This window comes from Copadichromis virginalis, linkage group LG19, assembly GCF_057382275.1.
Source record: "Copadichromis virginalis isolate Kocher_CV1m ecotype Utaka linkage group LG19, C_Virginalis_male_GT1.1, whole genome shotgun sequence".
NCBI classification, from domain to species: domain Eukaryota; kingdom Metazoa; phylum Chordata; class Actinopteri; order Cichliformes; family Cichlidae; genus Copadichromis; species Copadichromis virginalis.
In genome coordinates, this window is record NC_140636.1 from 12025922 (window position 1) to 12086869 (window position 60948).

Below are 60948 nucleotides of genomic sequence, written 5' to 3' on the forward strand. Positions count from 1 at the left end.
TGTATGTGTGTTTTCTATTCATTAATGTAATTGTCAGTTATTTTCTCTCTTCATTTTACTTTTTTATCTATTTGTTTGTCACTTTCTACTTTAGTTCTACTAAATCCTGATGTAAAAACAACACACCCTTTTTTCACGCACACACTCTGCAGTTTGCCTACGCACACACTTCTCTCTCAGACTTCCTTTTATGGGCATGTAACTTCCTGTCACACACACAGCACGCAGCTTATCAGAGCAGCTCAAGCTGCTTTTCTGTTTCTGCAGGCTAATCAAACTCATTTTGTATTCACAATCTACAAACCCTCTGTAATTCTGCTAACTTTTGATCTAAAATGTAGCATCATTCACACAATGATTTCATAATCCTCTCACACACACACACCTGTCAGCATTCACATCACAATCTTCAACGTGCTCACTTTCACTCAGTACCAGACGCGGAGATGGACATCTCCTTCACCTAACATAAAACTAAATTACCATATCAACATACAATTACTGAAATTCAAACTCAAATACACCGTCTGTTTTAATAAAGTCAAAGAGTAAACAGGTGTACCAAGTGTATGTACTTATGTGTTTTTAAACTGAAAGAAAAAGAAACTCAAACTCTTATAACATCACTCATGCATCTCTTAAATTAAAAACACTTTCAAACTTTAAAACATCCTACTTTACATCACCAAAGAAATACCTCTCACACCTTTATTCATCATTCAAAACCTTCTAGTCACCGCATTCACACACTTAAACTGTGACCAGAGTTGAGGAATATAACTCAAAACACACTTTCCTAAGAGTATTTTAGACATGCTTGTCATAATCAGAAAGAGCAAGTCAAAAACAAACAAACGAAAAATTGAAACCTCCATTAATTCTCACCGCACACACAAGAAATTGAAAAAATAAAACACACCAGCAACTATTGCTTGAGAGAAGGTACTGAAAGTAACATGTTAATCTTAAATATACACAGTGCACTCTATATTTATCTATCTACATTCAAACTCAGTCAATTACTATACATCCACTACGGCAACTCAAAACTTTATTTATAGTCCTCTAATGAAACCAACTGTGGTTTAAACAGTTCACTACTTACTCATTTGCATTTTCACACTCACACACACACATCTAAAAATAGCAGCAGGCAGTCAGTGCATTACTGACTCGACACACAGAGATCTCTCACACCAAATTTTCTTATTCTATATTACAACGACGTCTTATATTTACAACCACTGTCAGATCTGTCAGCTTTAGCGCCTACCCAATTTCGACAAATTTAAAATAACCGCCCAGCGGATGAACTCCCTGAGTTTTTTGCGACCAATTAACCAGTATCTGTCCAACAGTTTCTGGCCTCATCTCTAAAGTCCCTAACTCAATTTAAAAGCGTCAACCAACCCAAACTTTGCCTGAAGCTCTATTTTTGGCATTACACAGCCAAGGCTTACCCCGAAGTTTTAAGTTAAAGTTACACGCCCAAAGTCCAACTTCTGCTGACCAAAAAAGCGCAGACTACCGTTCCAAACGGTAGAGTGGTCCAACCACTAGCTTATTCCAGGATGCCCTGTACCCCACAGTTAAGCCACACTGAACTAACCCTCTTCGCCGAGAGGTCAATGTCGCGCGTCCACGACAAGGAGGGAGCGTAACCTCCGGGCTCTGCGCTTCCTAGAACCCCCACGGTTCCGTTCTAAGATAATTTATAATACTTTGGAACAACAGTAAAACACCCAACAAAGTGTAAGACTGAAGCAGGTCCAACCTTATAACCAAAAAATAACCAAATTCCCTAACATACTAAAATCATTGAGCAGTCCAACTGCTTACCACGGTCCAACCGTATTAAATCCTTTTAGCGGTCCAACCGCATTCAATCATTACCAGCAGTCCAACTGCTTTTAAATCCTCAGTACTGTCATGAGATTCTCATCAAAATCAAAGCAGACATTTACCGGCAACTTTTACTGAATAGACATTTAATTTTATCATCCAATTCAGCACACTTCGGATAAAATCAACAGGCCTGTGCCTACCTCTTTTTAAAGGCGCCTGTCCCCTCAGTTTGGTTGCCGGGTCACGCCTGCCTGTCTGACCACAACGGACCATACATCACGCTCCACAAGGTGGAAGAAGAAGTAGTTCCTACCAATCATTTAGACAATCCAAGTAATATATTCACTTTCCAATGTGTCTTCCTGTTAGTCATAAAGAACAAATTTTAAAATATTGATATGTTAATATGAGAATTAATTCTAGAACATATCTGGCATTGAAAGAATCGATATTTCAGCATTGCACCACACATCATAGCTACAACTTGCAGAGGTATGTTTGGAGCAGTATTGGCATTCAATGATAAGAAAACTGGGGAGGGGTCGAATCGTGCTTCGAGGTTGTCCCAGTGGTACATCTGAAAGAATGGACGTAAAACTGCCACAGAAATCTAAAAGCTGAGTGTAGAATCGATAAACCAGGCTGTTTGATTAACTATGGTTTCTGTTCCAATTCCGACCTTAAATGTGTCTAAAATGTGTAAAAAGTAAGGTATGTGCCGGTGAAACAACCATTTTTAACTGTATTTTGCAGTTCTACTTGTAAGAACGGGCAAATATTCAACCAGAATTGTATCAAAAGTTTGTTAAAGTTTTAGCAAAATATTAGGTGTGCAGTTTCTTTTGTATATTTGAATTCCAATCATGTTTCAGAGAACCCCAAATATCTGAAATATGCTAATATGTGCAGAATTTTTTTAACTTTTAAAGATGTATGTTATACAACCATTCTACCCCAGAAAAACAACAAATCACAGAGATGACTGAAAGCCCAGTAACGCCTTGACATTTATGTCCAGGATGATGTATATAACCTTTTGATCGCAGCTATAAAACTCTAATCATTCCTTTAGGCATGAAACATAAAGATTGCTATTATTAATGAAATGTTAGGTATGACTCATATGAATTTACCACATCCATGCAGAGAAGGTAAACAAACAGAAAGGGTAAAGATATGCCCGATATTGCATATAAATAAGGAGACGAATACATTATGAAAACAAGCAAGCAGGGCCAGTGATAACAGCTCACTGCATCCATACGTAGACTGCCTTTTACCACCAGATCTGCCCAATTTGTCTAACAGTGGCAGAAGAAAAACTGTCACTGCTCACAGTGAGAGATCAGAAAATACCTGAGACATACAACATATACAATAAATACCAGCGGCTGCCTGGGAGCCACGGTAAAAGGATGGATCAGAATCAAAAGCCTTCTGCACAAGAACTTAATGTGCCCATGTTTCATGTTTTCAGACAGGAGGACATTTCATTTCAGATGGATTCACTGTGATAAGCTGTAGGTTACAGGAAAAGCCTGGTGTGTAATGAGCGTCCAGGCCTAATACACAGTTTGGTTGCGATGGGCTCTGATGCATTCATTCTCAAGGGCCGTCGTGCAAATAACTGGCTATTGATTATCAATAAGTTCTGGAGCAAAAATAAATCACTAGCAAGGTTGATAATTTGTTAATGATTTGAAGCCATTTATCAAATCAAAATCACAAAACTAGCTGCTTACAGCATTTGAAACATGGAGATTTGCTGCTGTTCCACTGTAATTCAAATAGCATTAATAGTTTAGTCTAGAACTGACAGTCTGATGATATAACTTTGGGAGCAGAGCAAAAGGTAACTGAGCAAGGATCCAGCAGTAATAGAACCTTCAGTTATACTGGAGACTGGATTTTCCTCCATCCATCCCATCCATCCATCTTCCAGGACCGGGTCGCAGGAACAGCAGCCTAAGCAGAGAAGCCCAGACCTCCCTCTCCCCAGCCACCTCCTCCAGCTTATCCAGGGGGAACACCAAGGTGTTCCCAGGCCAGCCAAGAGATATAATCTCTCCAGCATGTCCTGGGTCTACCCCGGGGCCTCCTCCCAGTGGGACATACCGGGAACACCTCACCCAGGAGGCATCCTTGTCAGATCCCTGAGCAACCTCAGCTGGCTCCTTTCAATGTGGAGGAGCAGCGGCTCTGCTCTGAGCCCCTCAGGCTTTCTCTTTTTTAACCTGATTGGATTACCTGTTAAGAAAATTAAAGGGTGGATTCCTTGATAGAAAGTTCACAGTACAAAAAAACACTGGTGAGCCAAGGAGAACTGTATAACTGCTTTTTGACATCATTGTGTATTTATCATATTGAATGTCTTAAGTAAAGCACATTTAGAGTTGCACCTACTTGAACACAAAAAAAAACATGATTTAGGCTAACATTTATCTCTGTGTCCATGAAAAGAAACAAAACAGAAACAGCATACGAGCAAAGCTTCACCTTCAAATGAAATCTGCAGCTGGTGTCAGTCACGTGGTTTGAATTTTAAGTTTTTCCTAGGAGGGAAACATCTACAACCAACATCAGGCATTCATTTGGAAACAGGTGCGAACAGGCTCTCAGATGTTTATGCCAGAGTGATGCCAGAGACAGACGCACCATTTCCCATCTTTATGCTTTTCAAAAATAGTTGTGTCGCGCGTGGGGAACAGCGGTGATGATGCCCACTTTAGATGCTACACAGATGCTGTCAGTGAGCGCTGATAGAGATGGCACAGTGTTCTCCAAAAATGGGCTGTTTCTTTTCACAGAAAACTCTGGCTTAAATCTTCGCATTTTAGAAAATGGTCAGAAGTGTTTATGAAATAAACGTGTTTCCTTTGGATAGTTCTACATGAGAAGGTGACGACACCATATAAGGAGCGGGGATCTTTAATGCAAATGGCATTTCATGTCACACTTTAAGGGCATTTTTGCAGAAATGAATTCAGGCCCGCATTCGCCCATGCAGTGTTATTGACAGCTACCATGGGAACAGACCGGGGATTTAATGTAGTGTCGGATGGCGTGTAATCTAATATTTCTCTCTGCTGTCTAAAAATCCATCTGGATTCACACTGGGAAAGCAGTGTTTATTAATGTTAGACCTACAGGCCTTACACAGACACACCCACAGGCATAGGTTTAAAATACATCCTCTAAGAGCTTGAAGTGTAATCTAAATCTAAAAATACAAAAAAATCATTTTACAGCTTTAGCCCCCCTCCCAAAATCATCCACATTCTTTAACAAAAGCCTGCCAGTGATGAAAATCCAGCTCCTTCCCCCCACTGTCACACAATGAGCAGATTTAGGTACGCTGTCACATCGCAGCTTGCCATTGGGCGTCACCTTGCTCCAGGAATTAAAAAGGAACAACAGACAAATCTGAGCGAGAGCTGGGAGGCCCTCCTGTGACGACGAGCTGTCTGATAGGAGCAGAAAATATCGTGACAGAAGCGTCGCCTTCTGCCCCTGTTACATTTTGTCTCAGGTAAATAGCAGAGAGGTTTGATCTCAGCGGGTGGGTTAACTCCACAGGCCTTAAAGCTTTATTCTGAATCACTTCTGCTTCAGGACCTGATTTGTAAGATTTCTATTTATCCCTTTTCTGGGATGTAACCCGTTGCTAAAACATTACTTGACACTAAAAAAAAGAAAAACAAACTTACAAAAAATAAAGGATGTGTTTTTATAGTCTCTTTTTTTTTTTATATCATTTTTTATTGTTTTCAAATAAACTTCACCCACAGTTCATATTCATTTGCGACTGAACAGAAATATTTCCTTTAATGCCATTGAAGTTGGCATTTTGGGGCACAAAAGACTTTTTGAAAAGTGTGCTTGATTATGACATTAATGTGATGCCTTGCCAGAGCTTAAACCAGAACATATTTTGCTACAGTGTCTTAAAACTATTTCTTTGTATTTTGCAGCAACATTGTATTTAAATATACAATATATAAGGTAAAAGTAGAGTTCTAAGTAAAATTCTGATAAGCTTGAAAGTCAATATTCGGTATGATTACTTTTATTCTTTAACACAGCCAGAACTCTTTGGGCAAGCTCTCTTGCAACTCCTTCCAGTAGTGTTTAGGAATAGCCTTGTTGAAGGACATTCAAAGCTTCTTTGCATGTTGGCTGTCTTTTGTTCTGTTCTCTGTTAAGACGATCAGGTATTTTTATTGCATTGGCAGTGTTTATGGGTTATTTATACTGCTAAAAAAAAATAAAGCCAATCAGATGCTTTCTAGATGGTATTGCACGGTGGATTAATTCAAATCTGACAGCACTTTTCTGGGTTCATCTCTCACTGACATGTAACCCCAAACCATGATGGAGCCTCCACCGTGTTTTACAGATGACTGTAGACACTCATTGTTAGACCTTTCTTCTGTCCTCCTCCATTCATATCGATGGCAATTTTAACCAAAGATTATTCATTTTGGTTCATTACTCCATGAGACTTGTCACTGATTTCAGTCCAGTTCTTGTATAATTTCACCTCGGCCCTTTCTCAGTTTCCCTACCTTAAGAATGGCCTCTTGATAGCCAACCATCCATCAAGACCATTTCTGATGGGCTTGATGAAATATCCACAGCCCCAAACAGTCATGATTTCACAAATGTGTGCACAAAAAAAAGGTTGGCTAATGATGTGTCATTAGAATATTTATTGAGAGATGTCAGTTTGCTGCCTATTAACAGAACACCTGTCAATACTTTTCTAAAATAAATGGGGGAAAAACCCAAACATTTCAGATGAGCCTCAACTACTCATCCACAACTGTAAAACATTTCCCTTTATTATTCTGACTTTTGTTGAACCCATTTAAAGCAATTTAAATAAAGTTAAGGTGGAAATATTGTTTTTTGGCAATAAACAAAGGAAGGTTGGCAATCAGACTGCTGACCTTGAGTCTAGGACACCCATGTCAACAGTCTTGGTGTAATCATTGATGAGACTTTAAATTTTTAGTGGCCACATCAAAGCTGTAGGAACAATCGTTCTGGCATCTCAAGATTATTATTATTAATACTGTGTCCAAGTACATCTTCGTAAGAGTGAGTCCTGCAACATTTGCAGCTCTTTTCAAATCTTGCTACTCAAAAAGAAACCTAACAGAGACCACTCACTGCTCAGTTTTTGGTTGATAGTTTCTGATTTTCTAGTATATGAATTTAAATAGTAAAGGACTTAATTATCAAGCTCAGTGAGTCATAGTATTTTGGAATAATGTGAAAGTAACAGTTCCTACTGGAATATTCAATCATAGCAATAGTTTTACGTGATGTCACTTACATATAAATCTTGACTAGAAGCAGTAGTGCTTAATACTTCATACTTAGTATGAATGAATATGAATGAATGAATGAATGAATGAATAATGAATGAATATTCTTTATTGTCATTGTCACAGGTACAATGAAATTGAAAGATGTCTCTGGTCAGTGCAACATCACAAAAGATAAATACTTAAAAACTATAATTAAATACTTAAAAACTATAATGATAGGATATAAAAGATAGAAATACATATAAAATACAGTATTCTCATACCGTAGATACACCCAAGCAATCCAGGCCTAAGGCCCCATACAGACACTCAACATACGACCTAGTTGATATATCACTCAAACAATCAATCACTCAATCAATTTGTTAGCGCATCCAACAAAACATGTCTGAAAGCATTCCAACATCAAGGGCACAAATGACAACAGGGGCAATGAAAGTCATCTACTTTTAGTAGCATTGAGACATGATATTGCAATTGGGTAGAAACTGTGTTTGAGTCTGTTAGTCCTTGTGTATGTTGTTCTATACCGTTTACCCGAAGGCAGCAGTTCGAACATGGAGTGTCCAGGGTGTGAGGTGTCCTTTATGATGTTATGGGCTCTTTTGAGGCAGCGGGAACTGTGTAGGTCTTTCAGTTTGAGGAGAGGGCAGCCGATTGTCCTTTGGGCAGCGTTGATTACTCCCTGGAGTGCTTTCCTCTGAGCCACTGTGCAGCTAGCGTACCATATGCCTATGCAGTACGTTAGTATGCTTTCGATGGAGGCTCTGTAGAAAGACACCAGCAGTCTCTGTGTGATGTTGTTCTTCCTAAGCACTCTCAGAAAGTACAGTCTCTGTTGTGTCTTTTTCAGTAGCTCAGAGGTATTCACACTCCAGGATAGGTTTCCCTCTATGCTGACTCCCAAGAAGCGGAAGTCTGCCACCCTCTCCACACAGTCGTCGCTGATGATTAGTGGTTGGATTTCTGTCTTGTGTCTTCTGTAGTCAATTATGAGTTCTTTGGTCTTTTTCGTGTTTAGGAGAAGGTTGTTATCCTTGCACCATGAAGACAGCCGCTCCACCTCATCTCTGTAGGCAGACTCATCTCCCCCAGATATGAGCCCCACCACAGTAGTGTCATCTGCGAACTTTACAATGGCGTTGCTCTGGTAGGCGGGGGTGCAGTCGTGTGTATAAAGCGAGTAGAGCAGTGGACTAAGCACGCAGCCCTGTGGCGACCCAGTGCTTAGATTTAGGGCTGGAGATGTGTAACATCCCACTCTCACTCTCTGTCTGCGGTCGGTGAGGAAGCTATTGATCCACTTACAGGTGCTGTGAGGAAGCCCTAGGTCTTTTAGCTTGGCGTCCAGTTTGTATGGAAGAATGGTGTTAAATGCCGAGCTATAATCCACAAAGAGCATACGCACATAGCTTCCTTGCCTCTCCAGATGTGTTAATGCTACATTGAGTGCTGTTGCTATGGCGTCCTCTGTCGATCGGTTTGCTCTGTAGGCAAACTGGTGTGGGTCAAGGCTGCTGGGTAGGGCTGCTGTAATGTGGTAACGCACAAGTTTCTCAAAGCACTTCATCACCACCGGGGTTAGTGCCACTGGTCTATAGTCGTACTTAGTAGTACTTAGCTCAGGTCATCCCTTTTTAACTGGGAGGAAATTGAAAGATGGTGCAAAGAAAAATGTTGAACCAAGCATTTGGTCTGTAAGGTGTAATAAATGTTTACAGGAGCAAGTATGATAATAATTGTACAGATTATTGTTGTTGTGGGAGGCGTCTGTGGCTCAGGAGATAGAGTGGTAATCTAACAATTGGAAGGTGGGCATTGGCTCCGCCAGTCTGCATGTCAATGTTTCTTTGGGCAACATACTAAACCCAAAGCTGCCCCAGATGCATCAGTCAGAGTGTGAGTGTATCTGAGAAAGTTAGAAAAGGGCCTCAGGTATACAAACGATGTGTGAATGTGTGTGTAATTGGGTAAATGATGGTTGTAGTATAAAGTCCTCAGTTAGAGTAGAAAATCACTATATAAAAAGGTAAGTAATATGCTGCTTGAATGTCTAGAACGATGATGTAAAAAAAAAAAAAAGGTTTGCAGACCAGTTAAGGCCTGCCAAAATGTGTGATCTGGTCCACTAGATGGATGTGCAAAGAATGAATTGTGTCACAATAGTGGTTCAGTCATCATCAGCTCTGCACTTTCTGATAAAGAGATTTCCAATGGCCTACCATAGCACACAGCCATGGAGCTGCATTTCTAAGTAATGGCCATTAATACATATTTGACTGCTTGTCATCTATTTTGTATAGAGTTGATTCATTAATGTGAATGTTGAATGAGTGTTTTCAGAATGTGCTTCTTTGCACTAAAATAAATATGGGGAAAGAAATGTCCTTCATTCTACAGCGGAAACAATTCATTCACAAGTGGAAAACATTCAAGTCAACTGCCAATCTTCCCAGAAGTGTATGTCTTAGCAAAGACCTTACCACACAGTGCACAGTGATCACACAGCAAAGAGCTACATCTCAGAGGCCTCAAGCTTCTAAAAGGAACATTGAAGCAAAGCTTAGGTTTGCAGAGTAGCCTATGAATAAACTGCAGGACTTCTGGACTTGTGTCCTTTGTAGAGATGTTTGCCAATTAGCAAAAAACTACACGCAGCATATTAGCACAAATGGGGGAAAGAGGGATGATGATTTTGACTTGTTTTGCAGTCATGGGGCCTGGCCACCTATATGGAGTCAGATGTGAGGCCAAAGTCCAGACCTTAACTGGATTGAAACGCTGCGTTGAGGCTTTAAGAAAGCTGTCAAAGCGAATAGCCACAAACCGCAATTAACTGAAGCAGCATTGTGAAGACGAGTGGGCTAAAATTCCTCCACAATGATGTGAGAGTCATACAACATAGGACTACTTAAAGATACCGTTGCTAATAGTGGTTCCACAAGTCACTGAATTATGATGTACATTGAGCACAGGACGACACAGAAAGACTGTGAAAACTTTCCTTTTTCCCCATGACTGTATAATTACCCCTCCACAACTGCCGTGTCGCCTTTACAGATGCTGAAGTCACACATGTGTTGTCATTTTCTCAGACTGTTGGACCAAAGACTTCAACTTTACAGCTACAAAAAGCCTCCATCAACATGCATTATTCTCTTAACCTTCAGCTCCACAAACACAGAAGATCACATAGAGACGGAGACGCTCCATACACGCTGCATAAATATTTTTAGAATCTGCACTGTGGATCATACTGTATAAAAATCTTCAATATGTACTAACAGTACCCAAACTGCTATTATGCTCTTCAGGTGTGATGAAATCTGGCACATCAGAATACATTAGCGATAATGAATTTCCCTGGTCTGTTTTTTCACGGCGAACAGAGCTGGCCGAGGGAAGAAAAGGCAGTGGAGTGATGAGGCTTACAGTTCGATGCGTTTCCCTTTTTCCTTTTCATGTGGGAAGTGACACTGTCACGCTCGTGCCTCACTGACAAATGAAAAATATCAGGTTGATGACTGCTTTTTTTTTTTTTTTTCATTTGTTTCTCCACGCTTCCTGTCAAGATTTTGGAGATGTCTTTTCTGAGCCCTTGTGTTCGGTACCTGCTCGTTATTACTGCTTCCCCACATTTCCGGAAGATTACAGGTTTCTCATGCAAACAAGACAACAACACAATGCAGACAGACGTGCTAAAAGAAAGAGTGAAGTTAATGGGTGCTCAGCCACACTCAGACAGAAACACAAGCGCCTTAAGTCTGCCATCTATTTTGTCCCTTTTCTCCCTCACACACGCACACACACACACACACACACGCACACACACACACACACACACACACACACACACACACACACACACACACGTACTGACAGTCAGCCACAGCAGGAAAGCCAGACACGCTGGCCCCCAGCTTTTTTCCTGCTTCAGCCCTGAAAATGCTGAATCAAACATAACACCATCTCCTTCACAGCGGCCTTGCCCACCACCAAAAACACCTAAAAGCTGCAGACACATTTTGGGGTTTTTTTCCTAAAGTGTTTTTTTACCAAGGGGGTTAGCTCATGCATGAGTATTTGTTTTCCTTTCCACCGTTTGGTGTGAGTGTGCTGTGGATTTGTATGTTTTTGCACGTGCATGCATATTTTTGTGACAAGGCTATTCATCTCAAACAGTCCCATCTGCGAGCAACAGCCTTGTTTACTTATCCCTCGACCAGAGAGCAGCAGCACTCCTGTCCACAGGTAAGCGTGCAGCCAGAGCCCAGGACAAGCGGGAGGGGTGTGATTCTGTCTTCATCCGGGGATAAATCATCCTTTACACAAGCGCCAAACTTCCAAACCTTTGTCTCTGCCCATGCTGTCTGCTCGTCGCTGCAGAGTCATCCTTTTCTGCTCTCCATTTTGCTGCATCGTTTGCCACTTTCTCACACCAGTTTAATTTACTCATCTTTCCAGAGCAATCTCTTTCACTTCCTCTCAGTCCTCCTCTCGTTGTCCTCTCTGAGCTCCACCCACACCCCCTCCTTTTTATACCCTTTGCCATTTTTTACCCCTTCTCTCTTCTCCCACACCTTTTCCTTTGTTGAGTGGCTGTCTAGTTATCTTTCTAAAGCCATCCTTTCCCACACCTAAGCCTTTCTCTCTTTCCTCCTCTCCCTTCACTTACCGTTCACCCATCCAACTTGTCTTTCTCATCTGGTGGTCAAAGGCATCTTTCAAAACATAGTCATTTCTTCCCTCAGTCTGCTTCTCATCTGTCTCGGCTCTGATTCTCATCAACATATTCTTAGCCCCATTCTTTCTTTCAGTCCCTGACAGAGGACAGGGAACAGCCGGCACGGGCTGATGGGGTGAAATAGCACCCAGTGATGAATATTCATCTCGTCCCACCAGTCGCTGTTCCCGGCCGCCGTGTCACAGAGGCCTGCAGAACACAGATGCCACTATGTATTTGTCTCAGCCAAGATGGGACCCACAGGAAGCTTTCTTCTCTTTAAGCCCGATGAGGGAAGAAAGATCAGTGATTCCCACCCATACTAACATCCAACTGATACTTTCCATGTTAAAGAGAAATGAAGAACGGGGACACATCCCAGAACTCAGAATCACAGATTTAGACAGATTTAGGCAGACAGCTGGAAAAACACTGGAAAAAATGTTTCCTTATTTTGTTACAATTTTGACTTTTTATTTCTTTTTTTGGTTACACTTTAATCACAGTCTATATGATTGTAAATGTAATTCCTACTATTTTGGGTTCAAATCACCCAGCTGGCTTTCTGTGCATATTCTTCCTGTTCCTCATGTTCAGTGTACATCACCCATAACTTCTTCTGATTTAGACTTCCACAGAAATCTATGTCACAAACTACGATGTAATTAGAAACCACTTTTAACCCTACGACATAACCTGAAAAATAACTACACATCAAATATATAACTGGTCAGTTCAGCACCATTTCCAGCTACTTTTTTGTTTTTTAACTTACCAGTGGCAGAATAGCAATCATCGCCTCAGCACATAGAACAATATATATATATATATAAGGAATCGAATGTCAGCAGATTCCTGGAGGGAGATTGCTGAAACGACCAAAATGGACTTGAGTGAATACGAAGAAGTGGAAAAACCTGAGAGACTTTTTTATCAGCTGGCACCACATATGTAATACCACACGATAATTAACACGTAATTACACACAAGCATGAATGTGGGCAATGACGTCAGCCAGTTATGTAGCTCACTAAAGTCTGTATCTGTGACAGAACTTGAAAAGGCGCTGTGGGCATATATAATAATTTAGACTTATTAATGTTAATCAGATTTTACAACTTCTTTCTTTCTTCCTCTTTTTGCAGTAAGGGATTGTAATCAACAATCAGTCTTTCTCAACAATCAACAACCTTTATTTCCTGCTCACGTTCATTATTTTTCCTCCAGGCATCTCATTTAGATGACTGATTTTTGACTTTTGTGGCTTCTTAGACTTTGAAATGAAGCAAGGTGCTTTTTTTTTTTTTTTTTTTTAAATGAGCATGAAAACAACTGTGTAAACATATGAAGAAAAAAAGCATTGTATCCCTGTATCAGTGCATCAAAATGTAATACAGTGACATTACAACAGGCTTGGCAAATACGTCACGATGCGCATGAAGCAACTGAAGCTTCTGCGCTGCTGTGGCGACTAAAAGTAGCAGCAGACAAAAGCGTCAGATCCATGTGGAGAGATTAAGAGACTATAACAGTATGTCCTCACCAAAAATACTGCATTTTTCCATTACCTTTTTTTTCACCTTTTATGGTTTGACTACGGTTTAAAGCTTTTTCGTTTGCATCTGGAAAACAGAACGTGGCAGGAAAATTAGAGACATCAGCTCAAATGTGTATTTTCTGTATTTTCTGTCAGTATTGAGATATAAACCTAACATTAACTACTCACCCCTTGTGAATGCTTACACTTTTACAAATTTTCACATTACAAAGTTCCCAATACTGTGCAGTATGTCATCACAAAAAAATACTATGAACGACACAAGGTAACTTTGATGATTGACTGTTTGAAGTCTAACTGTAAGCAAAAGCGATGCCATCTTGGTCCTTGTGGCATCACAAACCCCTTTGAATGTACTCACTGGTTTGATGATATAGTGACGCTTGAAGGGTGCTTAAAATCATTCTTTGTCTTTGATCGCATTCCCTGCCTTAGTGGACCAAAGCGGTATTATTTTCCTTTAATAGTGCTGCAAATTTTATACACTCGCTTCGAGACCCTGCTTCAGACTCACAGATGATTTTCTCTGAAGGCTCCCTGTAAAATATAGAAGGAAAATAAGGCTAATGGATTAAAAGAGAGCAGGGTCAGATGGGGCGAATGTGCCGACATGATTGGGGTTCCTGCCCAATTAACTGGAGATCACTTAAATGGTTGGCGAGCTGAAGAGGTCATTATCCTGAAGAGCTCTAAAGAAACCCATTAGGGCTTTTCAAAGCTGGACCCATGACTCTCCCACTTTAGTTTTACATTTCTCCATTAAAGAAAACACATGGCTGATTCTGCTTTATGGAGGCTGTTGGCCTTTTTGTTAAATTCTTTACCTTGATTGAATCTGGGGAACAGGTGCAGTCATGCATGTCATGTGTCCGTAAATTCAATCCTCAACACACTCTATCAGACATCCACTGCTATAAGCTGTGACGCATTGTATAAGCTATAGAGCAACTTTATCCTTTTTACACCAAGCTAAGCCAAAAGGAAAAAAGACCAAAGAACAAATCAATGTTTTCCACAAACTGAGCACTGCACACAAAACAAATCCAAGAAATATTGACTTTCACGTTAGCCCTGAAAAAGAGATGGTAAACTAAACAAAGTACAAATGTTTCCCTGAACAGCCACAGAAACATGAATTGCAACATCAATATATACAACTGCAAAGGGACCGGGTGTATAAAAGTCTTTTTCAACTGGATTCCACATGCACGTTGTGTTGGAATCATTCATTCATGCGCAGCAGCTCTACATAATCACACTCTAACTGTGAACATCACAGCAGCATCTCCTGTATTAGTCATGCAGTCCCACCAGCACGTTAAACATGAAGCAGTCTGTTTCAGCCTCTTCCGAATCCCCATCATCCCTTAACTGACTTCTGGATTAAAACTACATTTATTTAAAAGGGCTTTTTTCAAATGATGTCTGTAGAAAGTGGTTAAAAGTAGAGCATAAAATTCTGATGAGATTGGAAGACCAGGGTATGACTGAATTGTAAGAGTGTTACTAGTTTCTCACTTTGCTTATATAGAGTGACTCTAATTTACTAAGACTGTTACACACAATGAAAGTAAATTCAGCATCAGTGATAAACAGCTAAATTAATCTCAGTTACTTTTCATTTCTGAGTGGATTATGTTTTGCCTATTTTTGGTCATCCTATGTACAAATAATCCAGATGAGCTGAGGGCACATCAGGCTCAAAATGTTCTGTTTCAAACTGATTTTTTAATATGTTCATCACACACTGTGATATTATTACTTTTATTTAAGTGCATAATTACTTCTTATTAACATTTAAACCTGTTTTTTATTGTTTAACTGTTAAAGAGTACAAATTAAGTCTGCAATGTGAAAATGCAGAGAAAAACAATTTCAGCTTGATGCCAAATTAGTCAAGAAAAAACACAAGGAGCACAATTAACTCGAAACAGATCCACCAGATACAGTCATGTGAAAAAAACGAGAGTTTCACAGGACTCAGTGCAGCATTGCAAATAACTAACTCGACTCAGTAGCATGTAGAACCACCTTTATTAGCAATTACATGAAGCACTTATTTTCTGCAAGAGCTGATCATTCTCTCATGTTATTGTGAAAATTTTGGCCCACTCGTCATGTTGTTTCATTTCGTTGCAAGTTTTGGGCATTTGTTCATGCACGGCTCTCTTAGGATCCAACTTCTCCGATTGCTGCTGTTGCATGACTCGGTTTCAGCCACTCTTCAGCTCTTGGACAGATCTAGAACAAGTTGGTACACAGAGTTCATGGTTGACTCGATGACTGGAAGGTGTCCAGGTCCTGTGGCTGCAGAACAAAGCCAAATCAGGATATCTCCCCGTTTTTCTTGACAGTTGGCATGAGGTGTTTGCGATGCTATGCAGGGATTGGAATTGAGATCCAGTCCTTGGTAAGAACTTGTTCCTTTTAGTTCAGTTCCTTGGAATTCTTAGTCTGCCGCTTATCAATCGTACAATCACCTGATTTCAGTTCTTGTACCAGAAGAGGACATTAGCAGTACAGTCTAGAGCACTGATGTGGATAATTTATTTGTGTTTTATTGCAAAAAAGGACAAGAGCACAATGGTGAAGTGGTAAACTGCATCCAGAACAGCAACAGCTGCATTATGCTGCTAACACAACTTCAAGCCTGCAAGCATCTGCACAGCAGCATTCTAATACTAAGCTAGCCAAGAAAGCCAAAGTGATGTTAAAGCTGAGTGAATGCTGACTCCAGGCCAGCAGCCTGAAACTGAACTTCAACGGGTATCAAAAGCACTGACGAGCATTGAGGCTGCAACCTCTGTTTCTACCTGTTTCTAAAGTGGAATCACCATGGCGATCGCTTTAAAGTCTCGGCGCTGGTTTCCATCTTTATTTTCTGTTGTCAGCTTTGTGTTCATACCTAAATACTAAGAGAAAGATCATAGTGTGTCCTCATTAGCATAGGTGTTTGTGTTGGTGTGTGGAACCACACAGCATGCAATTACTTTGCACATATACCTTTGATCTGCTGCTTAGCGATAGTGGTGAATCTCAAAGGGGAGCCAGTGAGAATCGGATAAGAAAATCGATAATGGAACCGGAATCGCTAAATTCTTATCAATTTCCATCCCTACTGATATGCTAGCATGTGGTGTTGTTCAATATGAGCAAACATCTCCATTTTGGTCGTATCTACCCAAGGGGTGTTATTCCAGAGGTCTTGTGGTTTGTTGAAATACAATTTTTCTAAGCTGTCCTGTCATGTTCTTTTCACAGGGAAGAGACTGTCTCCTGACAAACACTTCAAACAAGCCTTACTTTTTCCATTTTTTCTAATTTCAATAAGTCCTCTGAAACTGCTCTTTTTCACACGACTGGATAGAAATTTTGCATATTCTCTATCAGGTCCTTACTATCATTTTAGGCGCAAAAATCTACTTTACGCCCTTGCATCTCTTGCCAGGTGTGTAGCGTGGCTTCTTGTAGAATTCACTCTGCTGATGATGAAAAAGAGCATAACTTATTGCTACTAATGAACTGCTCATTTGTAATGGTGGTACATAATGGTGATGAGCAACAGGAGTTCATAGTTTTTCCCACCTTTTTATTCCTAACCGCATCTCTTGCAGCACAGCCCCAGTAGAGACATTGCCATATGACCTAATTATCTCTCATTAGTGGCCTCAGTAATTACAGGCCCTTTTACAGCTCCATCTCTTCTGTCTCACATAGGAGGGGATTTCAATTAGGCTTGCCTTTCAGCTCTGCCTGCCTTACTTTCACAGCTAAGCCACACTGTCACCTGTGTAGCCAAGCATAGCCAAGCGGCATGAAGCCCAGTGCTCACAGAAAGCTCCCAGCAAGTGTTTCTGCATCTGAGTTTTATTCATTCCATATCATACCCCCATCAATGAGACATGACAACGAGACAGCTTGAGGAGGTATCTTCTTTCACTGAAGAGAAAAATAACCTTTTATGCCATCTTCTTCATGAAAAATACATAAGAAACAAACTATGTATTGCAGCAGATCTGCCTGTCACAGGTAAATAGCATGTGATATGCAAAATCTCAGACATCTGAGTGACAGAAAATGCCTCCATCAAGCCACATTCGTCAAACATAACTAGAAGGGGAGAAAAGAAGATTGAATCAGAGGCCCCTACGTTATTCAGCTAAAAGCACAGTCAGATTCATAAGTACGGGAAAGTGGGGCGGGGAGGGGGGGTATGAACAGGAGGAGGCCTGAAATTGTTGAGTGGAGGCGACGAATTGCTGCACACACCTCTTCCCTCTATTCATGCTTATCATTTAACTCTCACTCCAACCTCAGCACCAAATCATTCACCCTAATTAAAAGGCCAACGAGGAACACCAATCAATACTGCAGAGGGATAATTAACCCCTTGTGTTCTCAATTGTCTCTACAAAGGTGAAATTGAAATTGATTGAGATTCCCTTTTGTTGGCTAATTGTTGCCCTCAGCTGGGTGAAAGAGTGTCTGCTAATAGTGCGTGCGCTGCTATCAAGAGCAAGTGGCATTTATGCAGGTTGCAGCAAAGGAGCTTCATGACTACAGTAGAAGGGTTGCTTTTATTTTGAAAATACATTGGGGAGTAGCCACTTTGAAAAAGAAACACAGTACAGGAAAAGGATGAGTTTTATTACTTAATGAAGCAAACAGTATTACCTTTAAGCCTGCTTACCTTTTACATATGTGCATCACTGCTGTGCAATATGGAAAATTTGGGTGTTGATCAGATACCAAGGAAATGCGAGGACAATACTGCCGATACTGATACCAGCACCGATACTATAAAGCCAGTTTATGTAGGAGAGAGTGTGTCGTGATTTATGAGATGAATCATTATTAGTTTGCAAATTCTGAACACATTTTAATGACCGCTAAATCACTTTGATTTTTACTTTCCACAATAATTAGTAAATGCAACAAATCACTCGTTTTGTTTTTTTTGTAAATGTGCCTGTTTTTAAAGCACTTTGGGGAAACTTCTGTTGTTTAAATTAGAGATGGACCGATCCGATATTACGTATCGGTATCGGTCCGATACTGACCTAAATTACTGGATCGGATATCGGAGAAAAATAAAAAATGTAATCCGATCCATTAAATATCACGAAAGCACCTCACAAAACTTGCAACACGCCGTAACTCACCTCAGAACGTTAGCACGTCGGAGCAGTATGCATCACGTGATAGAGCGGCTGTGGCATGCGGGACCTGTCAGTGGTCTGGATAGCATTTGGAGCTTCACTAGCAACCCGGCATTTCATCTCCGACAAAGTTATCCCCGAGAGAAGTAAAGCAAGTGTGTAAGTCCATCTCTGAATGTTTGTTAAGCTTAACAAGCGACTGCCTCTCCGGCTGCTACTTCAATCATGAAACTGCTTAACGATCAGCTGATCGGCTTTTCTGTCGCGAGTCCGTGTCTCTAGTTTGCTTTTGGCCCACTTTGCACCAGAAAGAGGAAACCAGCGGCTGAACAACAGCAGCACGTTTAAGCTTGATCAGCTGTTGTTAGAATGTATTTAATATTACTTTCTACTCGAGGATCTTTTTCTACGTAGCTGACGCTGGTAACTGTGCAGGGGCGGATCTAGCAAAGTTTAGCCAGGGGGGCCGATAGGGCATTAACAGGGAAAAGGGGGCACAAAGACATACTTTTCTTTCTTATTCTCATTTAAAATGTCGAGCTTTTAATAAATAATTATCTGACACCCAAAGTTTTAATTTGATGTAAAATGAATAGAAGTCAATTACTGTATATAGTAACTATTAAGTCTAATATATATACCCTAGTAAGCTATAGTACTTTTTCCTTTGGGAAGGTACCATCTGTGCAGTCTGCAATTTTGTTGAAGAAAGATGTTGAATCTATTTAATATTTCTTGAAAAATAATTGATTTCTGTGCATTTTTTTTCACACTGCATCAAATTAAGGTTGATTACGTCGAGTAAGCATCATGAGGTGGAGCGTGAGGGGTGGTTCCCTATTTTTTATTTTTTTATTTTTGTTGTTGCTGGGAGTTGGAACCCTATTAGTTAGGTTGCTTAATATTTATGCTAAGTACTCTTTAAAATACCAGAATAGGGAGGATGGTGTAGGTTTAAGTTTATTAGATTGATCAGTATTGCTGAACTATGAAATTTTTTTTTTTGCATACAGGTATAACAGAATAGCTTTAGTGTAGTTGTTGTTTTAAACTTGAGTATGAACTTATACAAAATGCAGCAAGATATTTAAAAAACAGTTTTGTTGATTAAAAAACACTATATCGGATTCATATCGGTATCGGCAGATATCCAAATTTATGATATCGGTATCGGTATCGGACATAAAAAAGTGGTATCGTGCCATCTCTAGTTTAAATATGCTAAAATAGAGACAGTCAACACGAAAAGGTTCAGACATTTTTCATAGCGCATGTTTCAGTTATATTTTTTTCATTTCCAAGAAAAAAATGCAACACAGTTCAGTGGGCTGCATAATGAACTTAGAGGATAAAAACAGAGGATCGATCACGGCAGTATTGATCCCATACAAATACCAGCGTCGACATTTGGATCAATCCGCCCACCTCTAATGTGCATACAGGTCAGCGCACTGCAAGCACATGTGTTAAATATACAAAACACAATATGCAAACATGTTTCAGCAGCCTTTTATTCACGATTCGTGTGTATGTGTCGCAGAGCAAACTGAGGAAATACAGCATTCTCATATTTTCATCATTTTAACAAGTCCTCTCTATTGGCACCCTCAGTGACCAGTGGATACTACTAGAGCCACAGAAACCCATTTCTCTTTTCACCACAACTTGAACAATGTCTGTCAAGCCCACACTCGGCTCAGCTTCATTTCATTTTCTTTTACCCGGCGTCGAGTTGCCTCAGGTGTCACAACCCCTAGAGAACACTTCGCCCAGCAGTCCTACTTCCTTTCTGCGCTCTTTTTCTCATCTGTTCTAAACCAACCACCTTCTTGCACCTATGTCCATCTATCCTCGGCGACTAAAGGCTATCCCTGCACATTACTAACTTCATTTGTTCTGGCCTCATTTTGCCACCAAAGTTTGGGTTGTTTTTACCAACCTAGTCCACCATGACTTACACTGAAGTTGAATGACAGACGTTTCTTTCTTCTTCATTATGGGACTTCCTACTTTAGGGGCAGTAAACTGTACATACATGATCTCAGTAATAAAATTAGAAAATAGGGCAAGTCTGTAATTTCATTAGGGAGGTTAGGATGAAAGGTGTTGCTGTGCCCCAGCTTGCTGAATGAGGCTGAGCTGCAAGAACACAGAATTATTCCCATAATTCATTTTCTGGGACAGCTGAAGCTTGTGTCAGCACGCACTAAAACACAGAAACTCTACTTTTACCATGATCTGGATTGGTGTGGACGTTTGGTCGTCAGTTTACTCAAACAAGGATTCTTTGAAATAAAAATGTTTAATGCATTCACCTTTATAGATGCCCGAGGGCAAAGTGAACCAAAAGCTGAACGAAAATCAGCATAAACGACATGTAGCTTTAGTTTCTGTAATTAAAGAAATTAACATTAGTCATCAATACAACAGAAAATGTTTGAATTGGAGCTGCAGGGTCTCTCGAGGTTTTTAATGTGGCGATCACCTGACTACCTTTTCTCTTTGAGAAGGAGGCAACAATGAAAAAAGGTCCAGTCTGAAAAGACATCAGACTTCAGGCAGGTATAGCTTTGAAACCTGCTGTAATGAGCTGTGACAGTTGGAAAGCCGTGGACAGAAATTTCCCTCATTAGCACTGAGAGTAAAGACCAGCTAGTTATTAAATATTGCTTTCTATCCTGGGCAGGACAAGGTAATTTGGGGTTGATGCATGCCACCCTCATTGTAGGTACATATAAATCCATCCTCGCTGCAGGGGAAACAATTTTAAGAAAGAAAAAAAAACTGTGAAAACATAGCTTACCAGGTCATCATTCCTCCACTGTCACCTTGGCTATAACAGCCGCGCTAGATCAGAAATATCAGTTTTGTTCCAACAAAACAAAAAGTCTCATTGGTGTTCCAAAACCCCTCTGGGAGGGGAAACTATTATTTCACAAAGATCGGGACGAGGAAAAGAAAATCCTTGAAGATATACGCTGCAATCGTATTAGCATTAGGTAATGATGCATAATCAATAAGCCTCTCTTCACAGTTTGAAGCCAGAGCTTTCCAGGTAAGAGAGGAGGACTCTGGGGAGTGGGCAGCTCTCTAACTGTTGAAACCGATAAAGGATCAAGGCGGGATAAGGCTAGGGATAAAAGTAGCTAAACAGAGATGGGAGAGAAAAAATTAATTGTGACTCTCTAGAGACATGGAGTGGAGGACGGACAACCTCTGGAAACCTTAAAACAGGACAGGTAGTCACAAAGGACTGTGAGAAAACTTCTGGAGTTCAGATGGAATGGGAAGAACAACTGTTTTTTACACTTCCTAACCTTTACCCATAGCAGGGCCCCTGTAGTGACAGAAACATGAATAAAATAGATCAGAGCAAGATTGTATCCGAAGTCATTCACTGCAAAGATATGGTAAAAAATGTCACCTTTTAGAAAGGATGGGTAAAAGGCCAGCTCCACCAGGAGGACCACCGGGGACTGCTAAGAGCCTTTGAGCTGCCCCTGACATTGTGTACAGCTTCATCTTCTGCTCCCAACGGGAACAAAACACCGCAACTGTAACATCGTAAACTATACAACATACCCACTAATAACACCACTAATCACACCTCGGGGTACCATTTAGCTTTTAATTTATAAATATTTTAGTCTTTTATTTGACACTATTTAACTGAAATACCCCAAATATGCTGCTGCTTTTGTGTTGCCTGAGACTCAAATTGGAAAACACATGGGTAAAATTTGGCAAGGATTGCGAAAAATGCTAATCTTCTTGCATACTTTGGCACGTACGTGCAAAGTTATTAGAAGGATAAAAAAAAACTGCCTAATTTCCATGTTCGAGAAAATCCACAGCAAATAATTGTTCAGTAAATAACACAGAGGCCTTTGTATGTGTCATTCACGTAAGTGTGCCAACGAATGTGGACGTGTCTCCGGAGATTATCGCTGGTAGAAATTATGGGTCTCCTCCAACCCTTGCATGCATACACCTTGTTGGTTTGCAGTAAATTATACATATACATGGCTGGACTCCAGCCAGAGCTGACAAAAGGCATCAGTCAAAAGTGTAACGTGTGATGTGTTCAAATGAGGTCACAGCGATTTTCAAAGATCTTTTCAAAGTGCTTTAAATATCAAATAGGTGACAACAACACAGCTACCCACACACACAGGTAATTATTAGGCTGCCATTACAGAATAGGGATTCTACCATTTATCCTTCAGTATCCTAACATCGCCTTCAAGGCATATATGATGGTCTAAAATAGCTTTACTACCTACACACGGTGTTTCAAAAAATGTTACATTGACAACATTCCTATATCCAGTTAATCTAATCTCCTTATATGAGCCCAGTCCTTATGACAGCTGTATTGCAACATATTAGAGGCTCTTTCTGTGAGGGATAATGGCCAGTAAGGAGAAAATTGGACAGGCTTGCTTTTAGAGTGGATCCAACCTGCCCAAACTGACATCACTGACACTGGGGGCCGCTCCTGAGTGACTGCAGCTTAGTGAGAGATGACATGACAAGCACATAGTGCTTTCTGCTGCACATCCCTGGTGTCACAAGTGACCCACTTTCCCCCCTCTCTCTAATTGCAATTCCCTCTTTAAAACTGTATTACTATGCACACCCGAAGATGCATTGTGCAACTGCCTTCTGCAGTGACACGCATAAAATGCAAAGGGAATTAGTGTTTATTCTCACAGTAGTTCTGTGTGTTTAGTTTGCAAGTACAAGCACATACGTTATTATACACTTTGCAACCCTTGAACTCATGCGGTGTATTTGTATTATGCGATTTTATCCAGTGAATTAAAGGGGGCTCTCCTAAAACGAGTCCAGAAATGTGAAAATTAATGTCTCATCAGGCAACTTTATACAGAGACAAGTTTGTTTCACACATCTGCCATAATCCTTATCAAACCATCCACACGGAAACATTAAAACCACAGGTTTACAACATATGTTGTGACAGTTTACCTGCGCTGTGAAAAGTGTTAATGAAAACGTAAAATGAATTTACTGTGATCAACAAATTGTTCAGAGTGCTAACAAGATACATTTCCATTGTTTCCAACTGGGACTGGGTTTTCATTTGTCTAGTTTAGGTGATATATTTACCAGAGTCATATCAAATGACAGCAGAAGAGGCAAAAAAAGCCTCAAAACATCTATTGCAGCTCACCAGACTGCAAAAAAAGTGATAAAGTGCAAGAATGCCCACAGACAAACATTTCAGTGTTACGTCTTCATCAGTGTCTCATCGTGCATCACAAGTCCTTGTACATACAATGTGGTTTTGTTATAAATCTCAACTACTGCGAGTTGATTAGGCTCTCCAGAATGCTTCATTAAACAACTTATCAGTGGACAATGGAGTGTAGCATGCCGGGGAGTCTAAAAGACCCGCCAGTATGTCCTCTAAATCAGCAGAAGAAGGGTGCATTGCTTTGAAATGAGACACTGAGCTGATACAGAATCCAGATGCTGAATTAGGCTACAGTTTGAGTTTGTATTAAATGCCATTGTAATTGAATGGAAAGTAAAAAACACTAGAGTCTGGCAAAGGAGAGATGCTATTATCAAGACCGAAGAAAAGCCAGCTCGTTTGATGAGGCCTCCTGGACATCCTGTAATTTATGTGAGCGAATGCTGCACGGCTTCTCCTGGGTTCCGAATGCAGAACTGGGTGTATCAACCAATTGGTTAATGGCTGGCAGAGAGAAAACCTCCCACACTTCCTGTTTTCCTGTTGGGTCTCACTCACAGGGGATTTTCCAAAATGAATAATACATCTTCTCCATTTAACTTGGAAAGCAGTCATAATGAGGCATTTCCCATCTCCAGGCTCTCACGTGCCACGAGCACTGTGCGGTTGAATTCAAAGCTGCGGTGAACCAACGTAAGGATGAGGCTCTTAAGACATGCGCAGAGTCATATTTTAAATGGGTGCAATATTGCTCGAGTTATTTACTGGTGCATTTTATCTCAGAAGATCAGAAAAATGATTTTGGGAAAGGCCCAGTTAAATATTTTAGCACAACTCAAGTGAAGAACCTGGTACCTAGTCTAATCAAACCCTGTCCTTATTGATATAATGAGATGTCAAAACCTGTCTCTAAGGGTGCTGGGAGATGGTGATATCTAGTCTTTATGGGAGAAAGAGTTAAAGTTTCCAAGTTATCATTTTAAATATCAATTAATCATTTTTTAAATTAAATATATGTTAAATTAGTTCATTTAACAGTAAATGATGCATATTTTGAATAGTATTACTGTCAGTAAATCTGTATTAAATTAAATATATAATGCTTGCCTATAGGGCCACATGGCATTAAGTCAATTAAACATAAGCTGGCAAAAGCAGAATAACAAGCTGTGGTTAAAAATCAACAATCTGAGCTGCTTTATAGATAAGATTAAGAATTAAATCCTCAGCTAGTTTTTTTTTTAATAATTTTGACATTTGTGATAAGTAGTAACATGACAACGACCCCAAACTGGGAACAACTGGGTGAATATGCAGTTCTTTGCTAACATGTGGCCAGTAAGAACTTTAGAGCCTTCTCAGAGCTTTTTTCTAAGGTCTTCTGCCCCCTAGTGGCCAAAAGTGGCACAAAAGAATTTGGAGATGCTGTGGATGGACGATAAAATCCTCACGCCCATTATCAGAAATTGTGCTTGTGTCATGGGCCCTGAGTTCCTGCTGCTTCAAGAGAACATCCAGTGTCTAACAAGAGTGTATAGGAAGTTCCCGGGTGATGACAGATGTTAATACCATTAACTATTGACAGCCCTTCACATTCTCCAGGCCTAAATCGAACTGAGAACCTTTGGGATGTGTCAGTGAATCTGAAGCCATCAAATAGCACTTGTCCAGGAGCTTACTGATGTCTTGACCCAGGTCTGGAAGGAAATTCCTTGACCCGATCTACCATCTTATCAGGAGTGACACTGTCAGGAGTGAACATGGCCTGTGATTTCAAATTTCAAACCCTCAAGCCGTTTGTGATTTTTGTTTCCATTGACCATATTGCTCTCAACAAATTACAAAATGTATACCATTAAAGGATTTCAACTTGGATATTTCATTCATTAAAAGCCAATTTGTGATTGAAGCACTCCCTTATTTCACTGAGTGAATTTGCTTCATAGATGTCCTGATATATTCACACTGTAAAAAAAATAACCCTATTCAAATTAAAAAAAATGATGTCCAGTTGTCACATCCAAAATATTTGGCTTTATAGAATCCAAATTGAGTCACTTGATATGACCTGATACTTTTATGTTGATATAAACAATATTACTAGACTTGACTGAAACTTTAAATTTTGCATTGATCCAAATTGATATTTTTACATAGAACCATATTTTAATTATTGAACCAAGCTAATATATTGAAATTTAACCAACCTAATGTATTCACATCGAACCAAATTAACATGAACTAATATGTTTGTGTTGAAGCCAGGTAATTGATTTACATATATTCAAACTATATTTTTTACATTTCATTTCAGTTCAAAAATGCTCTGCATTTCCTATAAAAAACAAGACAGTTGGCCAACCAATTATTTCAAAATTATTTATTGTTCCAAACCATTTTAACTATAATCAATAGAGAGGATTAGTAATATACAGATTTAGTGCTACGGCAGAAATGATTAGAGAAATGTTTGTTTTATAAAACCTGCAATCTTTTGAAAACCAGTATAAAACCTGCAACCTGTCTAAAACTGGCATAAAACCATTATAAAAACTCTTTTTAAACCAATTTGCAAGTACTCAAAAATGTTTATATGTGCACTGTGCCTGTACAATGTAAAAAAAAAAAAATCTACACATGTATCAATGAAATCAACTTAAATCTCCCTTTCAAATGGGTGTTCTTATAAATTTTGAATGTAGAATACCACTGCAGGCCAACCAAGCAAAATAACCAAGCACACATGCACATGCATGTGCACATACACATGCACACATGCATGCAAACACACTACTGTGCAGTGTTAAGTTCACAATTAAGTTTGCGAATCTTAGAGGTCATCTTGTTAAAGTCAAGCTCCATCATAATCTTTTGAAGAGCCTCAAAGGTGAACCTGAATCCTCGTGGATATTCCATATTAAGAGCATAACAGAGTCCAAAGACCATTGCCACTCCAGCTGCCACAGAAGGCAACTCATTCAGGACTTCCACACCATCAATGATTATCCCGATGTCTCGAGGCTGATGTAGGAGGCTTGAGTTGTCCCTGAAGACGAAGAGTGCCATGGTGGTACTCTGCAGCTCTTCCTCAGCTTCATCTTTCTGGGATATCTTGAGGTAAAATATGGAACAAAATGTACAAGTGAAGAACTGAAGTCTGGCACACCTGATAAATCTTTGACCATAATAAACTACTATTTTGATAGTTGTTTGGTCACAGACTATTAGAACAATTATTTGACTAATCAGATTGTGAATTGCATAATCATTAAATTAAATCAATGGTGGAACATTTTCATAAATGTTCCACAAAGCCCAAGAAAAAAAAAAGAAAACAATACAGAACCCTAAGATATTAACTTGATGAGTTGATTAATCGTTGCTGTCCTACATTAATCATTGCATTTAATAGCAGAGTTGTCAAATTTACATCAAGAGACTGCATCTCATGTAGAGACAGAACAGATATGGACATACCATGTATTCTTTTATCAAGTCCTCAACACATCAGCAAGGTGAATGAGAGGATAATGAGGGAGAGTCTAGATTATTATGAAATGTTTAAAAAGGATGTGCAGTGTAAATGCAAAATGATACCTGTTCAGATTAAATGAAAATGTATGCTTCAGCCATGGAATGGATGGAGCGATCTGTGGTTCTGAAAGCATACAGAAAAAAAAGAATAATGTTACTTCTCTATAAAACACATTACATAGAAAAACCAAGAAATACGTAACATGACATACCAAACAGTCTACAGACCAGCCATTAGCGACTAAGTTTGGCATAGGGTCAATTTTTTGCTGTTAAAATTAAAATTTCTTCAGAAAATGCACATTTTTCCGAGCCGCGCCTGAAAGTCAATTGAAGGAATTAGTCTTATGTCATTGATCTTATATGCTGGCTTGTTATTTCTGTCTCTAAATCATGCACATTAATAATTATCTTTTGCGCTCGGTGTACACACACATAACACACAGATGTTTATATGAAGAGAGACAGAGACAAACGTGCGCGCACAAACACAAGCTTGTGTCTAGAAACCGCGAGCTCACCAGAAAAATTCAAACGAAGCGGAGCACGGAGTTATACTATGAATGTTATGAACTATGAACTTATGCTAGCTAGCTTTATCCACCACCGATGCATCGTGGTAACGCTAGCTAGTTAGGCAAAAAGCTGTTTTTTACCAGTATACTAACTTGTATTCCCGACTGTGATGGTCGGTTTCTGGTAACCAGTTCTAACGTTGCGCAGGATAGCTAGCTAGCAGCTACAATCATGCAAAAATTAGGGGTGGCTGTCGACCCAGCTTAAATGGGGTTATTTTCTGCAATTTTGGCAATACAAATTATAAAAGCTTTTGTAACACACTTGGCTTTACTTACGTTTATTTTCAGATGAAATTAATCAAAGATGTGACATGATGTTTCCAGCAGCCATGCAGAATAAAAATGGGTCCCGGTCTATTTCTGGTGGGCGTGTTCAAGTGCAAATCACTTTGACTCAAATTAAAGATATTATCTGTTCAACATGAAAAGAAATATATGTTTTGAGAGAAATCAAAAACTTTGCGTTGTGTCCTTTGTACAGATATTTAGTTTCATCCAAATCAAAAGTGGTATTTTAAAATGCAAAAAGAAAGGGTTTCACAATCAAATCAATGATTTTATTCTGTTTTGAATGGCACTTATTAGATTGAATGAATTACTGCATGTTAGACTTTTTTCAGTGCAGTTAAAATCAAAGAGGAAAGGTGAATTGTATGTGGCTGTATTTCTAAAACATAAACATAATACAGACAGCTTTTTTCTGATCTGAATGAAGAAAAGTGCAGTGAGGAGCAGGGAGGAGACATAGGGGAGTATTAATGTGATAAAGGGGCATGACCCATTAAAAAAACTCCAGGCCCGACTATGACACAGTGACACGCACTCTCACTGTAATTTTACCATAAAGGAGTCAACCATTCCCCGGATGTAAATTTATTGGGGAGGCTGTAACATTTTATAGCCGGTACTCTGTAGTGGATGTGACCACATTTGTTCAGAGCTGTTGAAATTATGATCCCAGACATACTGCTGAGGAGCTTCCAGCCTCGCTGAAATTATTTTCATTACTGCTGAAAATTGCAATTAATGGCTAATTGCAAGCTGTAAAGCAGCAGAAGGTTTTCTGCGTGATAAAGAAACGAGTGTGTTTTTGCTACAATTCTTGGAACTTATTAGGAGTTTATACGGAGCCGTGCGTGCACAGCCTGTCGCTGTGATTTTAAGAGAAAAGCGAAAAGTAAGTGAAAGTATCTCTATCTGTGATTTAAACAGTGGTGACAAATATTAAGAGCGTCTCCCGTGCAGAAACAGATGGCATCCAGTTTGCTATATAATCCCCTCTGAGTCACTATCAGAGCATCCGGAGCATGTGGCCTTTATCAGTCTAGACTACTTTATCGCTTAGCTTATTTACAGATCAATAAATCAATTTGGTGTGAAAAACAAAAAAGAACACAAACAGAAAGCAGAAAAATTAACGCCATAAAAGTCCCCGTTTTCATTTCTTGGTGTGAAGTTATTTACTCGACTTGTTTCCCCGCAGACCCACGCGCTGCCTTTTCATTGGTAATGAGCAAAAACAGAAATCCTACAGAGGCATCCCGCAGCAGAGGGAGCTTAATTAAGAAATAATTGACTTATATTTTCAATTAATGGGGTTGTTTGAAGTCTGCCTCTGACAAACCGTACCTTTAGAAAGCAGGCACATTGCGCGCATGTTGGTTGAAATGCGGAAAAGATGTTTTTTCAGAGACTGGGGAGAAAAAAGCTATGAAATAAAGGGCTTGAAATTGGAAATCTAACGCGATTTGAGATGCTAAGAGAGAACGTCTCACTTGTGATGCCCGATAGACTGGATGAGAGAGAATGCGATACTCCCTCTGCATATGTGTGTGTGTTTTTAAAGATGATTCCAGGTATAAGTTACAGAATTATGGGGAAAAAAATCATCATGACAAATTTATGTTTATTACATTCCAGCCATTAATTCAAGCTTGGCATGTGCGCACCCACGCACTCCACAAACATGTAATCTCCCTCCTACGGATTCTGCGGAGAAAGCAGAAATTTACAGATCACGCAGATCTGTTGTGACATCTAATATGAGTGGCGTTTAGCTGTTAGCACTGAGCATTCCTCCACCTCCACTCCAATAGAAACTCCACTTAGCTGTGGCCCAGGAGCAGAGGAACGTTTGAAATTCTAGCGATGTACGCGTGAAAGGGAATAGAAATGATGCCTAATGTATATGAATGGAAGCCATGGCGTTCAGGTATTTCACACTGCATGCCCTGACAGAGGCTAAAGTGAATAAGTCGTCAACTCGCATTGAAATTCATATTGTATCTCTGGCTGGGGATGAGCCCATTTTCTCCACTGCGCTCTCGCCATGAGCCATACAATAGTCAGGGAGACATCTAATGAGGCAGGAGAAAAAATATTAAGAGCAAAATCCTTAAACTCAGGAGTTGGCATACTCAATGACCACACTCTAAATGCAATGAGAAAATCTTTTTTTGTTTTTTTTTTTTGTTAGGAGCTTGAGGCCGGTGGGAGGGAGAGAACAAAAAGCGGGGAGAAGAAAAGATTGAGTGAGTGACTGAGATGGGCTGTGACAATGTCAGCTTTGGTCTGGTCAGCCCGCACAGATGATGAGTGAATATGAGGGAAGCTGGAAGAAGAAAGGCAGGAGGGGAGAGCCGGAGCACAAAACCAGAGCAGGAGGGAGCTGCCAAGTGGATAAGAATATTGTAAAAAGAGTGAAAATCTGTGTAGGACAGCCACTCTGCTCGCTACTACAGAGTATCAGGTGCTCTGGGAAACACCTTCTTTCTTGACTTGGTGGGTCAGCAGTGCAGTCCAGCTCGTGTACAAAGCAGATACCCAGATTTTGCCTTTGATCCACTGGCTCTGCTGCTTCATGCAGCTTGACCTTTGGGTCTTCTTTAACCTTGCCCCACTCACCATCTGCTTGCCATTCTCAGAACCGGGTTTTGTTAGCGATGAGAATTTTCTGTACTTCAGTTAATGGCCTTCAATTTATTCCCTCTGTAAGTGCTATTGAAGCCAGAGAGTGTTGACGTTTTCATTTCAGCAACACATTAAAGCAGCCGGCTCGCGCCTTGTGCTAATCAGGGAGCTATCACCTGCAGTGTTTAGCCGGAGTTCTTGGGCTTTTGGTAGCACTCAGTAGAAAAACCTCTTCATGACCTTCCTCCATTTAAACTTTGACCTGAGAGCGCCCTCCTTTCAAAGTCAAGACAACCTGCGCATGCTCATTTTGTGGCATCATTGCATTTTCTGTCCCTGGGATTTTTTTTGTGCAATTATGCTGAGCGTCTCCTTCGCCCTTCTGACTTCCACGTGTTTATTTGTACACTCTGCTGCGTAACATGTCCTTTTTAATAGTCCCTGTTTTCAAACCGAGCTGTGCTGTAATTAAATGTAGCTAGGCCATTACAATCACAGGCTTTGAAAGCACAACATACATGCTAAAATATCTGCAGCAGATACTGTAAATTTAATCTCCACTTGACACCAAGTCATGCATTTTATCAAACAGCTGCTTGTTGGCAAAGATCAACTTCTGATTTTCCGAGCTTCCCTAATTAGACGTAATCACAAACAGGATCCACACACATGAAAACAGTTTGAGCGCCTGCTTGTTTTGATGTCTATCATATTGTTTTAAATGGTTTCAAATAAGTAGAATTTGTGATTTTATGGCCGGTTCTGCTATTACTGTTTGTCTTCCATTAGAAGAAACACAGGGAGCAGCTGCTTGGATCGTCTTTGGCTACATACTGCCCCCTAGTGGTGAGGCGCTGCATTGTCAGTCCTTATGCTGCACCTGGTTGTTTAACACAACTTTTTAAAGATGCCAAGTAACTGGATGGAGGCCAGCCTCCACATTTGAATCAACTAAATGTTTTGTTGGGAGATTATAAAATGAAGTAAACTAAATTTGCTAAACAATTTAAAGAACTCAGAAACTACCTGAAGTTAAGTTTGAATACAATTACAGACAGTTAAGAACACTTTGAATGAGTTTTATGATTTTAACACACAAAGTCTGAATTCTTCTTCCTCAAAAGAACCAGACTCAACAAACATGCTAATGTTTTTCATTTAAGATGTAAATGCTATTAAAAAAAACAACAACTAACAATTGTTGAAAAGTTTTCCATTTCAAAAATAAAAATATGCCACTGGAAACCCACTAGCTGCTCCACAGATAAAACCAAATGCGTCATGCATCTGCGCCTCCTTGTGAGTGCATGGCATGGCAGTAGCGCCCAATCATACTGATTGTTAATAAAACATGAGTGAATGTACAAGTTTTGCTTTTAGTATGCATGCCCTGAAAAACACATTTGTAGCAATATTAATTTGCACAACACTGACGTTCAGTTGTGCCACCCATGCAAGAGCTGCATTCAAGGATTTGTGATAACTGCTAATGAGCCTTTTATATCACTGTGGAGAAATTGTGGCCCACTCTTCTCTGCAGAATTGTTTTAATTCAGTCACACTAAAATGTTTCAAGCATGAACAGCCTGTTTATGGTCTTGCCGGAGCATCTCAACCGGAATTAAGTCCAGACTTTGACTCGGTCACTCAAAGACGTCAAGTTTGACTTTTTGAGACTTTCAGAGGAGGACTTGCTGTTGTGTTTTGGATCATTGTCCTACTGCATAACCCAAGTGCCCTTAAGCTTCAGGGCTTGAGTTGATATCCAGATATTCTTTTTCATGATTTTCTGGTAGCGAGCACAATTCATGGTTTCATCAATTACAGCAACTCGTCCAGGGCCTGAAGCAGCAAAGCAGACCGAGACCACCATGCTTGACTGGTGGTATGAAGTTCAACTGACTTTCATCAGTCCACAGAATATTTTCCCAAAGATTTCAGTGATCATCGAGATGTTTTTCTTTTCTTTTTGTGGGGCCAGTAGTGGATTTGGGCTTGGACCTCTTCCCATGGACACAATTTCTTATTGTTGAATCATGAGCTCTGACCTTAACTCTGGCAAGTGGAGGTCTTTAGATGTTGTTCTAAGTTCTTCTTTCTGGGTGAGTCATTCATCACTCTTAGAGTAATTTCAGTAAGATGGCCACTCCTTTCAAAGGTTCTCAATTGGGCTTCACTGGAGTCCCAAAGCCTTAGAAATGGTTTTAGAATCCTTTCCAGCCGGTAACATGTCAATGACTTTGTTTTGTCAGTTGTTTCTTTAGATCATGGCATGGTGTGTTGCTTTATGAGCCTGCTTCACTTTGTGACAAGGTTCTATTAAAGTCATTTCTTGATTCAGCAGGTCTGACAGTGGTCAGGCCTGGGTGTGACTAGTGAAACTGAACTGAGCTTTCCAAAAATTCTGGTTATTTATCTTTCCTAATATGTTTTTTAAATTATCTGAAATATGTTAGTGTGATAAGTGTTATACATTTTCACTCAAACTCAAATTTTGGGTCATAGTTTTTGTTGATACTGCAATATTCCTGAAACAATCATTTTATCCACAGATTTGATCATTTGATCATGAACACAACAAAAACAAAAATAAACTTTATTATTCTGATGCATTTCCTGTTGTTGTTGACTTGTGAACAATCAGCAGAAATTACAATTTTCACCAGACTAGCACCAGACTAACAAGAAAAATTTCTGTTTTTAAAGGTAGAAATGCATGAAATTAAAGCTAGAATTATTGTAATTAGTCGAACAAGAAGATGCCAGAACTTAGTGCTCAGCCCGTGAATATTAGTAAAGTCAATAAAAACGCTCAAAAGTAGAGAAAAAATCAAAAAATGTATTGAATTGAAATCAGTTGATATTTTAAGTTTAATGGCCTTTTTCTTTCTTACAGTGTGCATGTCAAAAGATGTCTCCTACTTAAAATCTCCTGCTTCGGATTTGTATAAATAATGTTATTGAACAATAACAAGACTTCCAGTCTTTTAAAGCTAATTGCTCCAAAGAAAAAGTGTTGCTCTCATTAGATTAGATCTACAAAAGGCATAGAAGTTAAAGATTCAATATTATTCACATGCAGATAACACTCTAAGCAAGAGGTTGTGGCTTGTTCACATTCATTCATAATAAAGGTCAGGTAGAGCACATTTTAAAGCTTTATAAACACTCCTTAAACCTTGCTCAAGTAATCAGTAGAGAACACAGCTGCACTGCACTTGGAAAATTAGAGTAATTGATGCCCCCAAAGCAGGAGAAGGCTGCAAGAAGACAGTAGGAAGATGGATGTTTCCTCAGTTAGAAGTGCAATTAAGAAATGTTAGTTAACAGGAACGGTGGAGGCCAGGCTGCGGTCAGGAAGACCTGGAAAACTTTGAGAAAATTGCTCATAGAATCGCTAGAGAGGCAAATCAAAAGCACAGTCTGAGTGCAAAAGACCTTCATGAAGATTTAGAGTGGTGCCACTGCATTCTGCTGTGTTCAAACAACAACTGTAAATCCCCCCAAACAAGAACTGAAAGACTCATAGCACCACAGAAAGCACCTTCATGCTGTGATCCTTGCCAAAGGGCATGCTGCTAAGCGCTGACCTATCTTTGCTGTGGGCCATTTTTTCTTTTTTATGTTGAAATTGTGGAATATGCAAATTAAAGAAAAGCAATTTGCGTGAAATATTAAATCAAATGTATCCTCTTTAACTCGGTGCCTTTTAGAAATCAGGACATCTTTATTGGCCATTCAGAGTCATTTTGACGAGCACTACTGCCCAAACGTCTGCACGGCACTGCACGCAGAGAGAAAAGCAGGCCATGCGAGTGCAGCAGAGGACCTGCGCTGCCTGTCTGAACCAGCTCTGAGTTATTCATAAGGTCGCTCACTGATGTTGGATGATGAGTTCTGGCTCGCAGTCAATGTTCTAGCTCATCTCAAAGGTTTTGGATGGGGTTGAAGTCAGGTCTCTGTGCGGGCCAGTTCTACACAACTTCTTTATATTTCTTTATATGGCTGTTTTTGTTGGTTGGAAAAAAGGGAAATGTAACAATTTCTTGACTGAAAGAACTCTTGAGTTCCGTTTGACGTCTTCCATTTAGTGGATCTGTCCTTAGAAAATGTTCCCCTGGAGTCAGATACTTTTTCTGTGTTTTACACGCTATTAGTAGAGACGCTGTTATTGGAAAGTTGATGGACCAACACTTACTTAGCTGATGTCTCCACTGGCATTATTTATAATAGCTTCAGGATGGAAAGATGAGCATTCTAGAAAACAGATAAAATACAGTACCGCCCCTCATTTCTTTATATTTTGCTATATATGTGTGTATGTATATATATATATATATATACATATATAAGGCAAAAACAATTTGTACAAGCTGGAAAGTTAATATTCAGTATGACCACCTTACCAACTTTCTAAGGCAAGCTTTCTTGTCATCTCCGTGAGGACTCTTCAGTAATACTTCTTCTTGTCTTGTACTTGTCCTTTTTATTTTGCAATTATGTGGAAGTCTCCCTCAGTCCAGCATCCATCTTTTAACAAGTTCTTTCTCTATGAAGAGAGCTCCAAGTAAGATTTCCCCTCCAACGTCCTTCATGGCACACTGAAAGTCACAGTAACAGCTCCCTCTCCTGGTCATACCATGACATTACTTGTCACGATCAGTGTAAAGGTGTTTATGGTGGTTCTTTTTTTTCAGTAATTTTTGCTCAGCATATCAAATTCTCCTCTTGTGTGCTACATCTCATTTAAGGTGCAATCCCCAGCTCCTCGCTGATATCTTCTTTTTTTTTTTCTTTTTTTGGGTGGGGGAGATGTGCCGCATCCTTGATTGCAGACTACACAAGTATCAAAGCATACGCCTTGGGTAATACAAGAAATTAGTTTTATTTTTAATACAGGGGGGGAAAAAGAAGAAGATCAAAGCAATCAATGTTGGCATCCACACAATCTCCTCTCCACACACACAGACACACACCTAAAAACACAGCTCTGGTTTTGGTTGCCAGCACAAAAAGTGGGGTTTAAGAAGCTCTTAAGAGGCCAGAAGGAGGAGCAGGAGAGTCTGGCTCGATGTGAGGAGAGGCAGTCGGGGGGGAACAACAGATGTTCAACAAGACACAGGAATACATTTTTTATTTGTTGAGTCAGGATGTTTGTGTTTGTAGGTCTACTTGTCATCATTTCCTCATGTTTTGTTCCATGTTCTGCATGCCAACATTTCTGCTTTCATTCATAATAGTTTATCCAAACGTCTCCTCACTTCCTGCCCCGTCCGTTGTCCTTAGCATCACTGGCATTGCGGCATTTCTGCTATAAATTGTCATAAAACAACTCAGATCTAGATCTTTTGTTCTTCCCTTTCTATTGTGCATTTCTTTAAGAGGATTTATACTGTGTTCTTGTTCTCCCAAAACATTCTTTTAAAACCCATTCGCTATCCCAATGAGTAGTAGGAAACGTAAGGTCTTATGAGGAGTTACTATAAGGCAATAACACTCCGAGATTTCATTTATACTCACTGAAATCTGAAAAAGCACAAAAAAGGGTCAAGTCTGGCTCCTCAAGGTCACACTGTGACATTTCGAGTATGGTGAATCAGATAAACAGCAGGCTTTAATGCTGACAAGTACGTCTTAACTGGCCTCTGCGACTGCACTCTTTAATCTGCCACATTTTTCTTTCCACTCTTCAATTTGACAAACAGGATTTGAAGTGAAGCCACCCACACAGTAAACAGCCAAGAGTGAGCTGCAAGTGGATGAGGCAGGTATTTACCACTCTGTGTGTTTACACATCATGCAATCTCTAACAACAGCAGCAGCAGCAGCAGCAGCTGGTAGTCCGCTCTTCGTCTTCCAGCGTGGAAATGTCACCGGAGGTGAATGACAGAGGGCTTGTTTGCTTGGAAGCCAGCAGATATAGCTAGAAGTAGCTGTAAATGATAGCCCGCCCTCCCTGAAAATGGCAACCGTGGCTGCTCAGCTTTATTTGGCCATATAAGCCGCTACTTCCTTTTCCAAACTCTGGGCAAAGCGGTGGTTGAGGAAGAGCAGCTGGCCGTGAGGAAGCAGGCGACTGAGCAGGACGTCGATCCGGTTGCTCTTCAGCAGGACCTGGAGAGAAAAATGCCACAAGTGATGACCCCGAGCAGGCTTCTCGATTAATCAAGAGATGCTTAAAAGCTGGTAATAAGAATGCGCGCTGCTGCAATCTAGTTTCATTACTGCTGAATTTTGCTTTATTGATATTTTTCATAGCACGTAATGAGAGGCTGCTCTTGCGAGTCTCGATACCAGTGTTCGACAATCATCTTTCTTTGGGGAGGTAAACTGTTTAAGTTAATGGATTGCAGTCTGATGATGCCTTAGGACGCATATAGACACAAACACTCGCTACAGTTTCTGAATACAAATGCACTTTACAGCAGCCGGAAGATGCATGAGTCACAGTGATCTACTGTATGTTTGTGGTAAAGAAAAGATGTTTATGCAATTATTCCTGTCAGAAAAAAAGAAAAATTGGAGAAATGAAATAAAACAATACATTTTATCAACAGCTGGTCAGTGACTCATGGCTTCACTAGGTTTGTACAAGTCAAAAGGCTCAAGAGGTCTTTAAAGTTTCACTGTTGAGAATAACTTCAAAGCTAATGACATGTCTCAGTGTTCTTCACACACTTCTCACTGAAGCAGCCATCAGAGATAACACTTCTTTAATCTATGAAAGCCTTAAACAGTATATAAAAGAAGGCATTAACAAATGTGATGTTGCACTTCAGCTTGTGACATCCCCATGTTTAGCATTTTAGCTGACACCAAGATTAGCCAGAAGCATCTATATTTCGATGAGAGCGCTAAGCTATCAGCAGGTTTATCGCACAGGCGCTAAAAGTAAGTGCTGTGAAACACACAAACACATAAAACACCATAACTTCATTCATCAAAACTGAGAGAAAGACTTCTTGCATGGTCTGTCAGCACAATCAGTGACACATGGCCCCATATTACTTGTCAGATAATTGAACTGATGACACTCAAAAAGGCATCAATACCAGAGTTCTCATTCAGTGACGTGAATTAACTGAGATGAAGCTCATGAAACTGCTGCTGGCTACAACCCCGCAGGCAGGCGTCCACTTCTCAATCAAAGGGACAATACTCCTGATAATACAAAGTTTAAACCCAATTTAAATGGGTTTAACATATGAAAATTCATACCGCACCAGACCATAGCCATTTACAAATTACAGTAACTGGAATTGGCAAGTTTGAACTATAGTAATATGGGCACTTATTATAACTCTGTCATATTTATGAAATCTAAACTGTATTTGTGAAAATAGATCCTGAATACTCCAGACCAGGGGCCCGTTCTTCGTACCTCGCTAAGTAAGTTAGCTGGATTTGATTGTTGACGATTTCGCGTGATCTTGGATCGTTCGGTTCCCCGAAGCTCATTCGGGACTTGCTGTCGTAGCAACAGAGCCGTAAGCGTAAACCTGCTCGGGAGCAGGTTTACTTTATGTAAACAGGATTAGATCGCGGCCACGCAGGTATGTCCGCTTCATTTATACGAAAGCAACAGCGATATTCCACCACTGTTTCACCATAAATAAATAACATCAATGTAACTAAAGATAATGCAGCACTTGATTCTTTTATTGATTTCACACAGATACATACAGGTCATATCCTAAAAAAGGGAAATGTACTATTAACATTCTATTACATGTATGTGATTATTACAGATGTAATTCATATTTTAGAGTAGCAATTGTAAATTACTTCGTGTAATCAAGATGAGAGACCACGGCTATAAAAGCGAAGGTGGATAAGGAGAGTTTTCAGAATTCAGCGTATATTGCGGGACAGACAGGATCCTTTAGCTCAGCGCGACAGTGTGCTCATTGAGAGATATCGATTTTCCCGTGAGGATATTATTTACTTAACCAACTTGTTGACGAGGGGGTGCAGGACCACCACTTGTCTTTTTTTGCTCTGCCCTTTTCTTGGTTGCTGTTATGAACAAACAAACAGATTATTTCAGGGTCTCTTTTCAAGAGACTAAAAGCAATATAAGTGATAAATATTACCATTCTGTGGAATATTCTTATATTTCACTTTTACTTGTTCCCATGTTCTAGTGGGTCCTGTTGGGGCTCTAATGTGAAAGGGGATATAATATAACATAATATAATATAATATAATGTAATATAATATTGGATAATATAGTGTGATATAGGGCTGCTCAATTAATCGAATTTTAATCACGATTACGATCTGGGCTTTCAACGATCATTAAAAATGACTGAGCCAATTATTAGCCCCTCCCTCATTTATCCGCGACACCTTAAAGGCCGGTCCGTGAAAATATTGTCGGGCATAAACCGGTCCGTGGCGCAAAAAAGGGTGGAGACCGCTGATTAAGAGGACCCGAGGGAAGCTCGGAAAGCTAAGCAGAAGTTATTTGGAGAGGAGAGTGACTGCTGTTGGTTGAAAAGAGAGGTAAAAAAAACTTCAGTGGTGTTGCACACTATTTTATATTATTTTTTAAAGTCATTGTTAACCCTTTAAAGCCGGTCAGAGCAGCACGCTCCGTTTTGCGTAACTATTTTTAAACCCCTGTAGAATCTGAACCGTGTAAGCTAGCGCAATAATTTGTTTTGCATATGAAACCGGAGGAGTTGTACTTACATCTGATGCCATCAGCTTGTCCTCGGTCACGGTTTCCTTCCACATATAGCTTTGCAAAAACTGCATAAAAAGCGCTTGCAGCAACAAAAACATAATATTCCAGAAACACGCTTTGCCGTTCCTATCAGCTGTTCGTAACACTTCCCACAGTGAAATGATGCACATGCTGTTTTCTTTGCAAATTTGCATCATAGGATTGTTTTTTGTTTTTCCTGCAGTATATAAAAATTGCTGTATCTCCAAAATAAAACTATGAAGACACTCAAAATAAATTTCCTGTTGTTGTAAACTATTTTTTGCAACTTTATTGTATTTAAAGTTTTGAGGGATAAACCTCTTAAACTTCTCCAAGTAGAAATATATGTAAACAAAACAAAAGCGATTTTCAATTTTTTTTGTAGTTTATTGCACTTTTTTGCAATTTATGTAATTACTATGCACTTAATGCATACATATTATTAAAATATGGGCTATAACAGTTGTATTGATGTATAGCAACTTGAAATGCTCCCACAAATGGCACTACAGCATGTAAAAAAAATAAATAAAAGTAATATAAGCTCTGGTGGACTTGGTTCTATAGTAGGTCTTAAAGGGTTAAATAAATATCGTCAAATAATCGTGATCTCAATTTCAGTGAAAATAATCGTGATTATCATTTTTGCCATAATCGAGCAGCCCTAGTCTGATATGAAATTACTTACGAGTTTAATTTGTCAGCAACTTCCTGCCAGCCCTCTCTCCTTGCTTTTGCAGCCTTTGCAGTGTTCCCTTGAGTTCTGATTAAACTCCTGAAATCCCTCACTCAAGAGTTCTTGCTCTGCTGCCGAAAAATACTGAGCGCGCTCCTTCGACATTTTCGCCGACCAATCAGAGGGTTGCCGATCAATGTTTCTACTATGGATGCGTAGCCCCTTTTACGACACCCAGTGATCTCACATTACTTCATCCAGCTGTACTAATCGTCAACAGCAGGTGTGTTCGGAGAACCGGATTAGCGAGCTCACGGTTAGCGCGATGATTTGGTCTTGGATGTGTCATTTGATCTTGGATGTAGTAAGCGACGTACGAAGAACGGGCCCCAGGTCCAAATTAAACACACATCGAGTGCAACAGAGTGAGTATGCTCACTCTAGAAGAAGTCCAGCTCTCCTAGAGTAGCTACCTGCCTGCTGGAATCTCCTGTGTGGTCTTGAGACTGTGCTGTGAGACACAGCAAACCTTCATATTGAAACATATTGATGTGTCATCCTGAAGGAGTTGGAGTACCTGTGCAACCTCTGTAGGGTCCTGGTACCAGAAAACAATCAGAAAAGATGAGGCAGGAAAAAAATGTCAGGGGCCTCGACCTGTAAAACCTGTTTTGGGGGTTGTCTCATTTTTGCCCCTCTAGTGCACCTACTCTTAATTTCAAAGCAACTGAAACTTATTTACAACCTACTGCTACTTAGCTGACCAGCTCAGTATCCCAGAAACTTAACTGACTTGATGGTGTACGCTGATTAAAAAGTGTTCCTTTCATTTTTTTGAGCAGTAGAATGTGTGTCCACGGCTCACCTCGCTCCCTTGCCCCAGCATGTGCAGGTGCTCCAGGCAGTGGCGGGTCAGGTTGCGCAGTGTTCCCTCAGCCAGCAGCAGGTTCTCATGAGGCTCACAGACGAGCGTGAAGCCCAGACTCTGAACCCCCAGCCACAGAGCGCTCGTCTCCTCGGAGAACGGGTCTCCGGCTCTGAGCCGCACCACGCCGCAGTCGGCGTCCTGCAGAGCCAGATTCTCTTCGCCCGGCAACGTCTCCACTATCAGCCGACCCGAGGCTTCCCGGGACAGAGAGATAGCACTCCGGACTTGTCTGAGACACAAAAAGTGTTTTGCCATTAGTTAGGATGCTTTCATAGTCACAATAACTGTGGGACTCATTTTATTTTGAGCTATTTAACCAGTTTTACTGATAACATTAGAACAACCGTTGTCTTTGACAGTAGTAATCACTAGTTACAGGCTGGAACAGGAGAAAAACAAAACACACACACACACAATTAGGGATGGGTATCGAAAACCGGTTCTTGTTGAGAACCGGTTCCCACTGTTTCAATTCCTTGGAATTGTTTGCCATTTTTGCAAACGATTCCCTTATCGATTCCAGTCGCCCCGAATGACGTCACCACGTTGCGGAGCGTCATTTACCTGGCAGGAAACACGGCGCCTAAGCGGCTCAACCGCTCAAAAGTTTGATTATACTTCATGAGAACCGATGACAACAGGGCAACTTGCAAAGTAGATATTTCATTTAAGGGAGGAAACACTACGAATATGCAAAAGCATTTGCTCACAAAACACGCGATGACCTTAAATGAATGTCGTGTTTTTAATTCCACTCCGGACTCGTGACTCTCCCAGCAGCAGCGGTAACGTTTGCACGCCCTCTTCCGTTAATGCGGCAGGTAAATAATCAACTAACAGTGCATATTATGTTAGCGCGATCTGCCTTATTACAAGACCTGCCATTACTGTACATGTAGGTGACCATGATGAGAGAGACAGAGTCTGGCTGGCTCAGATGCTGGCAGTTCTCGGTGCAGTCTGCCGGCAGCGTCTCCTTTCAGGCAGGATAGACGAACGTCACAGAGCAGTGACTCAGTTTGTGGTCAAAGGCTTGCACCCGTTTGCCACAGCAGATGATTTTTGGTAAGTGAATGTGTTTAATTGTAGGCAGGGACATTACTGGATATTCTTGTGTAATTGCCACAGAACAATTTATGTTATACTTTGTTATTGCTACAGAAGAATATTTATTTTATTATTTTACATTTACAATTTTTTTTTTCCTGGGGACCCTGTGACACCCCATTGAAGAGCCGTAGGCTGGATCTCTGAAGCTCTCACTGTTGTAAGGCCATGTTACTCCTAAGTTTCTATCTTGTTCAAAGAGAAGATATAAAACAAAGTTCTAAGCTAATTGACCTTAGTGTTCTCCTTTTTAAAAAAAAAAAAAGAATCGATAAGAGAATCGATAAAGAATCGAATCGTTAAACAGAATCGAAAATGGAATCGGAATCGTTAAAATCTTATCAATACCCATCCCTACACACAATGATTCATGAGTCACTGAAAAAAAATATTATTGTCAGGCATTTTACATTGTGTGTTCCCATCAAAATAGCAGGATGCTTTATATGAGAAAACAGAGAGATGATTGATGGTGAAAGAACTGCTATTATGAGTTATCAACAAGAATAAATCCTAAAAATCACTAGAAATAAAGCCAGGGTGCTATTTTCAGTATTTTTTTAAATTACCTTCATACAATTAGCAGTAAAAAAAAAAAATTGCTCAAAAGCCAAAAATGGCTCTAGGTACTCTGGCAGGTAAATTCATTTTTTTAAAGCATTGAGACTGAGGCCATCTCGGTGTCTGGCAGACCATCTGTATAACAAGTAGTCCTGTGTTCTTGAGTCTAAACATAGCTCCTGTGCTCATCGCTGGATAGATCTTCATGACACTGCATGACGGATATGAATAGAGCATTCAAAGAGCCTTTTGAACAATACTGTATATGACAAACATCAACAGGCAATGCAGGGACACGAACAGACGCCACTCAACAGAATACACTGGCTGCATGTCTTTATCTGGACAGGTGTTAGTTCCAAAACATGAAAAGAAAACACACATCAGCTATCAGAGCTGACTGAGACATTTATTCAGGAGGAAACAAAAACATCTTTGCCCCCTGCAGTCTCTGCATGAACTGCTGAATCCTGTTGTAAACACGAGGGAATAGTGTAAATCAGATGCATCCACAAAGCGGAATCAGAAGACTACCACAACAGGTCCACTCTGTCTACCTGGTGGAAAATGAATGAAGCTCAAGTAATGGGACAGAGCCTTGGGCTGTCAAGTCGTTTCCACTATGTTAATGTAATGCAAAAACACAGAAAGGTGATTAACTGAATTTAATTATGTCTGCTGTCCTTATCTCTTCACTCCTACAGGCAAAATTACACAAAAAGGGCTTAATTAAAGTGTCCACTTCTGTCCCAATCTGTGGATGTCCAGAAAAAAAATGACTTCGAATAATGATTTATTTTTAACTGTTAACCACAAACACCCACCTGGCTACTGCGGTCACCCTCTCCTTCTGCAGAAGCCTTCTTTCCTCCGGGCTGAAGTCTCGGTGCCGCTCGGACAGGACTCCGTCATCTGGACCGAAAACCCGGGAGTACAGAACACGGCTCTCCCCGGCAGACAGAGCACTCACCGGGCACACGGTGTGGATGAGGAAACACCGAACCATGCTGTCGTACTAGGGGAGAAAAAGTTATCCAAACAGAGCTTTTTACTTTATTTCTTCTGAATCGTTGTTTACACTGCTGATTTTAAGCACTTCCGCATTGGTCAGCTGACCAGTCTCGTGCACTGTTGCTTTTCATAAATATAACCACCAGAGGTCGCTCGCAGTCAGCGACTCCCACATATGCTCCCAGCAGTGTTATTCAGAGCCATACAGTATCTTTGAAGACTGTTTGTTTGTTTGTTTACACTTACAAATGATTGTTTTTAAACGGCAGCATGGAGCTGTGTGGTGGCTGTGTGTAAAATCAGAATGGTTTAGCCAGAATAGCATTGCTTTAGCTGACAGTCTATAGTACACTGATCATAGACAATACGATCAATAATTCTGACCGTAACATTCTATTGAACAGGTCACATGTGAAATTAAACACTCCTGCTTTCAGCTCAACATACCTCACTAACTCAATAGTCTCTTTCTTCCTAGTACAGCTCTCAGGACTGAGGGATAGGAGAGGCTGCAGAGAGGCTGAGTGAGAACAGAGGGTTTCGGGGTCTCAGCAGATAAACAGAGGCAGCTGGTAATCCAACAGCTGCTGCTGGTCATGCTTCTTTACACTGAGAGGCCCTCCTCTGTGTGTGTGCATGCGTCTGTCTGTGTGTGTGTGAAGAAGAAAGAGAGCATTCACTCTGCTTTGTTAGCATTCACTCCACCATCCTGTTAACCTCTTCACCCTCAGCCCTGAACTTACTTGGTGTAACTGAAACACAGTGTAACAAGACCTGGGGATAGGTCTAGCTCTTCATAGGATTTTATTTTATTTTATTTTATTAAAAGAACTGCTGATTTTATGACATTCAGAACTCCGTATGTCATTATTACAACTCTAACAGCTGGAAGAGAGTAGCATCATGAGGCTGTTAGCAGTCTGGCTTTATTATTAGGTAATAGGGACTCATGTTAGTTCACCACGTTGGTCCAGAATGAAACATCTCAGTAGGTATTTTAGGGATTTCTAGGCTAGACTAAACTAGACTCCTTAGCATCAGGCAGGAAATCCTGGAAATCCTTATTTTGATCCAAAAGGCCACAGCAAACAAGTAACATAGGCAAGAAAGAAGGACTGTATTTCTCCCATATTAGCTTCTCTTCATTGGTTCCAGGTAAAATCTAGAATGTCATTTTAAAACCCTTTAAAAAGTCTCTTCTCACATGCAATTTGACATGACGATGAGACCCTGTCATATGTTACAGATCGTTTAGTGTCATATTATCCCAATAAAGCACCCTGCTCTCAGAGTGAAGGCTTACTTGCTGTTCCTAGAGTTTTCAAAAGTAGAATGGAGGGACAGCCTTCAGTTTTCAGGCCCCTCTTCTGTGGAAACAGCTTCCAGTTTGGATTTGGAAGACAGACACAATCTCTACTTTTAAGATTAGGTTTAAAACTTTCCTTTTTGCTAAAGCATATAGTTAGGGCTGGATCAGGTGACCCTGAATCCTCCCTTAGTTAAGCTACGATAAGTGTAGGCTGCTGGGGGATTCCCATGATGCATTGAGCCCTTCTTCTTGAGTCAGCTTTTCCACTCAAAGTGTGTTTATACACCTCTCTGCATTTAATCATTAGTTATTGTTCATCTCTGATTCTCTTCCACAGCATGTCTTCTATCCTGTCTTGCTCCCCTCTCTCCAGCCGGTTGTGGCAGATGGCCCCGCCCCTCCCTGAGTCTGGTTCTGTTGGAGGTTTCTTCCTGTGGAAGTTTCTCCTTCCAACTTTCGCCAAAGTGCTTGCGCATAGGGGTCATACGATTGTTGGGGTTGGTTGTATTATTTTAGGGTCTACCTTACAATATAAAGCGCCTTGAGCGACTGTTGCTCTGATTTGGCGTTGCATAAATAAAATTGAATTGAATTGAATACAACAACTTCTCGCTGCTTTCGATAGGTTCCACATTTTGGTGATTCATCTTCCTGAATTCAGTGGTACCCTGACTCTTCTTTTAGATATACAGTTTGGTTTAGTTACCTCAGTCAGGTTTAACCTGAAATTAAGCTGTCTTGTTTCATTATTTAGCTAGGACACTCATGTCACCTTTGTTTCTATTGCACATTTAAAACAACAGGAGTTCTATCCAGTTAAAGCAGATGTATTTATACTCCAGGTCTACAAAAACTCAAGTACCATAATTCACATAAAAACCACCAGTCAAATAGAAATGACTATATAAACAATGTCTAAGAATACAAACAGCAGCTGACATAAATGAGCAGGAATAAAACATTCACAATGGACATGACAAAAACCACGAGGCCCCTCAAACTTAACTCAAAGGGAATACAAATAAAAGTAAGTCTTCAGATTTGATTTAAAAACAATCACCTGTTTGACAGGTTTTTATATGGGATGGCAAATTATTCCAGAGCCTGAGGGCTATAAAAACAAAGATGCGGTTGCTTTTAGGCTTTAGGCGAAAAGGGGACGCTGAGAGACGTTGCTGGAGGATGACCTCAGTGACCTCGAACCTGGAGGCAAAATTTGGGCTTAAAACATCCGTGAACTATTGTGGAGCTGATCCTCAGAGGGCTTTTAAAGTAAATAATAATATTTTAAAAACAACTCTATTTCACAGGTAGACAGTGCAACTGAGCTAAAAAAGGAGGGATGTGTTGTCAGGCAGTTAGAAGTCAAGCAGCAGAGTTGTAAACCAACTACAACTGAGAAAGACACTAATACAGGGAGTTACTGTAACCCCACACAAAAATTACTATCTTTTATTTTGTTTGAGATGTCTCCATATAAGCATACAATATTGTAGCTTAAAATGACAGTGTGTAAAAACTTACTACTAGATGTCTGTAGATTGCAGACTCCAGTCAACACACATGGGATGCTTACCATTTGTTCCAGAAGACAGACCATTAATCTGTAGTGAGTGTACTCAGGCATTATAGTGACTCTGGACCAAATCTGCCCTGGAGTCTTTTTGCTATCTGGGCAGGCCACTGTTTGCCTCAACTGTCAATATGCAGATGAGAGGCGTCCACGTCTATTTACTTTTAGGAGGCTGTAAAACTTGAATACGAGTTGATGTGTCAGCGATGTTCACTTCTGTTCAATGGCACAGACACTATGATCTTTTTTTGAAGATATCCTGTTAGCTGTTAGCCACCAATAAACTCGGTTAGCCGCTGTTAACTGGTGTTAGAGAAAATTGGAACTTTGAAGTTAATATAACATTATTGGACTTTGGCACTTTGTAAATAAACTCATATGACGTGAGAATGTAATCAAACTGTTTATCAGAGGGAAAGTGTGATTTTTAGGAAACTCCATTAGCTTTCACAATGTTAGCTTATAAACAGCTGTTTGTAAGCTAGCCAGCCTTGAGCTGTCCAGATTCTCTTCTTCTCCACCTTTTGCAAGTCTCCAGACGCATACATAAGATGCGATTACGGTAGGTGGAACATGATGACCATCTTGGCCATTGTAGTCAAGATGGCGGAGCAACATAGTAGCTGCCACAAACCGGTGTTAACTCCTGTGTATTTTTAATGGATGAATTCAAAGTTATGACAATGCATACATTTGTTGGAACAATTACTGTACATTTATGAGAATAACATTCTTTGACTCTATTAAATAATTTTTTTTTTAAAAAACAACTGTCTGTACTTTTAAGATGCGCATAAAAATTCCATGTTTAAAAGAACAGACATAAAAATGGGAAAATATGAAGATAGTTGTAGCACTTCTCAAATCACTGGTTAACATATGAATGTTGTGCAGGTGAAATTATGTTCCACTTACAGAAAAGACAGAAAAGAATTGAATGAATGTAACTTAATAACTAACTATTCTTTAGACCAGTGTGTCAAACGTAAGAACAAGCCTAACAAAGAGCTTAATCTGTACGACTGCGTGGCTGGTGCATTTCTCTATGATGACAGTGAAATGACTGAACATGGAAAAAATTAGTCAGAGCGTTGAAGACGCATTTATTTTCTCAAGACTTCATTAGCTTTTCGTCATCAATTTTTCTGAATGGGTGGTTCATCAAATGTGAACGTTTCCACAATATAAATCTTGAGACTAAAAGAAAAATGATCCAATACTTTTGCGTCCCACTTTTGAGATCAAGTGGCCCGTGAACTAAAATGATTCTGCTGCTTTAAACACTGACTACTTTGGATTCAGTTCAAGTCTGGTTTTGATTCATGCTCGGAAACCAAGAGAGAATTTTCAGCCTACTTTTATGGAGCTTGTCATCAAAATAGACATAGGAGAGCAATATTTCTGCAACACACACATAAGGTAATGATCTACACATGCACACATTGCTCCTCAGCAATAAAGTAAAGGGTGGAGATCACTGCAGGTAATAATTAGACAAAATCATTGAGAGCAGTCAGTGTGAAAGTGAAGGCAGATTATGTTGTCATTGTGAAATTTCAGCTTCAAACACCAGCTGTTTGACGAGGATCGCGTTTTCAGCGTGGAGGAAAACAAAAAAGCAAAAGCAGCGAGCGTGACTGAAGTGCAGAAACTTGTGTCGAGATCACCACAAAAAAAAGTCAGAACACGTTTCGGTGTTTTTGACCTATGAGTCACATTTCCTTGTGATGAAATAAAAACCAGCTGAATATGAAGAACAACAGGATGTGGGGGATGGCAAGGGCAATCAGCCAGTCATACGGACCAATAATGATGAAACCCGCCAATTTGAATTAAAGGAAGCTGAAGACAACATGCAGCGAGTGACATAAAGAACATTTTGTCTGCTGCGCAGGGTGAAATCTTCTTAAATTGTGTGTATGTGTGCGTGTGTGTGTGCAGAAAGCAGAACTGTGAGTGAGACATTAAGAAGTTTCTAATCCTCAAAAACTTTGACTTCACCTTAGAAAACCACAATCTCCACCCTTTCCTTGAAACCACACTGTTACGCTTCAGAATTTCACCACCCTTGTTGGCCCGTGCGACCCTTTGATTTGCAGGCTGGTTTGTCAGTTTACTGACAATGTCGGCAGTCGCACAGCAAACAGAGGTTTATGGGTGACACCCAGGCTGGAGGTTTGTTTGAGGGCACCTTTGATCGGCTTTGCAGAAAAGGAAAGACAGTCACAGGAAGGGTGGCGAGGTTTTAAGGGCAATTCTACAGAGCGCTGGCATGCTTTTTCATCTCATGTCAAGTCTTTACATATCTTCATCAGTCTTTGGCCATATTTGAATTAATTAAACTGATTTAACAGGAACATTGCTTCACACCATCAAGGGTCCACATTTAGTCATTTGACTAAATCCAAACCAAAGTAATGAAAGGTCATCAAACAGCATCCACCATCAGAGAGTCACACACTGTATACGTAAAGTATAGGTAGTGAGTCTGTGAAGTGAGTGCCTTAAACATGCATTCAGAATTTCCCTTTGTTGCAAAAAGAAGTCCAACAATCTAGCAAGCTGTGGGAAAGCAGCCCTGGGCTCGCTTGAGCCATGTCCCCAGGAGACACTTTCCTCAAAGTTTACAGACTCGATTGCTGTTTTCAAGTCTTCCTGAATGGAAAATGTTGTTTATTTTATTCTCTGTTGTGCCCAGAAGGTACCCTTTAGGGTATGTCTTTATAATATACACTGTTTTCACTATGGAAATATGGGATTCCTCCACTATACAGGGAGTGAGACCTCTATTGTGGGAGGGAAAAAAAGGAAAACATACACATAAGATATTGTTTCTGTTTATGTTGTATACAGTTTAGAGTTTACATTCATTCAACTCTTTTGAAAGCCGTCAGATAAACAAAGCACACCTTTGAGAACAAGCCACTCGGTAATGCAGCATTCATTCGTGGAAATCAGTTTAAGTGTCCCACTGTTGCTTTGCTGAATTCTTGAATCTCCTAATTGGATGAGTCTAATTGTAAAACCTGGCTCAGTTTACTTTTTGAGGACCTGCCAAGGACTCATCTACATTTTAAAAACGACTATTGAGGTGGAGAAGGGAAGCTTGTATTGAAAGGATCTCGCAAGTGTTGCATTATGTATGCCTCGTGTAAAGGTGTGAGGCCTCTCAAATCTAAGCAGCTGGCCTGGTAATTGCAAAAAAAAAAGGTGAAAGATACCATAGACTCACGGACCAGTATGTGTAAAGACTGTGGAAGCTAAATAGTCGTTTATTAAGCTGTGTAGTGTTTGCTCTTTAGTGCTGCTGTCAGTAATTTTTTAGAGGATTTAGGAGAGACTTGAAGCAGCTTCAGTTGCACAATTCAACCAACAGACATTAGTTTCGGCAATTTGCCACTGGCTGTAAATAAGTTAGACTTCACTCACTGGAATGCAAACAAAGCCTTGCCCTTTCGTTCCCACAGCCACATGGACATTGGGAAACTGTCTGATTTCAAACTTTGGTGAGGTGCCAGCAGGCTTGTGCTTTTACAACCTCTCCTCCCTTCATGTCACGTGTTTTCAGCACGTGGTGACTGTGATATTTTCCCTCCACTCCTTGTCCTGTAACAGGACAGTTAACCTCATGTCAGGACACGTCAAGCTGCCAGGTACTGCCTTCACAGAGAGGAATGTGTTTGTATGCGTGGACACGTGCTGGAAAGGAGAGGCCACTCCCACGGCCAACTCGAGAGGGAAAATTTGAAAAAACAGGAAGCAGCCTGTGGAAAGAAATCCTTCACCGTGCACAGCAGGCATGCTAAACAAAACGGCAGACGGGCTATTCTTAGAGATCAAATGTGGAAAACTGGCTTTGGGTGAACTCAGGCTGAAAGCTGAAGGAAGTTTAGGTCCAGGATGTGTACAAATAATGTGTATATCCCGGAATATGAATAAAGTTTCTCTAAACTGGTCTATCAGTTCTTTCAGTTAGTTTTTGCCAGAAAGCAGTGAAAAAAAAATTACAAAAACAAATGTTGTTTAGAGGCTCTAATGTGATTCGTGCAGCCATCAGAGAGCATTTCCTACATTATAAATCACTTTATTAATCAGAAACAAATCACTGTTCCGCTTGGAATGAAATTTCAATATCACAACTTGGTCAATATTAATATACAAAATCAGCATCTTTCTTTAATGTAGTTTTGTGTATTTAAGACTAAAGTTAATCCTGAGACGAGAAGAGGAAATAAGAATAGTGGCCCTGTTGACACATAGCATGTATATCAATGAATAAGATGTGAGATACACACATGCTAAACTGACTTCACTTTGAACTGGTCATTGATTTTCAACACTAATCAGAAAAATAGTCGGGGGGGGGGAGAGACTCCCTCTGGGCAACCAATTAATTATTAATCATTGACAGGAAACCTGCTGCCTTTTCAAAGAAAGCATTCAATTAGCAGGGTAATAAACTGACTACACTCACGTATAAAGTATATTCAAATGCATCAAAGGCTAAAAATTGCATAAAAGTATTGATCTATTGAGCCTTTTGTACATTTTTAAATCTAGGCCTTATTAAAGACCGAGATCGATATATCTATGAACTGATAGTCCTAATTTTAAGTATGAATTTTAGTATTCGTACCTCACCAAAGCAGCTCAACTCCTTAGTAGGACATACATACTGAACATTGAGACTTTCTTATAGAACAACTGGTTTCAGCTAATAGACGTGGCAATCATGAAGCCAGTGGGCACTTTTAGTCCCTTAAACTCTGCACGAGTGGTTGTGGCCATTAGAGCTCAACACTTTCGATCTTTGATGGTCTTGCCAAAACCATAAAGGTTTAAAGTTTGTCAAGCTCAACTAAAGCCTGATTTTATTAAATAATTCTGACAAACCATTTTTAAAGAATTTTAAGTTTATTTTAAAAAGTATTATTCATTCACAAACTACTTGCAAAGAAATATAATTTTAAAATCCTGCGTGATAAAACTCAGAAAGAAGAGGCTGCTATTCATCTCATTTCAACACACATCAGATCTTTATTTCAGCAGCTCCCCCGCAAGCCTGGACCAAAATACCAAAAGCACCCTGCTCATTATAAACCAACATTATTAGCTCGGCAGAGGGTTAGACAGTTCTCTCTGGATTTTAAAAGGTGTCAAAGCGAAACAAAAGACTTCTTATAAGACAGAAAAAGAAAAAAAAAAAAAAATCTGTCCACACTTGCTGACCTGCAGCATCAGAGAAATCTCACTGCAAAGTAAACAGGTAGCTTTGTTTGCTTTGGTATCTTCTGACTGAGGAAAATAATTATTGCAACAGATGTGGGTGGAGGTGATGGGGCAAAGCTCTGCATTGATCTTGTGCTTTCACATGTTATCATTAAGTATCCAATTTGCATTTTGGAATGCCTGGAGAAATGCACACTCCAAAGAATACTCAAATCATTCTTTAAAAACAAAGTGTGTGTGTGTGTGTATGTATATATAAAAATCTTGGGGACAGGGACACCTCTCCAATTCAACTTTTTTTTTTCTTTAATTAAGTGCTGATATAATGTAGTACATGACATTAAAAGAAAAAATCCAGTGGGGGGACTGAAAGACAAAGTCCTGGCAGTGTGGTCTGTTTGTATATTGCAATATGGCATTGATTCATATCACTAATGCCAGCTTATATTTAAAAAAAAAAAAAAAAGGAAAAGGAAAGGTAAAAAAAACAGGCAGTAGGTCCTAGTGGTTTGTTTTGTTAAAACATACAAATTGTTTCAAATCACCTTTATAAAATCTGTTCACTGCACTGCTGATTTCTTCAAGGATCCATCATTCCACATCCTTCTCTCTTTAACTCGCATAAATAACTAAATTGGCTATAAATGAAACTTTGTAGGAAATTTAAAAATCCCTTTTTCTGCTGGCGCAATCACAGAAGGCATTTCTCCTTGGTTAGAGTGAGGCGTTAGACACATGAGGAGGTTGCACTGAGTCCGTTTCATGGAGAGGCAGTGTGTTTTAGCGGGAGGTTGGGAAGATGAGGACGTGCTCACAGCTTCTTCAGTCGTCCGTACATCTCCCTCTTACTGCGCTCTCCGGCCCAGGTGCGACTCTTGAGGCGGCACTTCCTCAGGTCCTCCTTGAAATCCTCATGGTGCATGGGTCGGTAAGACTGAGGTTCACATTGTGCCTGCACAAGAGAACGAGATGAGGATTCAGAGGACTGAACAGCTGAGATTCATGTGGGTCTGTGATAACTGATATGCTAAAACATGAGCACGCAGTTCTTTGGACTAAAACCGAAGCATTATGCTCCAGATACACAAGGCCTCACCAGCACTTATATTTCACACCTTGAGAATCAAATCAAACCCAACCTGAAAATGAGGGAAGAAGTCCTTGTAGCCGCCCTTGAGGATGTAGAGCTCGGGGTAGTGAAGTTTGGGATACTCGTTCATGGCGCGGTCTTGCTCTCTGACGAAACGGCACATTCGGGGGCCGCGCTCCGAGGAGAACTCGCAGTGGAAGATGATGACGATTCGTTTGTCTGGGCTGGATGGGACAATCGGGTTCTTGAGGAGGAAGTCCTTCACCTGGTCCTCCTGGTGTAGGTTTAGCGCTCCCTGGAACAAAAACAAATACCTTTAGAGCTCAGGGATGGATCACCTACAGAGAAGTCTTTAATTAAGCAGTTTTTACATCATTACCCCCCCCACAGTTGTTACTGAAAACATCTATCACCGATTTTCACATCGTTCTGTGTGATTTTCCAACACAAATTAGGAAACACTCGAGTTTTATGTATACTGCAATGTCTGTCACTGACTCACCTTGATATGTCCTCCTTCAAACTCATAAGGATAGCGGCAGTCAATGACGATGACTTGTTCAACTACATGATCAAACTGGCCAGTGAGAGCTGCCACCATCTAAAGACCACACAGAACATACTTTTAATGTTTTCAAAAGGAGCAGTGATTACTGTGAAGGGACTGAGCGCTTTGACACAGTGCGTCTACTCACCATGTCTGAGGTAATGTATTTGAGGTCTTGGTGTTTTCCATGCACTGTGGGTAGAACGAAAGGCTAAAAGACGAAAGAGGATTCGTTATTCCACTTTTTCAAGCAACTAACTAACAAGCACACAGAAGAGTTTTCATTCTCCCTTACCTTGGTGAAATCGCCTATTAGCTCATTAGAACCAGCCTCACTGTCCAACAGCTTTTCAATCTCTGCCTGGCAGAACGACTTGGACCTCTGGAGCAGTGAGCAGCCCTGGAAAGAGAGGAGAGGGACACTTACCGAGGTAGCCAAGGAGAAAATGAAGCGATTTAAGATAAGCTTCAAAGCCTGGAACAATAGCCAGTAAGCCTCAGTGGATGTTTCAGAAGCTGGGTGACAGATGGTCAGTGGAGATTTTTTAAATCACGCCTACAGATCATTGCTGTCTGTTCAGAACAGCAGCTCCATGTTATCACTGGTTTTAAATGTTTCAATCAGAAAAGGACTTGAGCTCGACAGCACGTTTTTGTAACACAAGACAGTTTTTATTAATCTTGCACCGTGTGGCTTAGACCTGAGCAATGCTGTAAGACCAATCTCAGCATGCATGCACTTCATTCCGTTTTCATTTAAAAGACAATGCTGCTACTTCCTCCCATTCACCTCAGCTCCTCATGTTATTGGCCAACATGTTAAAATGATCAAGTCATCCAACTAACTTGCATCAACTATCAAAACAACAAAAGTGATGCATGTTGTCCAAGGCAGTATGGCCTTACCATTCTTGGGGATTCTGGGTTTTGTTCCAGGGTGGTTACTTGCGTTCCTGCAAGGCTACGCCGCCTCTTCACCCTGATGGGTGTATTTTCATCTCCGGGGCGGTCAGCGCGCTTCACAGAGAGACGGGAAACAGGACTGGGCATCGAAGGAGAGCGAAACAGGCTTCGTGGTCTGCACCGAATCACAGGCTAAAGAAATGCGAGAATAAGTACATTTTTAAATTCAACCCACATTTTGCGTGAGGTGCTACAACTTGTGACAGCAAAGCATCAAAATTTATTCTGGGTGATTGCATCAAAATATATCAGGACTATTCTTTATACTATGCTGTGACATATTGTGTTTGTTGTAAAATGGTTGTCAAGATGGATAAGTCATCTGTGGCTACTGAGAAAAGCAGGCACACACTTTACATACTGCACCTAAAGTACGCACACTTACAGAGTCTTCTCCTATACTGTCAGCCACCAGTGGGGCAGTGAGTAAGCTGGCCATGCCCATCGGTACCCCAGAGTCATTCTGCAAACAACAAATGGGTGCCGTTAAAAATCAAGTCTGACAAAAAGGAATTGCAGAAAAAAAATGAATCCATAAAAACATGAATGGCAGGGACTCACCTCCATGTTGTCATCAAGTACATCCAAAAAGCCATCGTCTTCATCATCATTTGAGGAGGTGAGGGAGGAACTTCTCAGAAACATGGGGCTGGAGTCATGAAAGTCAAGCTGCTGCACCGGAGGAGGTGAAGAAAGCTTTACATAAAAATGAAAAAAAAAAACGTCAGTCAGCATCTTTCGAGAAGCAGATCACCCCTTTTTAACTTGCAGACAGATTCTTCACATACCATGAGGGCTGGTGCGGAGCTGGGACGGCAGGCAAAGGCATCCTTAGACTGCCCGTTGTTAAAGGATCGCCCACGACACCGCGAAGCAGGTTTGGTGGGTTTCTTGAATTCAAAGCTTTCCTGAAAGAAAAAAAACAACAACAAGGCATTTTAAACAAGGAATGCCAACACAGACGTGACAGATTAATAAAAGCACCTGCTAATGACACTAATAATTTTCACTTACATAAAATGCAAATATCCCATTTTTAACCCAAATGATGAAATGCCGTCTCCACAGTAATAAAAGCTCATTTAGCATCGCCTTAGTTCTAAGGCAGTGAGACTTAAGTAAATGATTTTGGTCCAACTGACCTCTGGCATGTTCTCCTTATTCTCATGCTGAGAGGTGGATACTTGGGAAGGTTGCTGACCAAATACTCCATAGCGGTTTGGATCATTTTGCTGCCCCTTCAGAGCTGGACTGAAGGCCATGAGCTGGAGCTGAGTGGGGGAATAAAAGGGAATCAGTTAGCAACGCGTTTAGGCTTAACCTCCACTGTATGGTTTGTTTGAGTTGTGTTTATGTGTACTGTCAACTCCTCTTTAAAAATTAAGATTAAATCCTATTCAAGCGCCAAAATCACAACTACAACAGGACATTATCTGTTATCTCTGGGGATAACAGATAATATGTGTACGCATAACACACAAGCTGTAAAATACTTACGGGCAATGAGTTGATTCTTCGAATTGGCATTCTCCTATAATCAACAGATGGCAGAGAAAAGAATTGCAGTCAATAAAATAAGGAGATAAGATTTTTTTGGCTTGAAAATTAAACTGCTCTGCAATGTTGTTTTTAAGGGGGGGGAGAGAGATAATACCAGGTACAAAACTTACTCATTGACAACTCTGCTTGACTCTCGAATGGCTTTTTCAAATCTGTAACAGAAAGAAGAGCAAGGAATGCTTCAGAAATTACAAAACTAATATATTCTTGCAAGAAGATCTGCTAAGAAAAGAGACTAGGAAGGCCTCAACTGTCAGTCGAAACATTGCATACTCATAAACTACAAAGAGTCTGGGACTCTATTGAGACACCGAGAGGAACGGTTGGACATGAGGAAGTTGGGTGAATGCATGGAGGCAAGACGTACTCTTTGCATTGGGAGTACGGCCCACCTGTATGCTAAATAAGTGGGCCTGAGAGCTCAGGGGGTGGGAGGGAGGTCAGGTGAAGGGATGCGGAAATCAGCTAATCTACCATATGCCTGCTGGAGCCGAAGCTGCAAAGCCCCCTTTCTGCAAGAGCTCTTTTGTTTGTCGAGGGGGGAGCGTGTCCCATTCAGTGCAGACCACAAGAAGGGAGGGCAGCTGTTCTCTGGGGGTGCCCTGATTTCAATAGCTGATGCAGAGAAACTCCAGCCCTCAATTCCCTATTGAAACAAGGCTGCAGTAGAAGAGTGTGCCAAAGCTCAGAGGGGGTGGGTTATCAAACCAGAGCACGCACGCCACATCCTCCCCCCCATCATGGAAAACTCCTAGCAACCTAACAGCTGTAAAAGGAGGTGAATGAAGTCTTGAGCACCAACTGCTGCAAAAGAACTCACATCAGACCTCGGCAGATGTCTGCAGGGCAGACTCACCCAACTGAGAATAAGGAAAAGGGCCACCCAAGATTAGGCAGCTGAGGGTATGCTAACAAACTGATCAAGATAATAACGCTGAGCACAAGTGCAACAGTATTTTCAGTGAGCAGCACTAGGGTTTCCAACTGATTTTACAGAGCATATTGTCCCAGTTGTATTACTTCCCACCTACAAAATTGCAATATTTAACTATTAAGTTAAGTCCATAATATGTCACACTACATTGATTTAGAAAGTAAAGCTCACATGGTGTATCAGCTAATCTGCTTTGTCTAAGAAAAAGGAGCGAGGTCATCGTCTTAAAGTCAACGGCAGAAATATTAATCCCTCAGATGGGAAATGGTGCTTAGCGCTGCTGAACCCTAGCACTGGGGTGGGGGTGGAGGGTCGGGTGAAGGGGCAAAAGGGTAAGGAGACGCACTGCTCAAAGGCTGATAACAATAGTCAGAAGGAGGATAGTTTAACTTACGTGTCTTCCACTTCGATGGCATCTAGTGGGCTGGGGAGATCCATGCCCAGGCCTGAAGGAAGAGATATGTGTCACTAATAGATGATACTGACCTGCCACATGTATACACACATTTCTCATATTGCAGTGCATAGGTGAGCTGTCTGGTGGAGTAAGGACTTTACATTAGAAGACTGGAATTACAAATAAATAATAAATAAATAAATAAATAAATAAATAAATAAATAAAAGACTATACTTGATACATTTGAGTCGTAACTGAGTCGTAAATTACAATACATAAAATATTACTGCAGCTAAAATAAATAATACAATACTACATTCCGCATAACCGTATCGAATCTTGTGACTTGAAATCAAATTCAGTCCATGAACATTTGGCCTTATAGCATAAATTAGCACAAACAATAGCTTTAACGGGGTCTCACCAGCATCAGATGAGACGTCAGAGGCGAAGGAGGGAACCTTCTCGAGGGGTGCATGCTTTCTCCTTTTCGGGGTATCACATTGGCTGCACGACAAAGAAAGAAACAGAAAATTTTCCTTAATGTCAAGACTGAAACGTATTGTGCATTGCAAAGAACCGATCAAAAGGAATAAACAGATGACAGGGTAGTTAGTGGTTTGAAAAACGGGAACTGCAGTTACATGAAAATAATTAACAAATAAAAACTTAGTAGTACCTTCCGAGTCCAGCTAAATTGTTCATGTCCATAGCCAAATTGGTAACAGGAGACAGCACAGCCGTGGGCCCAGGGGAAAACAGATTCCTGCAGTGCGAGGTCTTAGTGCTGTGCTCAGGCAGAGAGAGCAAGGAAAGCTCGGGGATCCGGTCGGGCCTGTTCGTCTTAACAGGACTAATCCTGCTAAAAAAAGATTCCATGTTGCTTTTTTCGCTGTCAAATCTGTGCAAAAGTCACGCGGGGGTACTACTGTATGATAGATTTGGTTTGAATTTCGAGTCGGAGAAAGCAAGACAGTCAAAGTTTCGAGCTAACCCGGAAGCTAAGCAGCTAGCTAGGAACAATTGAGATTACATTTCCAAAAATACGAAGCAAAACACCGGCCGTAAGTTAGACGGTGGTTCCGTGAGGTGTAAAACCTAGATTTGGTCTTTCCAAATCACTAAAGTCACATAGCTGTTGTTTATGCCAGAGAGTTACAGCATAAGGGACCTCCTCTCTGACAACCCCTGATTTGTGAGGAAAGGACTGAAGCTGCTCGTATTTATGTTCAAAATAGAAGCTCAGAAGCGGCAATATTTGAACCAATCAGCGACGTTGTTACATCTGGAAAACCAATCAGAGCGCGAAAGGCGTCTCCGCTGTTGTCCTCTCACCGGATGAGGGAAAAAAGGAGGAGGATATGACACAATATTCATCTTTTTTCTTCCTCGCAATTCTTTTGTTCTGAGAAGAAATTTGAATTTTTTTATTTTTTATTATGTATTTACCGGGACTATACACTCAGAAAAACATGTCTTCAGATTACTTTATTAGTTTTTCAATTTGTGGAGTAAGATTTACTTAACTGTAAATGATGGATTTGATAGGGAACTTTGAATATTTCGAACAACAATGGACAGTCTTGCAAACAAAATGCCCGTTTTTACAAACCTGTACTCAAATCGACGATTAAGGGCATCAATAATAATCTAACCTCAAGTACAAACTGAAACAAAACGTTCTCCCTCATATTTTCATGAATATTTTTAGTGAAGGCAGAAATATCAAAGTACTTTTTAAGTGAAAGACACAAAGTAAAAAAGCATGATTTTATGTACAAAGCATTATCAACATTAGGTTTAAAACATGAAACCAATTGCAGAAATTACAAAAATGCTTCAAGTGGGTGTTTTTGGTTGTGTGTGTAACAAACTTGTCAAATACAGAAAACAGATATCCATTGTTGTTCAAAAGGCAGTGAAGAAGAATTGAAAAGCAAATGGAAAAACAAATTATAAGTACAGTACTTCAATAATAATTAAGCATAAAAGGCCCAAATATGTTACATAAATCTTACAGATGAACCGCAGGTTGTTCCTTAAGAGGACTGAGCTGCACAAAAATTTGGTAAATCCCATTGTAACACTGATTGTGTACATGCTTAATGGCAGAGTGAGTCAGTCAAAGAAATCAGCTTCTCGCAGGGCGAACATGTATTAAGAACACCACGTTCTTTCTCTTGTGCTTTTCTTTCTGAAATCATGTTAAATGCATGAAGCATTTTATTGATTAGATGAGAAAATAGAACTCATGTTCTAATGAATGCTCCTTGTTGATTGTGAATGCTGTGGCGTGATATGGGAGTTGTTAGGACTTCAACTAAGTGTTTTAAAATTCATCTTATTTGAAATTAAACATCAGAACCTGGCTCCTAAAATTACAACTAAATGTTTTAGAAAGCATCTCAAATAGAATGAACCCATTTTCACGCTGCTGGACAATAGAGTTTACCACGCATATGTTTCAATTTAAAGCATGGACTTTTGACTGTACAATGTAATGATATTATAAACTGCAAAAAATGTAAATGGTTCATGATTTCTGTATTTGTACAGCAGGTTATTACGTAGGTTCTGGTTCTAGCTGGTTTCAGCACAGACTTTTTATTTCCTTTTATGCTTATCCCAATCTCCTATGTGCAGTGGGCTAACAGTCATAAAGTTTGTACATGCTCGCTGTTGACTGATATGCCATATATTGAACTGAAAGGCACACACCTTCCTGCAACTAGTTCAACCAGACAATTGAAGTTGTCCAACCGACAAAACCAGACAGATGTTCGTAAAACCACATCGGTATTCTGCCTGAGGTTAATGTCAGGCTTTGTTTTTTGCTTTCATCCATCTCTGCGTGATTCATTTCGAAACTTCTTCCACCAGCAGTCCAGGTTTCCCACATTTTGATTGCATTCACAAAGCTAAGGGCGCAGTGGTGTATAGTTGAAAATCTGATATCTTATCACTCATTTTAACATGACAACAGTGATTTAGTATTTCAGTGAGAAGATCCTCGGCTAACATTTTCAGCAAAGTCGGTGTGTTGACCCTGTGACCTTCTGGTTTTAATCGCTGTTCACTGGACTTCGCTCAGCTAAAGTATCCTTGTAACTGCCATCTCAAATGTAAATGAACTTTCTTTGGAAAGGTGTGAGCACAGCGATACGACCCAAGGCTCCACACCCCGCAAGTGAAAAAGGGAGACAAAAGGTGGGAGAGGGAAGGTGAATCATCCCAAATGAACCCCCTTCAAAACTACTGCTCCCACTTGATAGTGCTAGTGCACTCACACCACAACCTCAGCTGCACAAACATGCAAATAAGACTGAGATCACTGAGAATCATTCTACTGAAAACAAGACTCTATCCGGTTGTTCAGTGATGACGCGACGAATCCTACTTCCGGGTCTAAAGTAGTCTGCGTTTAATATGGCTTTTGTGTTGTTAACATGTTTAATGTTATGTATTTTCTTCTATTTGATCTCAAAAAGCTCCTA

The 60948-nt window shown here is 40.3% G+C and overlaps 2 protein-coding genes and 1 long non-coding RNA gene across 4 annotated transcripts; all 3 read right to left on the minus strand.

Moving 5' to 3' along the window:
• Positions 1-26201: 26201 nt before the first annotated feature.
• LOC146685596 (uncharacterized) lies at positions 26202-28533 on the minus strand. Its single transcript, XR_014916799.1, has 3 exons — positions 28225-28533; positions 27434-27494; positions 26202-26947 (listed from the first exon to the last, which is right to left on the minus strand). It is a non-coding gene; the product is annotated as an uncharacterized LOC146685596 (long non-coding RNA).
• Positions 28534-35724: 7191 nt separating this feature from the next.
• Positions 35725-46857, minus strand: ap5s1 (adaptor related protein complex 5 subunit sigma 1). The gene is made up of 4 exons (XM_085442269.1): positions 46737-46857; positions 43665-43855; positions 41110-41401; positions 35725-36972 (listed from the first exon to the last, which is right to left on the minus strand). The coding sequence occupies exons 1-4, from the start codon at positions 46785-46787 to the stop codon at positions 36844-36846; spliced, it is 663 nt and encodes a 220-aa protein (XP_085298395.1). The 5' UTR covers positions 46788-46857; the 3' UTR covers positions 35725-36843.
• A 4890-nt stretch (positions 46858-51747) lies between these two features.
• On the minus strand, positions 51748-58699 carry cdc25b (cell division cycle 25B). 2 transcript variants are annotated; one of them, XM_085441925.1, is made up of 15 exons: positions 58134-58699; positions 57879-57961; positions 57451-57502; positions 56233-56274; positions 56060-56093; positions 55705-55833; positions 55351-55470; positions 55124-55258; positions 54942-55025; positions 54506-54694; positions 53895-53999; positions 53748-53810; positions 53555-53653; positions 53102-53347; positions 51748-52914 (listed from the first exon to the last, which is right to left on the minus strand). In XM_085441925.1, the coding sequence occupies exons 1-15, from the start codon at positions 58331-58333 to the stop codon at positions 52774-52776; spliced, it is 1722 nt and encodes a 573-aa protein (XP_085298051.1). In that variant the 5' UTR covers positions 58334-58699; the 3' UTR covers positions 51748-52773. The 2 variants fall into 2 exon arrangements, with proteins under 2 accessions (XP_085298051.1, XP_085298052.1); XM_085441926.1 differs by having other exon boundaries at positions 54948-55025; positions 58134-58698.
• Positions 58700-60948: the final 2249 nt, after the last annotated feature.

What these genes read in the sequence shown, in the direction of transcription:
- cdc25b (XM_085441925.1), bottom strand. Translation starts at nt 58,333, where the DNA reads ATGGAATCTTTTTTTAGCAGGATTAGTCCTGTTAAGACGAACAGGCCC. An exon ending in TGACGTCTCATCTGATGCTG is followed by an intron (nt 57,503 to 57,878) that starts GTGAGACCCCGT and finishes CTCTTCCTTCAG; the next exon opens with GCCTGGGCATGGATCTCCCC. An exon ending in TAATAGGCGATTTCACCAAG is followed by an intron (nt 53,811 to 53,894) that starts GTAAGGGAGAAT and finishes TTCGTCTTTTAG; the next exon opens with CCTTTCGTTCTACCCACAGT.
- ap5s1 (XM_085442269.1), bottom strand. Translation starts at nt 46,787, where the DNA reads ATGCCTGAGTACACTCACTACAGATTAATGGTCTGTCTTCTGGAACAA. An exon ending in TCTGTCTTCTGGAACAAATG is followed by an intron (nt 43,856 to 46,736) that starts GTAAGCATCCCA and finishes TTTCTCCCCTAG; the next exon opens with TACGACAGCATGGTTCGGTG. An exon ending in AGGGTGACCGCAGTAGCCAG is followed by an intron (nt 41,402 to 43,664) that starts GTGGGTGTTTGT and finishes TTTGTGTCTCAG; the next exon opens with ACAAGTCCGGAGTGCTATCT.